The 72,089-nt window shown below is 39.5% G+C and overlaps 2 protein-coding genes and 1 long non-coding RNA gene across 18 annotated transcripts; 2 read left to right on the plus strand and 1 right to left on the minus strand.

The window, feature by feature from the left end:
* The first annotated feature begins 15,394 nt into the window (after positions 1 to 15,394).
* Positions 15,395 to 21,535, plus strand: LOC103696083 (bZIP transcription factor 1-B-like). Of its 14 annotated transcripts, none has more exons than XM_088705451.2 (13): positions 15,395 to 15,844; positions 15,982 to 16,122; positions 16,245 to 16,310; positions 16,404 to 16,484; positions 17,328 to 17,414; positions 17,541 to 17,597; positions 17,696 to 17,868; positions 17,986 to 18,040; positions 19,416 to 19,458; positions 19,538 to 19,809; positions 20,687 to 20,764; positions 20,888 to 21,013; positions 21,096 to 21,535. In XM_088705451.2, the coding sequence occupies exons 2-13, from the start codon at positions 16,066 to 16,068 to the stop codon at positions 21,228 to 21,230; spliced, it is 1,230 nt and encodes a 409-aa protein (XP_088561577.2). In that variant the 5' UTR covers positions 15,395 to 15,844; positions 15,982 to 16,065; the 3' UTR covers positions 21,231 to 21,535. The 14 variants fall into 14 exon arrangements, with proteins under 14 accessions (XP_088561577.2, XP_089781902.1, XP_089781901.1 ...); XM_089925776.1 differs by having other exon boundaries at positions 15,499 to 15,844; positions 17,696 to 17,880; XM_089925775.1 differs by having other exon boundaries at positions 15,499 to 15,802; positions 15,889 to 16,122; positions 17,696 to 17,880.
* Positions 21,536 to 24,008: 2,473 nt separating this feature from the next.
* Positions 24,009 to 25,371, plus strand: LOC148702278 (uncharacterized). Its single transcript, XR_015969229.2, has 2 exons — positions 24,009 to 24,863; positions 24,958 to 25,371. It is a non-coding gene; the product is annotated as an uncharacterized LOC148702278 (long non-coding RNA).
* A 1,932-nt stretch (positions 25,372 to 27,303) lies between these two features.
* On the minus strand, positions 27,304 to 51,556 carry LOC103696082 (AMP-dependent synthetase and ligase family protein). 3 transcript variants are annotated; one of them, XM_008777601.5, is made up of 17 exons: positions 51,042 to 51,556; positions 50,321 to 50,779; positions 48,593 to 48,789; positions 47,974 to 48,177; positions 46,280 to 46,999; positions 44,894 to 45,594; positions 44,168 to 44,243; positions 43,960 to 44,046; positions 41,073 to 41,116; positions 40,552 to 40,660; positions 37,141 to 37,200; positions 36,267 to 36,351; positions 36,029 to 36,093; positions 30,139 to 30,198; positions 29,065 to 29,109; positions 28,326 to 28,435; positions 27,304 to 28,244 (listed from the first exon to the last, which is right to left on the minus strand). In XM_008777601.5, the coding sequence occupies exons 1-17, from the start codon at positions 51,367 to 51,369 to the stop codon at positions 28,016 to 28,018; spliced, it is 3,579 nt and encodes a 1,192-aa protein (XP_008775823.3). In that variant the 5' UTR covers positions 51,370 to 51,556; the 3' UTR covers positions 27,304 to 28,015. The 3 variants fall into 3 exon arrangements, with proteins under 3 accessions (XP_008775823.3, XP_088561587.1, XP_088561586.1); XM_088705461.2 differs by lacking the exon at positions 43,960 to 44,046 and having other exon boundaries at positions 51,042 to 51,489; XM_088705460.2 differs by lacking the exon at positions 37,141 to 37,200 and having other exon boundaries at positions 51,042 to 51,489.
* Positions 51,557 to 72,089: the final 20,533 nt, after the last annotated feature.

Genomic DNA, 72,089 nt, shown 5'->3' on the forward strand with positions numbered 1-72,089 from the left:
ATTTTCTGTGCACAACTTAACACAAAAATTGGTTTTCAAACCTATGCCGTGATTCATAGTTTGCAAACCTTTATCATTTGATCGCTTTTTGTGAGTTTGTGCCAATGCAGAAAATATTTCAATTTGAGTGCCAAGAACAAGGCTAATGTAAGCTTTTGAAAAATTAGTGTTGGAAACAACATCTCTAGATTTAGAAATTTTTGTTTGTTTCCTTAGTTATTATGCATAGCAAAGCTTTGACCTTTAAGAGGATAATCTAAGTAAGCCTATGGCAAGGTCTTTTGAGATTAAGTACATACTAGCATGAGTTGATTTTGTATGCTAAAGATGGTTTCTTTAATCTTGGTATTCATAGTGCATATATTCAAAAACATACCAAGTACACATTATCATATCTATGATCAATAAACAATAATGCCATGGATAAAAACTCTCAATCAAGCATATAGAGAATTCACAGAATTATTCTTAATAAATTAATCATTTTGCAACTTATCCAATAGTGAGTAAAGTATACTATAAAATGAAGTGATTTGATTATATTTCCAAAAGTATTTTCTATATCACAAAATTGATCAATACATGCAATTCATATTTTAATCGAATACTAAAGTAATTTCACTATGAGAGGATGCAATAATAACTTATATCATTATTTCTTTCATTTAACTCATTCTTCTTAATTACATTTTAAATTCAATTCCTTAGCACATGTCTAGAGCACCCATTGTTTAGATAACATCTTTTATTAGAACCTTGGATAGCTAGACATACTTGCTGAAGAATAATCATATTTTCAACTTAGGAACCCAAGCTCTTTTGGGTCCTTGTAGGTTAGCTATAATTGTTCCTTTTGCAACCCATATTTTCTTAATAGCTATTTTGTCCATGAATTTACAGATTTTAGGATTACAAGGGATGTATTTCTGTATCCTCTTGTTGAATTTAACAAACTTAGATCGAACATGAGTAGTAGAAAGACTTTCAGTTTTCTGTTTTTCCCTTTTAGGTTCATCAAATTTGTAATGTATAGATTTAGGAACAACAGAAGAGATTTTACTTAGCTTTTGTTTATCAGTATTATAAGACTCTGTTTTAGAATAATTAAAAACTGTTTTAACAAACATATTCTTAAAAGATTTTTGGGTGTACCAAGGTTGATATCCTAATGTAGCTTTATCAAATTCAGCTCTTTGATTATTTATCATTAGGTTCAATTTTTCAGAGCTGAGGGTAAATCTTTCAACAACAGGTTTTAATTTGTCAACTTCTTTAGTTAATCTTCTGTTATCTTCTGAAAGTAATTCATTGTTTTTCTTAAGTTTATCATGACTTTTAGTGAGAGATTGATCTCTTTGATTTAGTTCTTGATTTTCTTTCATTAAGATTTCAGTTTTACTAGTTAGTTCCAGTTTTTCATCTATTAGAATTTGATTTTCATTCTTCAAGTTCTTGTTCTTACAAATAAGTTTCTTATATTCTAAATACAAATCAGAAAAGGCATCATGGAGTTCATCAAATGTAAAATTGCTTTCAGTTTCAGCATGTACCTCTTGTGCCACCAAGCATGGATTTTCAATATGATACTGCTCTCCTTCTACACATGATGTTTCAGATTTGTTAGTGCATTCATATTTGTCTTCAAGCATATTCCATATTACTTTAGCAGTCATGCAAGAAGATATGCAATTAAACTCATTCCTATCTAATGCACAATATAATAGGTTCATGGCATCAGCATTCAATTGTGCTAAGTCCTTTTCATTAAAAGTTTGAGAGAGTGTGTGAAGATCATTTATTATGATTTTCCATAAGTAATAGTTTTGTGATTGAATAAAAATGCGCATGCGTATTTTCCAATGTGTATAGTTTAAGCCATTAAATAGTGGAGGTGTATCAATTGATTGTCCTTCTCCTAAAAAACTATCTATTTGAGTTGTCATGATCTTTGGCTCTTGATCGTGAGATCAACAATTAAACTTAGAGCACCTGCTCTGATACCACTTGTTGCCCAGTAGATACAACCCAAGAGGGGGGGTGAATTGGGTCTTTTAAAACTTTTAGGCTACTTCTAACACTTTTCAATTAATTATGCTAAGTTGTATAGATGCACAGTGGAATTTAAACTTAGCAACAGTTTGATTTATTGAATGAGACTTGATTAAGTAAATTGAATATGCTTGCAACTAAAGGATGCGCGGATAAGAGTTAAGCAACCAATTTATCTAAGTAAGTAAGTGAGCAAGTTAGACAATGACAAAAAGCATCACAAACACAACAGACATATAGTGGTTCAGTGCACCCCAGCACCTACATCCACTCCCCAAGACCTCTTGGGAATTTCACTATAATCCTCCAGATTACAGTCCGGTAGTTTTGCGAGTGCACTACCCAACTCGTTGTTTTACACCGGGCTAACAACGAACCCTACAATCCGGTAGTTTTTCGAGTGAACTACCCAACTTGTTGTTTTACCCCGGGCTAATAACGAACCCTACAATCCGGTAGTTTTTCGAGTGAACTACCCAACTCGTTGTTTTACCCCGGGCTAACAACGAACCCTACAATCCGGTAGTTTTTCGAGTGAACTACCCAACTCGTTGTTTTACCCCGGGCTAACAACGAACCCTACAATCCCCCAATTTTAACTTAGGCTTGGGACGCCTATCCCTTGTTCCAAGTCCCTTGACTGAAACAAGCTCAATATTCAAACATTTTACAAAAGATTTGAAAGCTCTTAAGAAGCAAATATAACAATGAGAAACAATAAAATCGGAAGAACCCTTTTTGCCGTTGGAAGCGTGGATGATGGTGGTTCTTCTGATGTGGATCACGTTGGCTTGAATGCGAGCTTTGATTGCCAAGTGGGAGTGAGTAGATGAGCTCGAAATCAGATGGAAAAGCTTGAATGCACTTGATTTTTCCTCTTGAAAGCTCTAACTCCCTTGAACCTCTTTTTCTTTCTTCTCTCTTGAATGATCTTGTGTTGGGTTGGTGAGAAGTTATTGAGAAGCACTTAAGAGGTCCCTTTTATAGCCCAAAAAGCAAATATAGCCGTTAGACACAAAGATATGACCGTTTGAAATTCAAATCTACCTGAAAAAGTTGTCAGTCGCGTCCCAGGCGCTCCGGGGACGTCTCCGCTTCAACGGGAGACGTCTCGGCTACAAGATTTTACTTTTTCCGTTGTCTGGGGTCGACTCGGCACTTTCAGGGGACGTCTCGGCTTGTTTGCACTTTTTGAATGGGGACGACTCCGCTGATCTGGGGACGACTCCGCTTCTTTATCTCCGAAGAACATGTCCTCTGGTATTTCCTGAGAGAGTCGACTCCGCTCCTTCAGGGGACGTCTCGGGTTGTCTGCACTTTATGTATGGGGACGACTCCGCTGTCTCAGGGTCGACTCCGCTTCCTTATCACCCAAAAAACCATTCTCTGGAAAACCCTGAGAGAGCCGTCTCCGCTATCTTGGGGACGACTCGGGAAGTCTCCTTTTTACTTGCGGGGACGACTCGGCTTACTGTGGGGACGTCTCGCGCATATCTCCTGAAAACTGCCTTTCTGCCGCCACTGAGAGAGTCGACTCCGCTACTGAGAGAGTCGACTCCGCTAACGCGGGGACGACTCGGCAGGTGTCGGGGACGTCTCCAAGTGTGCCGGTTCTTCCTGTTTGTGCCAGAGACGTCTCTGAAACTATCCGGAGACGTCTCGGCTGTCCCTGATCTGTTTTCTTTAACTCAAAATTTCTTCAATAAATCCATAAAAATTATGGAAACTTGCCTAGACATTTCTTAACAATATTCTTAATAAAATACATGAAATTCTCAATTAAATTGTTAAGATAAATGGTATTATACTCTAGTGTTTTGTATTCATCAAAATCCATTAGGGGATCAACACACTCTCTCGCTCCCTCGACACCGGACTCAAGGATCACCGCTTCGCTTCCGCTACGAAGGGCAAAAGATTACCCCGTGGTTTCAATAGGGTAAAACACTTGAGCACCGCAGCGGATTATCAAACCAAAGGAAGAAGAAATAGGAAGAAAATAGCAAAGCAAACAAAAAGATGTAACGAGGTTCGGCTACAAGTAGCCTACGTCCTCTACCGCTCCAAATCTCAATTAGGATGAACAGATTACAGAGATAGCACACACCCGAACGATCACACGCGATCGCTCTACAAGAGATTCACACAGAATTCTCCTTGCACAAGAAGTAGGATCCCAATCCTCTTCTTCTCTAGAACCCTAGCCGCACAAAACAAGAGTCTCTCTCAAAATATCCTTGAATATCTCTACTCCTAGGGCTCTCATGAGTCCTATATATAGTCTCAAGACCTTCAGATGATCATAGCCGTCGAAACGCTACCAAAAAACACCAAAAGAAAATCGTCCGTACGATTTTCCGCGAGCCCGAGTCGACTCGGCTGTGGTTCGAGTCGACTCTGGCACGTCTGGACAAAACTGGCACGATCTAGGGTCGACTCGACTGTAGCTCGAGTCGACTCAACGATGCTTCGAGTCGACTCGACTGTAGCTCGAGTCGACTCTGACAGTCCAGACAGAAACATGGTTTTCTCGGTCTTCTGGTCTTTCTCCTCCCGGGTCGACTCGACTGTTCCCGAGTCGACTCGACTGTAGCTCGAGTCGACTCCGACAGTCCGCCAGACAGAATTATGCAGAATTGATTCTCCTTCAATTCTCTTCACCACCAATGGTCTCCACATACCCCAACAGTTACTGTGCGATTCGCACAGGAGGGGGTGACGGTTGGCGGAGCAACCGGAGGAGACGGCGCGGAGGACTCTTCCCTCCGTTCCTCGTCGTTTGCTACTCTAGGACGCCTCCCACCCGTTCGCCTAGCTTTCTTAGGGGCCATTGATTGGAAATCTAAGGAAATGGAGAGAGATTTTGGTTCGATTTGTGGTGGAGAGAATATGGAGATTAGGGTTTAGGTTTTCGTTGGGGACGAAGGAAGGCAGCTCGGGACGGCTTGAGCTATTTCGACCTATTTTAAAAACTTTCATTCGGTCCCCGAGACGTCTCCGTGACTAATGCGAGACGTCTCACCGGGGGGACGTCTCTGTGATTTGCCAGAGACGTCTCCGGCACTGAAAAATTTCAGAATAATTTCCATCTTTTCCCAATTTGTTTTATTCAACCACAATAATCAGCGTGATTTCTTTTGGTGAATATAGAGTGAGCTTGCTTGTGATCCTTCCCCTCAATAATACATCCTATAATAGTTTGATAATGATTTTTGAATTAACAATATTGAAATGAGGAATGTTTGACCAAATTTCGAATGCCTATGAAATAGGCTCTGAAAATATCTCCATGAAGAGTCCAAGGGAGGGTAACCATCCTCCGAAAAGTCAAACAATTCGTCATCTAACTTTGATAGATTCATGTTTTCACTTATTAGGCACTAGGTTTGCTATATGTGACCTTGAAGTGTATTATTAGTTTGAGTAGCATTCACATGTATCTCTAGAGCTTACAAAGCATTGCATTACAAGTTCAATCTATTTGCTAGGATCATACAAGCACAAAGCATTCCTTAAAAAGTTGAACCTATCTTTACAAAGGGGCTTTGTAAAGATATCGGCCAATTGATTTTCAGTACATACATACTCAATCATCACATCATTTTTCAGCACATGATCCCTTATAAAGTGATGCCTAATCTCTATGTGTTTTGATTTAGAGTGTTGGACAGGATTTTTTGTTAAATTGATTGCACTTGTATTATCACATCTAATTGGTATGTTGTCCATTTTAATACCAAAATCTTCAAGTTGTTGCTTAATCCAAAGAACTTGGGCACAACAGCTTCCGGCTGCAATGTACTCAGCCTCAGCTGTGGACAAGGCAACTGAATTCTGTTTCTTACTAAACCAAGAAACCAAGTTAGCACCCAAGAATTGACAGGTGCCACTTGTGCTTTTTCTGTCGAGTTTGCACCCGGCAAAATCAGCATCGGAATAAGCAATTAAATTCAAATCAGATTGTTTAGAATACCATAAGCCTGCATTAGATGTCCCTACTAGATATCTGAATATTCTTTTAACAGCTTGCAAGTGTGATTCCTTAGGACATGCTTGGTATCTAGCACACATGCAAACACTGAATATATGTCTGGTCTACTAGCAGTAAGGTAAAGTAAAGACCCTATCATACCTCTGTACAATTTGCAGTCTACACTTTTACCTTTTTCATCTTTGTCAAGCTTGCAACTTGAGCCCATGGGTGTGCTGATTTCCTTTGCATCCTTCATCTTGAACTTCTCCAACATTTTCTTGATGTATTTGGACTGACTGATGAAGATGCCTTCCTCTGATTGTTTTATTTGTAGCCCAAGGAAGAAGTTGAGCTCACCCATCATGCTCATTTCAAATTCTCCCTGCATAAGCTTAGCAAACTCTCGACAAAGACTATCATTAGTAGCACCAAAAATTATATCATCCACATAAATTTGCACAAGCAATAAGTCATTCCCTTTTCTTTTAATGAAGAGTGTTTTGTCTACATTTTCTCTTTTAAACTTATTTTCAATTAGGAAATTACTTAATCTTTCATACCATGCCCTAGGGGCTTGCGTAAGTCCATACAATGCTTTGTGCAATTTAAAGACATAATCTGGATGTAAGTGATTTTCAAATCCTGGAGGTTGTTCTACATAAACTTCCTCCATTATATAACCATTTAAAAATGCACTTTTTACATCCATTTGATAGAGTTTGAAGTCCATGAAGCATGCATATGCCAAAAGTAGTCTAATAGCCTCTAACCTAGCAACAGGAGCGAAGGTTTCATCAAAATCTATGCCTTCTTCCTGATTGTAGCCTTTGGCAACTAGTCTAGCTTTGTTTCTTATTACTATTCCATCTTCATCTAGTTTATTTCTATATACCCACTTGGTGCCTATAATTAAAACATTAGGAGGTCTTTTCATTAGAGTCCAAACTTGATTTCTTTCAAATTGGTTTAATTCCTCTTGCATAGCATTTATCCAATTTTCATCTTTTTCGGCTTCCTCTAGTGATTTAGGCTCTATTTGTGAAACAAATGCAAGATAATTGCTAGTATTTCTTAAAGAGGATCTTGTTCTTACCCCTTGTGAAGGGTCACCAAGGATTAGATCCCTTGGATGACCATGTGCATACCTCCATTCCCTCGGAAGATCTTAATTTCTTGCTTGGGGTTGATCCTCTTCATCTTGCTGAAATGTATCTTCTTTGATTATATCCTCATGTTGTTTGTCTTGTATGGAGAATTCCTTCATTCTGTCTTCAAGTATACCTGCATCACCATCTTCTTCTTTTCTAGAAGAATCTCCATTAGCTTCATCAAAAACAACATGAATGGATTCTTCAACAACGAGAGTTCTCTTGTTGAAGACCCTGTATGCTCTGCTAGATGAGGAATAACCTAAGAAGATCTCCTCATCTGATTTAGCACTAAATTTACTTAGATTGTCCTTTCCATTGTTTAAAATAAAGCAGCGACAACCGAAAACATGAAAATAACTTATATTGGGCTTCTTATTTTTCAACAACTCATAAGGTGTTTTCTTTAAGATAGATCTGACTAAAGCACGGTTTAAAATATGGCAGGCAGTATTGATTGCTTCAGCCCAAAAATACTTTGGTAGATCCGATTCGCACAACATGGTACGAGCTATATCTGCTAGTGTGCGATTCTTCCTTTCTACCACCCCATTTTGTTGGGGTGTCCTAGGGGCCGAAAAATTGTGATTGATACCGTTTTCTTCACAAAATTTTTCAAAATGCTGATTTTCAAACTCGGTACCATGATCACTCCTAATTGCTTTTAGTTTAAGATTAAGTTCATTTGAAATCCTATTATGAAACTTGATAAAAGCGGAAAAGGACTCATCTTTGTGGGCAAGAAATGAAACCCATGTAAAACGTGAAAAATCATCAACAATTACAAGACCAAACTTCTTACCCCCTAGACTAGCAGTTCTAGTGGGTCCAAATAAATCCATGTGAATTAGTTCTAGGGGTTTTGATGTTGAGACTATGTTCTTAGACTTGAAAAAACTTCTTGTTTGTTTCCCTAGTTGACATGCAGCACAAATTTTGTTCTTTTCAATGTCTATTTTTGGTAGTCCTTTGACTAGATCTTTTGTAATCAATTTAAAAATTAAATCCATGCTAGCATGCCCTAACCTACGATGCCATAACCAGCTAGTCTCATTGACCTTGGCATCCATGGCTACAAGACATTGGCCATCTTTCATGGTGAGATCATCAAGATCTACCATGTAAACATTTCCACGCCTATGTCCCATAAGTATGATTTCGTTGTCAATTGGACTACTGATTATGCATAGGGAAGATTCAAATGACACTTTAAACCCCTTGTCACAAAATTGACTTATGCTTAATAAATTATGCTTTAATCCATTAACCAACAATACATTGTCAATAGATGAGGAGGGTGATATGGAGATTTTACCAACGCCAATGATTTGACCTTTAGCATTGTCTCCAAATGTGACTACTCCTCCTTCTTTTGATTTCAAGGTGACGAAAAGGCTCTCGTCACCGGTCATATGCCTTGAGCAACCGCTATCAAGATACCACATTCTCTTTTTGCTCCCGGCTGCAAGGCATACCTGCAAAATAATCATGTGAAGCTCTTAGGTACCCAAGTTTTCTTGGGTCCTTCTTGGTTAGTGTTGTTGGTTCCCTTAGGCACCCACATTTTGGTTGTATTTTTACCCTTTACAAATGTATTCTTATTAGTTTGAATCTTTCTTTGAATGCAAGAATAGGCTTTATGTCCACTTTTCCCACAATAAAAGCATGTAGGTTTTTCAGTTTTGACATCTTTTGCTTTTACAAAAAAGTTCTTTAGATATTTTTGTTGTTTGCTAGTTTTGTATCCTAATCCAGCTTTATTAAAAACAGCTCTTTGATTGGATAGAATAAGATTTAATTTTTCAGAGCTATGTGTAAATTTCTGCACAATTGGTTTGTACTTATTTAGCTAATCTTTAAGGTCCAAATTTTCTTTAGCCAATTTTTCCTTATCATTTTTAAGAGATTCAACATTTTGTACAAGTGAAGTATTACTATTGAGTAGGAATTTAACTTTTAGATTTAATTCCTTAATGAGTGTTTTTGTCGTATCATTTTCAATGCTAAGTTTTAAATTTTTATTCTTTAGGTCAATGATATTATCATTTTCATAGCTCTCCTTTTCAATTAATAGATTTTTAATGTCATCCTTTAGTTTTTGATTGGAGGCCTTTAATTCTTTATTTTTTGCTCCTAACATACTACAATCACTCATGAGCTCTTGGAAAGCTTCATATAATTCTTCTAAAGTAAAATCTGTAGTTGAGTTTTGACATACCTCATCGTCTTCGAATGCCATGAAACACAAGTTGGCGGTCTCTTCCTTCTCTTCCTCGGAGGAGGATGTGTCACTATCATCCCAAGTTGCTTTCAACGCCTTCTTCTTCTTCTTTCCATAGTGCTTCTTCTGTTGAGGGCATTCGGAGCGGATGTGTCCCGGTCTCTTGCAATCATAACATATGATTGGGTCTCTTTCTTTTTTTTTTTCCTTTTCCCAATCATTTCTCCCTCCAAACTTCTTTCTTGGGAAGGGTTTCTTTCTTTTCATGAATTTTTTGAACTTCCTTACTATTAAGCCCAAGTCTTCATCTTCACTTTTTTCTTCACTCTCACTGCTTTCTTCTTCACAAGCACTTGAAGTAGCCTTGAGGGCGATTGTCTTCTTCTTTGGCACATCTTCTTCATGTTGCTTCATTGTGAGCTCATGCGTCATCAATGAGCCCAATAGTTGTTCAAGTGCCAACGTGTTGAGGTCTTTAGCTTCTACGATCGCCGTGACCTTTGCTTCCTAAACTTTTAGCAAGGACCTGAGAATTTTTCTCACAAGTTCTGAGTTAGTGTAAGATTTACCCAAATTCTTTAGACCATTTATTATATCAGTGAAGCGTGTGAACATGCATGAAATAGTTTCGTTGGGTTCCATCTTAAATAACTCATATTTGTGAACTAGAATGTTCATTTTAGACTCTTTGACTTGATTGGTACCCTCGTGGGTAACTTCAAGCCTATCCCATATTTCCTTGGCGGAACTACAGGTGGAGACTCTATTAAACTCATTTACATCTAGAGCACAAAACAATGAGTTCATGGCTCTAGCATTGAGTTGAACCATCCTACTATCATTCTCATCCCAATCCTCCTCAGGTTTGGGAACTTGAATGCCATTAACTATGTGAGATGGTTCGTGTGGTCCTTTGATTATAACCCTCCACAAGGCATAATCTTGTGCTTGAATAAAAATTCTCATTCTAGTCTTCCAATAGGAATAATTTGTCCCATTGAAGAGTGGAGGTCTATTGGTTGCCTGCCCCTCAGCAGGAACATTGTTGAAGGGTGTTGCCATCTTGATCTTTGGCAAAGACGGTTAAGTCTTCAAGAATACACAGAGCACCTGCTCTGATACCACTTGTTGCCCAGAGATGGTCACCCAAGAGGGGGGTGAATTGGGTGTTTTAAAACTTTTTGTCTAATTAAAACAAAACACACAAGTGTATGTGCAAAGGTGAAACTAAAGTTGCAACCACAGTCAAACGCAAACACATAAAGGTTTATAGTGGTTCGGAGCTTCCACTGCTCCTACATCCACTCCCCAAACACCTTTGGAAATTTTAACTATAATCAGCAATTACAGTCCGATAGTTTTCCGAGTGCACTACCCAACTCATTGTTTTATCCCGGGCTAACAACGAACCCTACAATCCCCCAATTGAACCTAGGCTTGGGACGCCTATCCCTTGTTCCAAGTCCCTTGACTGGAACAAGCACAATAATCAAATGTTTTACAAAGATTTAAAAGCTCTTATGAAAGCAAATATAACAATGAGAAACAACAAAACCGGAAGAACCCTTTTTGCCGTTGGAAGCGTGGGTGATGGGGGTTCTTCCGATGTGGATCACGTTGGCTTGAATGCGAGCTTTGAATGCCGAGTGGGAGTGAGTAGTTGAGCACAAAATCAGATGAAGAAGACTTGAATGCACTTGATTTCTCCTCTTGAAAGCACCAACTCCCTTGAACCTCTTTTTCTTTCTTCTCTCTTGAATGATCTTGTGTTTGGTTGGTGAGAAATTGTTTGAAGGCACTTAAAAGCTCCTTTTTATAGCCCTACAAGCAATAGATCCGTTAGACACAAAAATATAGCCGTTTGAAATTCAAACAAACCTGCAAAAGTGTGTCAGTCGCGTCCCAGGCGCTCCGGAGACGTCTCCGCTTGAACGCGAGACGTCTCGGCTGTATAAAAATTCTTTTGACGATGTTGGAGTCGACTCGGCGCTTTCTGGGGACGACTCCGAAGAAGAACAGCTTGAATGCTTGTTTTTCTATTTTTCTAAAAGAGTCGGCTCGGTGCTTTATGGGGACGTCTCGGGTTGTTTATGCTTTATGTGTGGGGACGACTCCGCAATGTCGGGGACGACTCCGACGTGTTATCACCGAAAAATAAGTCCTCTGGAATCCTTGAGAGAGTCGACTCGGCGCTTTCTGGGGACGTCTCGGGATGTTTGTCCTTTATGCGTGGGGACGACTCCGCATCCTTCGGAGACGACTCGCGCGCATCCCTTGAAATCAGCCTTTCTGCCGTCTCTGAGAGAGTCGACTCCGAAAAGTCGGGAGTCGACTCCGACCCTGCGAGACGCCTCGGCAGGTGCCGGGGACGTCTCCAGACGTGCCAGTTCTTCCTCTATGTGCCAGAGACGTCTCTGGGACAAACCGGAGACGTCTCGGCTGTCCCTGATCTGTTTTCTTCATATCAAAAAAATCTTCAATAAATCCTTGAAAAATATGGGAACATGCCTTGACAATTCTTAACAATATTCTTAGTTAAACACCTGAAATGCTCAAGTAAATTGTTAATTATAAAGAGAATTATACTCTAGTGTTTTGTATTCATTAAAACCCATTAGGGGGTCAACACGGTAGCACAAGAACAACTTTTTGTACTAATTGAAATGACCATCTAGCAATGGTACCCGACGTGTGGATAGGACGAATGATCACAAAGCAACATTCAAGAACCCCTGGACTATGGTTACCATATAATTTATCCCTATGACTCCTAAATGCCAGGATGACTTCAGAGTTCTGTCAACTCTGTAATAAGTGCATCCATGATGTGATTCAACTTTAGAAATCCTGTGACTTCTCACAAGGATTACCCTGGCCAAGGTTTTGCTAAATTGAACACAAGGCATTATCTCCTATTTTCAGGAGGGGTCAATTTCATCTTGACTCACAACTGACTACGCAAGTACTTGACTATACCCAGTGACCTTCCGTCACTGAATTAGAAATTCAGGTAGTCCGGTACCAAAGTACAGTGAGTTGTTTGCTAGTCACAGGTTGCGGTCTCAGGTCAGAGGGCCAAACTTATACCTATATCCACTCGGAACATCTCTTGACAGTAGAGCGTTTCGGAATTGGTCATATTCAGTGAAATGTACTCCTACACTTTATCTGTATGATATATCAGTGTCTTCACACTCCTTGGTTAAGAGGACAACCAACGTATATGTCACACAATGACCTAATCTCGATAATGCTGTCGTCCTAGTAACAGCATATCATTTGATCGCGAACAGTTTTAAGGACTTGAAGATAAATCTTCCTTTATCATAAAACAAGTCCTATGGACTTCATCATATAAGAGTTCATTTGAAGATGTACAATGAAATGATGAACAATGCCAAATAACATTTTATTAATTTGTCAATTCATTTACAAAATTTAATCATCAGCGTAGTGACGATTGACTCTTAGGATACAATTCCCAATAGTGAGAACAGTCGAGTACGGTCGACGAGCTTGGACGGTCGAAGAGCCCTTAGATCTAGGGTTTCACCGCTTCGCCGAGCTTGGATGGTCGACGACGATAGCTGGCAACCGATGACGAGCCGACAAGAAGAAGCGAAGAAACCCAAGCTCCACGCCTCCGCCGCTCGTCCGCTCTGCGCCTCTGCAAATCCCAACCAAAACGAAGAAAATCATTCGTAATCGTACCTCAAAACCTAGCTTCGCCGACAATAGGGTGGTCGGAACTCCTCTTCACCACTTTGCCGAGCTTGGACAGTCGACGACGGCGACGACCGGAGAAACCCTAGCTCCACGCCTCGTCGCCTCCACCACTCGTCCGCTCCGCCTCTGCAAATCCTTCGGGCAAATGGCAACAGGCCTTTAGCTGCGATTCGGGCCATTAGGGCATTCGGCAGACTGGCCCGCGATTCGGGCTGGAAGTGGGCTCGGGCTTGGACGGGCCCGGGTCGGGCCAATGAAATACCCGAGCCCAGCCCGAAATAGATATGGGCTTAATCATTCAGCTCGAGCCTGGTCCGAAATGCATTGAGCCTAGCCCATAGCCCGGCCCGCGGGCAGCTCGACCCGATGGGCTTCGGGCTGGCCCGAGCCCACTTCCAGCCCTAATAGGGTGTTGCCAAGCCAAACTCACCTACCAAGTGTTCCACCCCAAACCTGGGCATGAAAAGTGAAATTTAATCAGTTGGAAACTTCTATTTCATTGTCACAAGAATAAACACTAGTAAAATGATGTTTCTTTGATCAGCTAGCGGTTGAGTAGTAAAGATATATAGTTGTGGACTTAAAGGAGCTACCCTTTAGTGCAAACTTTGGAACTGGACCTTGGGCCTCGAGGTTGAAGTAGGCAAAATGCAATGTGGAAGATAGTAGCATTGGTCCATAACAGGCTGCAAGCCATCCATCATTGCTTCATAAGTTAGAATAGGAATGTGAGAAATCAAAGCAAATCTTTCGTTCCTGCAAGCCAAAATTTATGGACCATAAATGGTGACAAGTGTGTCAAAATTTAATGTGCCTAATTCCTTTGGCTCATTAAAGGTGCGTTTGCTGCACGTTTAAACTTACAACTCTTTGGGAAAAATCAGTGGAGAATCCGCAGAGGTCAATCTACTTCATACCTCCTCGTAGACCTAGCTATGAACCTTTTAGTAAATCTTTGTTGCTGGGAAAGACAAAGAACCTAATGTCTTGCCACTATAAAAAAGCAACACTCCTTAGAGACGTGTATGGGTTAGGTCAAGCCGGTTTGGTCATATGCTTTAAAGAAAACTGATTTTCGTAAGTTTCCTAAAATCGACATGGAAAGTGAACCAAGCATTTGTAAAAACTGATTGAAACCAATCGGAGAAATTTAATTTGGTTTGGTTTTGTTTATCATATTGATATTTAATGGAGTGTGCTAAATAGGGTAGACTAAGTTTAAATATAAGGGAAAAAAATTAAAAAGTTGAGATATATATGGGATCAGATCAGTTTTGTTTGAATTGGTTTTGTAAAAACTCAAATTGAAATCAAACTAAATTTTTGGTTCAAGCCTTTCTCAAACCGACACTAGACTTGATTTAAAAAAAAAAATGATATTAATTGAATTGAAGAGGCTAGTTCGATTCAGGTTTACAATTCAACCAGTTTTATGAGTTAGATACTTGATACAGCTAAAGTTTTCCATATTCGCCGGTCATCCAAATTAAGGATTCAGATTCCATTAAGAACTATTATCAAAACAACTAATAGATAAAAGATCTCCGATGCTTAAAAGGTTTGTATGTTGAAGTTCATCTCTAGCCATATTTAAAAAATCAATTTAATGCACATCAGCCTAAAAGAAAGATTCACCGATATGGATATAATTAAATATTTATATAAAACTACTTATATAATGTCCGTCATCAAGTTATCTTTGCAACACATCTTGAATTACCTAAAACGGAGATTAGATGAGAAAGTTATTGGCTATTTATTGAAGACGGATCATAAACTTTCTCAAAATTACGAGAATGCCATTATGGGGCTCAAATATAAAGTACATTTTTTTAAAAAAATTTGTCCGAATTTTTTATATTCTCTTCTTCTGTAATTTTTTTATTAGATGGGTTATAAATTTAGTACGAGTTGTAGATTTAATTTTAACTATTTACCTATTATTCATCCTTTATTCTCTTTAGGAAATTTATATGTTATATGGAAACCTAGTAACTTTAGAATTTATTTTTATCTTTTAATTTAATATTTATTTTTTTATTTACTTTAGAAAATTTGTATCCTACACTAAGTAGGAAAGTTATTTTTTTTGGAAAATTTATATCTAAGAAATTCGAGTGATTTTAGGAGAACCCACCTATAAATAAGCTCTAATTGTGCCCTTATGATATCAATTTAAAGTTTCTGAAGTTCGTCCACCGGGGTGTGAGGCCGAGTTTCTGAAGTTCCTTGGGGGGTTGGCGTAAAACTTTCTTCAGGTTTATTTTTTTACTTCTCGTTCGAGTCTTCAATACTACTTTGCATGCAATAATGAGATAGTTTTTTTTCCGTTTCCCCAGACCTTTCTCTTTTAAGTACTGTTCCCTTGCTCAAATTGGATTGCGGCTCGTGGCGTTTCCCTTGTCGTTTCTCAACGCGCTCTTGGAAAACCCTAGGGTTTCGAGCCTCTTCCCTCTCTTCTTCGTTGCACCAATCTTCTTCCCTCGCTCTCCTCTCTTCTTCGAAGAGATAGACGAGGTCGAGTCTGTTTTCGGAGAGATTTCCGGCTAATTGGCCGCCAGATCACGCTTTCTGAGCAGTCTGGTATCGCAAGAACTAAAATTCTGAGGTGATGATCGATATCCTTCTCCTCAGATCGAATATCGACCTGAGACCATTGAATTCCGCGTTTCTCGAGCCAAAGAGGTCGCCTGACATCGATTTTCGCTGTTTTCCCTCACGTTTGGTGTAAAATTTTTCATCTTTGTTGTTTTTTCCAATTACCTCTGTAGGGTCTCGGCGTCTCGCCAAATTAGCGTTTTGGAGTGATTGGCAACAGAATTGAAGTCTTCTTCCTGCACGCTGATCCTTTGGATTGACTGCAGGGCTTGCTGGTGTGTGATCTGGGGGATTGATTGAGAGGTGAGCGGCAGAGAGAGAGAGAAAGTTGTGGGAGTAGCCCTTGTATCATGGGCAGCAGCGAGGCTGGCCAATCGGCTAAGACGCCAAGGACCTCGGAGGCTCAGGTACTTGATCTCATCCTGCTGCTTCAAACTTTGACATTAAGCAGTTTCGTATCCAATTTGGTGGGGGGAAAAAAAAGATAACGTTTTTCCCCTTCTTTTTGGGTCTGTTGGGCCTTGTTCAGGAGCAATCTCCGGCCACTTGCTCCTGCCCTGCTTCCACGGTGTACCCAGACTGGACCAGCTTTCAGGTACAAAAGCTTTGCTTTGTCGGATTCCTTTTACTTAGCAAGAAATTTGTGTGTTTTAGGATTCTTATGATCTTGTAATTTTCATTTTAATAGGCATATTCATCGATTCCTCCACATGGATTCTTTCATTCTTCATCCAGTCCCCATGCTCATCATTGCGTGTGGGGAACTCAGGTGCTCTTTATCTATTCATATTGATTGTCTAAATTATTCTGCTTTGGGGATTGGATTTCTATATCTTAGTGTTATCTGGGTCCGGGAAGTTCCAGGCAGTGATATGCATTATGTCCCGCAGTTTAGAACTGTAAATAAGTGAAATTTAGAGGAATTAGACCAGAGGAACTTGCTTTCCTCATTAATTGTTATACTAGTTTGGCACGGTCCTTTTGTTTCTAGATAGAAATGATCTATAACAGAGCAAATTGGGACAAATTTTTAAGGCTACATTGGTGGCATGGTGTTGTTGAATAATCTAATAGCCTTTTAGTTGGTAGTTGACTTGGCCATAAGTATTCCTAGACAATAAGTTGATGAAAATCTTAACTTGTGGTACCTGCAAAAAAAATTAAAATGTCATTTGACTTTATATACCAGATACCTGAAGCTTAAGAAACAATGAAGCTTGGAAGTGGTGATGAAAGTAGAAAAGGATTTCAATCTTCCTTGCTAATAAAGCTGGATTTTATCGGAATGAAATTGCAGGAGGAAGTGGAATTTTTCTCTAAACCAGGACCTAAATCTTTTGGTTGTTTTAAGGCATAAGGGACTATGTTGAGGACTCTTCGAAAGGTCTTTAGGTTGCTTTTCTGTTTTGGTTTTTCCATGTGGTCCTTGTTTTTTCCTGGTGGGTTTATTAAGTTCATCTTTATGAGACTGAATATATAGAATAAAAAGAAGCAAAAAGAGGTTACAAACGAGGGACTAGTGATGGCCAAACAAAGTGTTAATATTCGGTATTAATTTAATCCAATTTTGTTGCTATGCTGCTATATATTTATTCATTTTTTTTCTTTGCAGCAATTTATGCCACCATATGGGACCGCATCAAATCCATATATGATGTATCCTCCTGGAGGATTTTATGCTCATCCATCCATGCCACCGGTAAATTCTTACTAACAAAAGTCAGATTCTTTATTCTGTTATCCTATGAATGCAAAATATTTCCTTCTTCCCATTTTTTTGAGAGCATCTATGTTTATTTGGTGCAATCCTACAAACATTGAACAGGGATCACACCCATTCAGTCCATACTCTGTGCCTTTCCCAAATGGGAATGCTGAGGCTGTGAGTTACCTGTTAAGCCAAACGGTTTTTTAACTTATTCTTGTGGCATTGTCATACATTTATGTAGCAAATTAAGATATGTATATTGCATCTTTCAGGGATCTGTGCCTGGTGAAACAGAAATGGATGGTAAATCATCACAGGGTAAGGAAAGAAGTCCCCTCAAAAGATCCCGAGGAAGTTTAGGTAGTTTGAATATGATTACAGGAAAGAACAAATGTAAGCCAGGTAAAACATCAGGGGCATCAGCTAATGGGACCTTCTGTCGAAGGTATATAATAATGTAGGCTTAAATTCTTCAGTCATCCTTTGCCTTTTACTTCTGATTGGCCATTCATGCAATTTGTATTGCTTACTCTAATTGTTAAGAGAAATGTGGTTCTTGCAGTGGTGAAAGTGGAATTGAAAGTTCAAGTGAAGAAAGTGATCCCAAATATCTAAATGTGAGCACCAGTCAATTAGTTTTATTATTTTGTAGATCAGCATCTTGTTAGACTATGCTATGCACCTCCTTATTCATCAGTTATCATACAAGTCATGGACTGTGCTTTCTTTCAAGACATCATCTGGTTTTTTTGCATGTCACGGGACACCAGGGATAGATATAGAGATATCATTGTTCTAAATCTGAGTGGCAGTGTTTGTGGCTAGAACTTAGATGATATGGCTATAGTTTGACAACTGCATAACTATTTACCTCATCTGGCTATTTCAGGTAGTGGTGGTGGCTGCTGTGAAACAATAAGTTTGGATTTTAAATTTGATATCCCAGGCCGAAGGATCTGAAGGACTGAATTTATTTGCTTGAATAAAGGAAAAGAAAATGCGTATTCACACAAAAAGCATGAGTTATGTGATTGTATTATGTCATGGACTGTTGTGGTTGATATGTATTCATGTCCAGTAGAACTTATTCTTTTCTGTTTCTCATGCATCATTTGAAAAATTTTGCTATTGGCTTTTGTATGTTACATTTTTGTTTCAAACAATGTCCTCAAAAAGATATTCTGTTTAGATGAGATGAAGAAACTTAGTTGCTTTTTTATATATATGAAAAGGAAGCCAGTTTGAGTAGGTCAGGAATTGATAGAATAACTAACATTTATAACATGATTAAAGCACATATTTTAGAGTCCTTTGGTTGTTTATAAGGTATAGTAAGAGCCTCTGCATTTCTAATGTGTAAACAAGTGTTTTGTTAGTGATTGCATTTAATTGAAATCCCAAGGCTCCAGAAAATAGTAAAAGGTGAGAGACAAGGAAAAAAAGGGTGGGCGGTGTTCAGGGCATGCACGAGGTTAAAATCAGGACAAAAAAAAGGGGGGAGGGGGCATATGTCTGTGTTTGTGTGTGAGAGAAAGGTATAGATGGAGAGAGGCACTGTGCACATAAAAATCAATGGTTTTCCAACACAGGGCAAGGAGAACAAATCCACACAAAAGTTCATGTTTTTTCATGTATAAACAGATTCACAGATTCATGTGTACATACACTTGTTTAGGTTTTTTTAGTACATTACAGTCTGTTGTTCCCTTTATTAGTTCTATCGCTCTTATTAAATTTTTCAAGCAACCATCATGTAATCTGGTATTCAAACTTACGGCTTTTTTTTTTTTTTAATGTCTTGCCTTTTTGTTCATTGTTTTGGGTTCGGCAAGTGTTGATGGTATGGATAAAATTGAGCCATTTCCCTCTCTTTTTTACTTTCTGAAATTTTCAGCACTTGCTGTCAGATACATAATCGAATGATCTAAAGGCTGCTGCATCGAAAAGTACTTCAGCTAATTTTATTTTATTTTTCCTTGTGATCCTGCACAGGTTTCTCAACCAAAGACAAGTGATCGAAAAGAACTTTTTGATGGTAGGCCTAATGCTTTTGGTCAGATAATTTCATAAATATCTTTTATTTTAATAATCTGGATGCCTTTATTTCATTTCAGTAAAGACTTCCCTCAGCTGCAGCCCTGCACCAGGTTCTCAGAATGGTCTGACTCACACTCAGATACAGTCACAGGCAATGTTGTCTATTATGCCTATGCGAGCAGGTGGTGCTCCCTCTGGGGTTTCTGGTCCTTCCACAAACTTACGTATAGGGATGGACTATTTGAGTCCTCCAAGTTCATCTTCTCTCCCTCCAGTGCGTGGTAGGGTTCCAGCGACTGTGGTTGCAGGTGCTCTGGTTCCTGGCGGTTCATCAGAGCTTTGGATGCAGGTTTATTTGAGCTCCCACCTTTTGGGTTGTAAATGCAAGTTGTTTTTTAAATAGACACTATTTTGACATTTAATTTCTGTGGGATGTCATTTATTATTTGGATTTGAGCTTGTCTAGAAGATTTAATGTAGCAAGTATCATATGTGATTTATTCTTGTAATGTGATATATGAGTTCCCTTTTTTCCTTTTAGTGATTAGGCTAATCAAAGTGCACCACTCAAAAGAGAAAAAATGTTTTAGCACATCTGTTGGTCCAATCATTTATTCATTGAACTGCTTCACAAAGGAAAATAAGTTGTAAATAAACATGCTGAACTGCAGTCTAAAGCTTTATTATGGTGTTTAATCAAGATTCTTACTTGCATTGGCATGCTAGTAAACAAAAAAAAAACACTGCCCACATAGAAAACAATCTTTCTTATTATATGGTTCATGCCATCTTGCATGTTATTGACTATATGGTTTGTGTACCTATAGTTTGACAATCCCGTTACAAGGTACTCATATAGGGCTAGGCAGTTGCTCTAATTGGCAGTCGTTCTGTCCCTAATTTCTTCAGGGGCCGAGCATGACTCTTTATAGATAGACTTCTCATGTTCTGAAGACAGTTGATGTTTTCCAGTTATCTTATTCTCATTTTCCTAAGTTTAATCTAACTTTAGTTTGTCTTTTTCTACTAATAAGTTTCTAGCTGCAGTTGGACAAGTTTAGGAAACAAGTACGCATTATGATAGTTCTCAACTTAAATTCTGAAGTTTTGGACTTGTAGTGTGGCATGCGAAAATATGTATCCAGTTTATCTTGTTCTCCGCAAACCCCTCAAATATATAGAATTTGGTTGCATAATGTTTCCGCTGATGTTTTGTCCATATTCAGGATGAAAGAGAACTCAAACGGCAGAGAAGAAAGCAGTCAAACAGGGAATCTGCACGTAGATCTAGGTTACGCAAGCAGGTAGACAGCATGTTGCTTTTGAATGTTTCAAGCAACAACTTTCTTCCTAATTGAGTATTTTCAGTGCTTCTAGTTCTAGATTATAAAAAAGAAAAGAATTACATTAGTTGTTATATTTTCCAGGCAGAGTGTGAAGAGCTGGCTCGACGAGCTGAGTCTTTGAAAGAGGAAAATACTTCCCTTAGAGCAGAGTTAAACCAGATTAGGAAAGACTATGAGCGAGTGCTTTCTGAGAACACCTCTTTTAAGGTGATGCCCTTACCTTGGTTCAATGGTTTAGCTGTATGCGACACATTTGTTGTGAGTGTTGATTTTTAATGCAACTTTGCAGGAGGGACTTGGGGAAATACAAGGAACAAATGATCCAAGACTCGGTAGAAATGAACAAAATTCTGGCAATGATAACAATAAAAGGCACGTGGATTCTGATGAGCAAGCAGGGGAAAAGATCTCGTGCAGAGGCTAAAGTCTAAAGCCTTGCCTGCTTCGGACCATATCCTGGAGTGCAACCCTGACTTAATTATTAGCACACCCAAATTAAGTAGTATGATAGAGTTATGATAGAGTTTGAAGATTACAATTGTTGCAGTTGATTCGGATTAGGTAGTTATGATGTCCCTGCTGACTTCCCTAGGCTTATTCCTCTTGTAATTTTTGTCTTATTTTTTTAAGGTCAAGCTTTTAAGCAAGACATAGGGTCAAAATCCAGTTTCACCTTGTCTCATCTTACTTGTAAACAGTTTGATGCAATATATATTTATTGAGAGAGAATTATTGTTTGTGCAGTTCTTTTTAGATTTATACAGTTGAATCTGGGTGATGCTGCATTAATACTTTGTTCAGTGGAGAACTAGGGTCATATTCTGACAGAGGTTTTTGGGGAAAAAATATTTGGCGTATGCTGTGCTAGAAATATATATTTTGTGCATATTTTGCATATAAGCTACTGCTAATGGTTTGAATCCTTAGATGGATTTGAGAATCTCAGTTTCTGTAACGGATTTTCAGCATGCTCAGGGAATTTGCTTCGTTGCAGATTGTACAAGCTTGAGCCTAAAACTGGTGTTTCCAAATTTTACGTTTACATATTTTGCTTTGAATCTTTTGAATCCGGTTGAAACTGCTACAAAGCAGAATGTTCCTCAACGGATTAGGCTGTGCCATTGTGACGTTGGGAGCAAGAGATGCTATTCACCTAAAAACCTGCTGTGATGGATATTGCATGTCTCCGGTGAAAGGGCAAATCTGTTGTTTTTTTTCCTATGAAATTGTCAGAAATGGTCCCTCAAAGGCTTATGCAATTTAATTTACTGGCTTAAAGGTTTCTACATGGAGGTGGTTCTGTTATGCAATATACTAACTTCAATGATCTTACCAGAGAAGTTCTATGTATTTGAAAACCAGATTTTCATTGATTTCCCCAAGTTTAGTTGGTGATAGGATTACGTATGATGCTTTGGTGGTAAGTATTCATCTTAGGAAAAGATCAGAAATTGCAATTACTGTGGGAAGCATCCATTTTTTCAGAGCCTCCAAGCAAGAGTCCTCTTCTATATCGAAGTTTCAGTATTAAAAATAATAGTTTGGTGATAAACAGTCCTGCCAAGTGAAGTTTGGAAGAAATTGACATCCTAGGTCCATCGTCAAATTGCACTGGTACTGGACTAAGGCCCTGTTTGGGGGAGCTGTTGGCAGTAGAGCTGTTGGAAGTAGAGTTGTCTAAAGTAGAGCTGTTATAAAAAGCTGTTTGTTGTTTGGTAACTATATTTTTAAAGTGCTGTGGCACTTTAACATATGTTTGGTAAACAAACTGAGAAAGTACTTTTATATGACAAAATTACCATAAAGGACATTGCATAGTATTATACAATAGAGCATGATAAAACATAACATATACATAATATACGATATAGTATAATATTACTGTAATATAAAATATTATTATTATAATATAGTAATATGATATTGCATAGCATAGCATAATGGTAATATAATTATTAGAGTAAATTAATTTTCTATTATATAACATAATATTAAATTATTTAACATAACATATTAATGTATTATGATATAATGTAATATATATTATATTTATAGTATAATACAATAATAAAGATATAAAATATTATAATTATTAGTATTAATTAATTTCTCATAATATAACATAATATTAAATTATTTAAAATAACATATTAATGTATTATGATATAAGGTAATATAATATAATATGTATAGTATAATACAATAATAAAGGTATAAAATAATATATTATTAGTATAAATTAATCTCTCATAATATAACATAATATTAAATTATTTAACATTACATATTAATGTATTATGATATAATGTAATATAATAATATATTTATAGTATAATACAACAATAAATAACCATTTATCTGTTTAATAGATTATCTTTTTATTTAATTATTTGCAATGGCGACAAATTCACTATACTTATCAATATCATAAGGATCAGATTATTTGCCACTCACTCATTATTTTTCTTTTTATTTATTTATTTATACGTTCATTCGTATATATATTTTTATTTATGCATTTATTTATTTATTATTTTATCCATTGAAATGTATTTATTTATTATCTTATTTATTTATTCATTCATTCATTCATTTATATAAATATTTATTTATTTATTTATTTATTCTTTTCTTTTCTTTTCTTTTCTTTTATTTTATTTTCTTTTCTTCTTTTTTTTCCTTTTCTTTTTTTCTTCTCTTCTTCTCCTTCCTTCCTCTGCCCCCTTCTCCGTTCTTCTCCTCCCGCGCGGCCGGCAGCACCGGAAGGGGGCCAGGCCGCGGCGGCCGCGGGAGGGGGCCGGGCCGTGGCCGGCGGCAGTCTCGGTGGCCGACGGCGCCGGAGGGGGTGCGGCACTATGGTGGCGGGGGAGAGGGAGGGGGTGCGGTGGCGGGGGAGAGGGAGGGGGTGCGGCACTGCAGCGGCGGGGGAGAGGGAGGGGATGCGGCGGCGGGGGAGAGGGAGGCACTGCAGAGGCGGCGTGGGAGAGGGAGGGGGTGTGGCGGCGTGGGAGAGGGAGGGGGTGCGGCGGCGGGGGAGAGGGAGGCACAGCAGCGGCGGCGGCGGCGGCGGTGCGGGGGGGAGGGGGGGTGCGGGTGGGTTGGGAGGTGGGTTGGGAGAGGAACAGGCGGGCGGCGGGGGGGGGGGGGGGGGGGTGCGGGTGGATTGGGAGGTGGGTTGGGAGAGGAACAGGCAGTGAGACGGTTTTGGGGAAGGAATTTTTTTTTAAAATGGGGGTATTTTGGTCAAAAATATAGCTTTCCGAAAAAGCTGAAACAACTTCCTCCCAAAAGCTCCAAATTGGAGCTTCCTCCCAAAAGCTATTTTCAGCTTCCCGCAAAAGCTAAAACAGCTTTTTAAAAAATTTACCAAACACAGTTTTTTATCTAAAAGTACTCCAAAAGCTCCCCCAAACAGGGTCTAATTGTAGGATCCATACCCGAGGGACCTAACAATAGAGGAGGAGGTGGTGGTGGTGGTGGCAAGGGGAAGCTGATGGCGGTTCTACTCAGGAGCGGCTTAATGCATTTGGAGGTCTAAGGTGAACTCACTAAGAGGCCCTTTTTTTATTTTTTTATTTTTTTTAATAATGCTGCAGTTGGAGTTGCATTAGAGCAGGTGGCTCTATTGGGCATTGCCTTCTTCATAATACCATGTATTCCATGGCAGCAGATTGAAGTTCCTGCAGTACAGATATTTGGGCTGACGAAATGGATGTCATTGAGGTAAAGACTTTTCCTGCCTTTGTTTTATATTCTGATTTTATAATCTTGCTGATATGTAGGAACGATGGTTCCTGAGGGGAGATGTGTCAAGTCATTGAACAGGAGCGGTGAAGGGATTGAATGCCTTGACAAGAACTCCATCACCTTGTTCTCGGGAATGGAGTCCTTTGCCAGCATCCTTCACCATATTAATCAGCATCTCTTCAACCCCTTGTGTAATAGTTGGCATGTTGCATCTCTTGCACTGCTCCTAAGATATCTTTGTTCTTCTGCGAAGGCTTGCCAACGGCTGAAGCAGATATTATGAGAGCCATGTGCAAGCTTGGTATATCAGGTAAATAGACATGGAGGATCTAATGATGCTCCTGTCGCTTATTCGAACTTCTGCTCATTGGAAGCCACTGAGTTTGGATGTTGCTGTATTGTAGGATGGATCCACACGCATCTCTGCTGCTGCAACTTCTAGGTTCATACATCTCGCATGGATGAACTTTTCATCGCCAGGATTTATAGGTGACCTTGCAGTTTCTTATGGTTCATGACTCATATTAAGTAGTTGATAGACAATGATCTCCCATTATATACCCATTATATACTAGCAATTGCTTTAGTATGTATCTATCTTTGGTGGTTATCTTTCTTTGTTCTTCAAGCCGAAATTGCCTGCCTGCGGCCCTTGCTATATAATGTATCTTTGATGATCACAGACAAGCAGCAGGTATTTGTTGGTGTCTAGAGAGCCAAAGGTTTGCTTGGTTATGTGTCAACACTCATCTTTCCTAAGATTATCAGATTGTGTCAGACCAAGTAGAAATATGGAGGTACTACATGTTCTGGCTTCATTTGTTTTGCCTCATTGGTGCTGTATCTGTGTTACTTGGGGTTGGTGGTGTTTGACTAGCAAGTTATTGGAACAGTCACCCCTGGAGCTACGGTAACTATTAGTTAGGTATTCAGTCATTTGAATGGTTGTAAGAGTTGTAAACGTTTATGTAAATGTTCTCAATTTGTCTTGCTGTTTAATAGTTAGATTTGCAGCAACACATCAAATGGAGTTCTGGGGAAAAATGATGAACATCTATTTCAGCACATTGAACAGCAAGACAAATTGAACCAAGAACGAGCATGACCTATTTCATTTGGATTGTTTGCAACAAATTTCCCCAACCACGCCCCCCCCCCCCCCCCCCCCCCCCGCCCCCCCCCTCCCCGGGCGGCAAGACCGAACCTATTTCGACACATTCTAGAGGAAAAAATTGGTAATGCTTGTTCTCAGCTTGAACTTTGCTGACATTCTTTGGTATGATCAAACCCAGCCTGAGAAGCTTAATTCTTTGGTTGTCTACTGGTGGACCTCTCAGCCATTATTGAATGCATGGGAATCCCTTTACCTGCCATTGTTGCGGGTTGTGGATTTGGAAGCGATAGTTTTTGTGGTTTTAATTGTTTCAAGGCTAAATTGCAGGGGAAAAAGTGCTGCGCTACCTGATTCTAACCTCAGACCGAAAACTACCTGCTCTACTAGATTTTTGATAGGGCCCTTTCTTTATGTCTAAACTTTAGAGCTTTTGGTAGCAAAGATTTATTGCTTGCAAAACAGAGAAAAATAAAAACAAAAGAATAGCAGATAATTTCTGCAAATGCTATCTTGAACGTAGATATATTTGTATTTTCACCAATTAGCCGAGAAATAAAAATACATTGAACAATGATACGGAATAGTCTGCGAGGCCAACCATTGCATTCAGGCCACTTAAAGTGGGGCAGCTTTAGTTCGAAGTTTAACCAAAACCTCCATACTATAAAGACGATGCAGGAGATATTGAAGGAGTTTTCTTGCGCGTCGATAAAACAAATAACTGTATCGTGAGCCAGAAAAAATTCACGGTATCTTTGGATGCAACCAAAATTGCTTGGAAAAGGTAACAAATTTGGAAAACTTTTAAGTAACTTTTCTAGAAAATATTTTCATTTTCATGAAAAATCTTAAATGTCATTTAGCATCACTTTCATTTTTATTTTAAAAATAGGAAAATGTAATTTTTTTTATAATACTATTTTTTTTAAAAAAAACAATTGTCTGGTATGGTTAGTTTTAAAAACATAAACATTATGTGGCAAGACAAAAGAGGTGGTAGATGTACTAGTATTATAGCGGCATGAGAATGGTGATGATGGAGACAATAGTGGCCGTGCAAAGGTGATGATAGAGTGGAGGTGTTGTGAAAGTTGGAATGGCGACGATTGCAACAATAAAGATAATAGCAACAAAAGTTACATATATAGTAGTGATGACAATGACAGCAATAGTAGAGACAATGCCTTTGGTGGTAAAAAAACATGAGTTTCCTTTCTATTTTTAAAACTAGTGAAAATAAGAATTTTGTTACCCATATTTTTTAAAAATAATAAAAATAAATTTAAAAAATAAAAAATAATAGCACCAAACAAGTATTTCTCCTTGATCTCAACGATTCCGTTTTAAAAATAAAAAATAAAAAATAAAAGCAATGCTAAATAAACCCTTAGTTTTCCATTTTATTTTCCATCAATTTCCTTGCATCCAAACATACTATTGAAAAATAGAATAGTTGACCTCTACAAAACAGATAGGTTTAGATGTGAATGGATAGTTTTCAAGCAACCACTTAACATATCTCTAATATAATATTTATAAAAAAGGATAGTCCAGTGCAAACTTCCATCGTTGCAAGATCTAAAAAGAGTCAAATATATGCAATCTTACCTCCAAATGCAGAGAAACTGTTTCCATATTTTGAACCCAAATGAAATAGTCTTATCATTACACCAAAGCTCATCTTTTTTCCAAACATAATATTTTTCACATATCAATATTTGGATATAATTGTCCTTTTTCCTCGAAGCAGAACATGGATGCAACCATCTGGACATCACGGCTATCAATTACCTAGAAACAAACTTAGAAAAAGTACATGCAATTGTTTTGCTGGGACAACTTTCCAGTTCTCACTAACTGCCTGCAGACAATTGTCAAGATGTAAGAATGCTTGTCTCGATTCTCATCCCTCCTTCCGATTAGACAGGCCAGCTTCTGCAAACATGGCTTTCAGGACAGAAATGGACTTCTGTATGTCCCTTGGTTGCATATTAAAACACAGTTACCAATGGCTTGAGGTTCTCCTCAGATTCACCGTCCATATCTGGTAACACCACAGGAGGATCCAGTAGATCTATAGCATGCTGAATGCCCAAAACAACAAAGATAATGTTGTTGACACCTTGAGGATATGTGCAATGCTTGATTTGCCGTCAAGAGTCAATGGACAGTGAATTACAGTTGGATATTACAGCTGAATTTGCAATGGAATTGGTATTCTTGTCATCCCTTTCCAACAGTTGATGTGCGAATTTATGTTCTGACACTAATCTACCACGGGCATGAACCAGTAGGGATGGTCTCTGTTCACCTATGTGCCCGCCCCATATAAAATCACTTAAGTTTTGTCAGGGAGCCACTGTGATGCAATGGATGTAATCATCTCTGCAACCAACAAAGATGCGACCGCTGATCATTACCGGTGAAGAGAAGATATCCCCCGAAAGGTCCATGACTGCAAACTGTTGCACTGGTGAGCTAGCTGGAAACCCTTCCAGATGAATCTTCTCTTGCTTGGCACCTTCATTTATCCGAATGACATGGATGCTTCCTGAACTGCTGCAGATGCAAGCCAACCTGAAAATGGAGAGAGAACTGAAGATTTCTCTAGGGGACAAAAAGGATCTGAGATGTTTGGTTACCAATCATTCCATTTACCTGTCACATGGATAGGAGGAGTTGGATTTGAACCGAGTGTGCTCATCAACATAAGCAGATGAAGTGATTGGGCCTCCAACTTGATATTCCCAAATTAAAGCACCTCGTTCCTGCAAATAACACCTACCAGTTCAGATTGACAGGAGTTGTGACCATCTATCAGTTCAACATCTTTGGTAACACAAGCAAATCTGCATACTTCGGTGACCATTTCAAGTAAAATACGCCATCCTGTTACCAGGCCTTGTACCAGTGCCACCCTGTTACCATCGGTATGCCCAGTACGGAGACTAATTCGGCATATCGAGTATTGGTATACCCTCCGTACCACATACTAGTACCAAACCGGTACGGTCCAGCACGTCCCATACCGTCTAGTTCGGTACGGTATGGCATACCTTGATTTCAAGTATCTTGTGTACAAACCAAGCAACATCCACCTAAATGAAAACTACTGCAGATTCAATTTGTAAAATTGTGCAGGTTGGGACTCTTGTAATCCGTCATGTAGAAAAAAAAAGTAAAAATGAACTTCCAATATTTAGCATTTTAGCTGTTGATAAATTTTAAATTTGCTTATCGTTTCACATGATATTTCCTGCACCAGATAAAAATCATAAAAATTGCATATGATTTCTGATGGGGTACTATTACTCAGGGTTTGCATGTAAAATTAGATAAACCATTGATAATGAAGCAGAAAAATATCAATTTAAACATGTTGAGCATCAGAGCTCACCAAATCAAATGAGTACACACTTCCATTGCGGGAACATATCAGCACCTTCAGATGCATCAAAACAAACAATTAGTGCAACAATCAATTGAATTCTAATGATGAAAGGATTACTGCATATCTGCTACCATATCAAGGAACTGCATGCATCTCTACAAGTATTCTGCATACAATCAACAACGAGCATTAACGTTCCCCGAAAATCTTAGATTAGACACTACAAGCTTTTCTAGAGCAATTTTGGAACCCCTCCCAAATCCACATGATAGACTTGTAAATATAATGTAACTCTAAGTCCTGATGCTCAACTCATATCATGTAAAATGATATTTCCCATTAATGAATAAATTATGGAAAATGGGGTAAGCAAAAGGTGCCAGTATGATACAGATCAATAACATAGATGTCCAGTCAAATTAAAGCTTTAAAAACATATGAAACGTGAAAGAAACAAAGGGAACAAATGAAAAAGCATTTGAAATCCCTAGTAGTGACCAATAATTTGACAACAATTATGCAAGAAACAAGGCTTTCGAAATGAACAGAATGCTGCATAATAAAGACTGTAAAATAAGAAGATAATGAAGTTCATGAAATGAGATAGTTCCCTCATGATGCTATCCAGAGGGGGAAAATCTAATTGATAAGACTATGTCTTGAACCTTCTAGCCTTATGCACCATTATGTAGTCCGAATTTGAGGCATATAGCAACATCAAAAAGTGCTCGTGGTTAGGGTTCGATTTATCAAGCATTCAATTAGAATGTTAATGCAATCTTAACAATATTTGATGACTTAAGACTGTAAGATATGAAGTTCATGAAATGAGATAGTTCCCTCATGATGCTATTCAGAGGGGAAGAGGAAAACAAAAACCTTAAGCATCAGACTAAGTCTTGAACCTTCTAGCCTTATGCATCATTAGGTAGTATGAATTGAAGGTCAATAATGACATCCCAAGGTGCTTGCTGTTAGTGTTCCATCAACAACTACAATTAGAATGTCAATGCAATTTTAATATTATTCACTTACCTAAGATGTCAATTAAAAGAAGTGCTTGCTTACAGGAAATTATACCTGAGTTGGGAGTACAGAAGATATGCAAGCTCCAGCAAATAGTGGACCATCAATAGTTACCTGGAACAGTTGAAATACAACTATCAGAAAATGAATATTGAATGATAACAAATTCAATGTCAAAGTGGGAGACTATAGTCGCATCTAAAAGACAAACTGTCATGCCCCAGATCCGGAGCATGACACGGCCGTGCTACCTAGAGGTACAGCCCACGATAACATGAGCCAACCATTACATCTTAGCATCCAAATCCATCCCAAACAAAATATAATAATTAAAAGTCCCATTTCATCACCCATTAAATAAAACCAATACTGGTTCAGAGCATCTAAATACAAACATAATTACCAAACCCATATTCTTCAATAGCCAGAAAATCATTAACTACAAATTTCATAGTCAATTAAAATACTAAAATTCTTTTACAAAATCGCCGAGCTTGCTACGCAAACTCCAAGCCTGGACCATCCTTCGTTCCTATCAACCCTATTCGTATAGAGAGAGAAAAATAAAAATAGAGATATATGAGTTTACACTATCTTATCGGATCAAGCATAATAAGTTTTTCTATGTCAATGCATCATTTCAAAAAAATAACGGATATTACAAAATAAAGTATTTCATAGTACAGTATATTAAAACAAGTCATAAAGCAAATCATGCAAGAACAAATCATCCATCTTTCATAAATATAGTTCCAAGTTCATTTTGCAAATAAATATATAAATCATTCTTCCGCCATTTAGTCATATCATAGTTCACAATATTGCTCACAGATATTCGTGCTACGATCACTTTATACCAGTGACAGAGCCCGTGTTCGTAATCGATAAAAAGATTCTTGTTTCGTATGCCAGCTTTATACCTGCTAGCAGGGTCGTTACCAATTATTATACATGCTGCCGAGTGTCGTTAACAACTATTATACCCGCTGGTGAGGGCCATTATTAACTATTATACCTACTCACACGGGCCATTACTAACTATTATACCCGCTGGTGAGGGCCATACATAGCTATCTGAGAGCCTTTCAAATACTTAAATTGTTTTCTTCAAATATACATATAAATTAAAAAACACTAATGGCATGATCAGATTCATATTTCATAACAAAGCTATTTTTATTAAAACATTCATGCAACTATTTTTCATAATAAAGCATGATTTTCATGGCACATATGTTGATCCATAATTTTAAGAAAAACATGATATTTCCACTAGTGAATCTTATGCAGGAAAACATGATAATTTAAAAAACAATAAAGAATGCAAAATCTACTTTTGTCTTAGACTGTCGGACTTCGCTAGACGACTCCGCTAGACCAATTTGAAATATTAATAGCAAAATTAACTTCTAATTAATAACTTTAAATAAATAATTCGAGAAGACTTGACCGAGCGTACAATGGTTTCGTGTGGATCAGGTTTAGACGTTTCGCTCAATGAATCAGACTCAAACGTGCCAAGATCAATCGACATGGTTCATCAATGAAAGTTTTAGAGACACTCAATAAGGCTGGAGTGATCAGTCTAGTAAGCGGCCCGGGCACCAAGGCGGATCAAAGCCCTTTGCAAGGGTCAACTCGAATTCATAGATCAAGTCGATGGGATTCAATTCATGGATCCATGCACCTGTTTAAAGAAAGAGAGGGAGATGAGAGAAAAAAGAAAATATTAGAGAGAAAGAGAGGGATGGTTCTCTCTCCTTTTCTTCTTTCTTTTTTTGCTCTCCATTGCAAAACAGGGTCGGGCCGAGAGCCCACCCATCGAGAGACAAGATAAGGGAGGTGCTCGGCAGCAGTAGCCGCTCGTGGCCAGTGACCCCCAGCGATCAACAGCCCATGTGGTGCCAGCAGCATGCCACGCCCGACGACGATCGGCCGAAATTGAAGAAAAGAGCCCCGAAACAAGGGAGACCCTATTTATCGTCAATCTGCTAACTCGCCGGCCGAATTCAAAGTGGAAAGGTGGCCTAGAGACCGGAGAAAGGAATAGAGAAAGCTTAACCTTGCCTCCGACGAGCTCTCCCCGGCCAGATTGACGATGAAATCCCTTAGATTCTCCGTGGAATAACAACATATCTATACTCTAATGGGAGATCTTCCAAGCTGGATGCTAAAGAAGAGGGAGAGAGATCATTTTATAGATGATCGGTTCAACATGGAAGGATTTCAATCGCCTTCGGTCTCCTCCCGGCGGAATCGGAGGAAGAAGAGGACTCCTAATCGGAGTCCGACTTTTTTCTCTTCAATGCAGGCTGCGTGAGCCCTTGCTCACGTGGGCCTATGGCCCAAATCATGTGCGGGCCGGTCAATGGATCGGGCCCTCACATTCTTCCCCTTATAAAAGAGTTTCGTCCTCAAAACTTAAAGTACCTTCATTCTTCAAGGATACTGAGTCTTCTACTCCACCATACTCCCGCTACGCAACTCTGATCTAAACCAACTCTTCTATACTCATCCTATGCCTAACTTTACGAATCATTAACCTAACTAAACGAGACCAGACTATCCATTGCAAAACTTTAAGCTTTACCTATTACTAGACTTTTAAGCTTAACCTATGATAACATGAAGCCAACCATCACAACTTAGCTTCCAAATCCATCACAATCAAAATATAATAATTAAAGTCCAATTTCATCATCCATTAAATAAAACCAATACTAGTTCAATACCTCTAAATCCAAACATAAATACCAAACCCCTAATTCTCAATATTCAAAAAATTATTAACAACAAATTTTATAGTCAATTAAAATACTAAAATTCTTCTACAAAATCGCCAAGCTTGCTAGCGCGAATTCCAAGCCTGGACTATCCTTCATTCCTATCAACTCTATTCGTCTGGAAAGAAAAATAAAAATGGAGATATATGAGTGACAGCTCAGTAAGTAAAGCTTACACTACCTTATCGGATCAAGCATAATTTTTTTCATATCGATGCATCATTTTAGAAAAATAACAGATATTACAAAATAAAGCATTTCATAGTATAGTATATTAAACCAAGTCATAAAGCAAATCATGCATGAACAAATCATCCATCTTTTATAAACAGTTCTAAGTTCATTTTACAAATAAATACATAAATCATTCTTCTGCCATTTAGCCATATCATAGTTCAAAATATTGCTCACAAATATTCGTGTTACGGTCACTTTATACCCGTGACAGGGCCCGTGTTTGTAATCGACAAAGATTCTTATTTTATATGCTAACTTTATACCCGCTGACGAGGTCGTTACCAACTATTATACCCGCTGGAGAGGGCCGTACATAGCCATCTGAAAGCCTTTCAAATACTTTTATTGTTTTCTTAAAATATACTCATAAATAGATTAAAAAAACACTAATGGCATGATCAGATTCATATTTTATAACAAAGCTATTTTCATTAAAACATTTATGAAACTATTTTTCATAATAAAGTATGATTTTAATAGCACATATGCCGATCCATAATTTTAAGAAATATATGATATTTCTACAAGTATATCTTATGCAAAAAAAAAAAAGATAATTTGAAAAACAATAAGGAGCGCAAAATCTAATTTTGTCTTAGATTGTCGGACATCGCTAGGCGACTGGTAGACCTATTTGAAATATTAACAGCAAAATTAACTTCTAATTAATAACATTAAATAAATAATTCGAGAAGACTTGACCGAGCGTACGGTGGTTTTGTGTGGGTCAGGTCTAAACTTTTTTCTCAATGAATCGGACTCAATCAGGCCAAGATCAATCAACATGGTGCATCAATGGGAGTTTCAGAGACATTCAACAGGGTCGGAGTGATTGGTCCAGTAGGCGGCCCAAGCACCACAATGGATTAGAGCCCTTTGCAGGGGTCAACTCAGATTCGTAGATCAAGTTGATGGAACTCGATTCATACATCCACTATTCTTTTAGAGAGAGAAAGAGAGAGATGAGAAAGAAGAAAGAGAAAACATGAGAGAGAAAGAGGAATGGTTCTCTCTCCTCTTCTTTTCTTTCTTTTTTGCTTTCCATTGCGAAATAAGGGTGGGGGCGAGAGCCCAACCCACCAAGTGATAAGGGAGGGGAGGTGCTGGGCGGCATCAGCCACTCATGGACGGCGACCCACAGTAGTCGATGGCCTATGCGGTGCCGATGGCGTGCCACGCCCGACGACAACCGGCCGAAATGGAAGCAGCCCCGAAACAGGGCAGACCCTGTTTGTCCTCAATCCGGCAACTCGCCGGCCGGATTCAAAGTGAAAAGGTGGCCTAAAGATCGGAGAAAGGAAGAGAGGAAGCTTACCTTGCCTCCGACGAGCTCTCCCTTAGATTCTCAGCGAAATAACAAGAGATCCATACCTCTTATGGGAGATCTTCCAAGGTGGATGCGAAAAGGGAGGGAAAGAGACCATTTTATAGATGAAGATCGGCTCAACATGGAAGGATTTCGGTAGCCTTCTATCTCCTCCCAATGGAATCGAAGGAAGAAGAGGACTCCTGTTCGAAGTCCGACTTCTTCCTCTCCCGTGCAGGCTGCGTGAGCCCTTGCTCACATGGGCCTACAGCCCAAATTATGTGCGGGCCAATCAATGGATCGGGCCCACACACAAACATTTCAGAAACACCAAAAATTAATACACTATGAAATACAAACTTCATGTATTCCACTAGTCAACATAGGTTAGAACCAAAGAAGCATATATCAACCACAACATATTTGTACTGAAACAAGCACAAATCTAATAGTAGCCACATCTTAAGTCATAACATATTCAAATAATACACGTAATACCATATTTAGTTGACTATTATATCCTTGTAATTTTACATTTGTAAATTCGAGTAATAGATTTTGATACAAAAAATCTTTAGACGCACTAAATAACCATAACCATCAGCCTATCATAACTGTTGTTGGTTGTAAAAATCCTTGTTAACAACACATTCTTAAATAGGTCAATATCTCTAATATCACTACAATTATAGGAGTAACGGGATCCCACTAGAAATTTGCAATTAAGCAAGTCTATGCCCGAGCATTACTACAAAGCACCCCATAGAAGTCCTTGTGTTGCATGTCTTCCAGTTTTATTGTTCGAGGACAAAGTGATACCTTACAAAAAAAGGACGAAGTGATTGAAAGCCATGTTGTTTGATGATGGAAGCCTATTAAAATAACCTAACAATCATAATGCTTTGAATTTAACCTTATAAACTTAATCCCAATTATATGAGCTAAACTGTATGGATTAAAAAATGGCAAATTGAAGTTTGAGAATGTTTTTTGACTGGTTCTCAACATAGCACCAAATTTTATGGATTGAGATCAGATTTTTAGCCAAGAGAACTTTGCCTGGGAAAACGGTGCCATGAGAAAGGCCAAGTTATGGATTGTGAGGCCTAGCTACAGCCGAATACATCAGTCTTATTTGCTGATCTACAAAAGGCCAGTAAATTAATCAGATACCATAAAATAAAGGAACATGCACTTGTGGCTCCATCACTTTGCACCCTTTTTGGTTATTTCAAGGATTCCTTGCACGAAAAGGCACTTAAAAGAACCAATTCCTAACCTTGAGTGCATCTCAACATCAGCATCACTGTTAACCACATGTTATGAACACTTTCCTGTCTGTGCAGTAATTTGAATGGAAGGAAAAAAAGTACCTGATCTAATGAATAAAATAATTAAATGTCTCAAAGATAATGAATAAAATATGTCCTGTCATTATATCTTGTAATTGTTCATACTAATTTCTAAATAATTAAATGAATAAATATATAATGGAAAAAATTCAAATCATTTGTTAAAATTTGCACAACTCTTCCAGAGTGGCATGAAAGAAAACATAGTTTAATTGGATTAACATGTGCATGCACAGAGCACATTAAGCAACATTATATGGAGATACCTTCCAAACAACAGCTCCTTTGTAGTTCAATGCAACTACATGCCCATCTACCAAGGAACAAATAACTGCAGAACAAATTTCTCATAAGTACTTTGGTGCAACCTGTACATAAAGGCTAAGCCATGTACAGTAGACCCTTTTTGTTCTAAGAACTAAACAAGAAAATAAGTAAACATATCTAAAGTGCTGCTTTGGGACTATGGGTGACTTGATTTTGGTTGAAAAAACAGAGAAGTACCATTTCCACCTAGAGGATCGAAGCAAAGAGATCCAAAAATTGGTGCTCCTCCCTCATACAACCAGGCAATGCTGAACGGCAATACCTGCTTTGTTTAAAACAATTAGAAACAAACCCATACAATCTAGAAAACATACTAAGACCTACAAGAGAAATTTTAGATTAAGAAATATTATGATGCAAACACAGATCAGAACTAGAAGAAATTTTTGGAGGAGTTTTTTTTTGCTAATTATTGCAGGAAAGAGCAGGAAAAACGGCAAGGACAAGAACAATAACAATGATGATGATGACGACAATGATAGTAGCTTTCATGTTTTCACAGTGCCAGTCATCTTCTTCGATAGCAGAAAAGGATTTTATCTGTTCTTTTAAGATATGTTCTTGTTCGAAGGCTTTTGTACAGTTCTCTTCACCAAAGATAAGCCTTGTCATAAACTCTATGGTTCCATTTACCCGCATTATTTTGAAAAGCAATCCAAAACTATGCCAGAATTATTCACCCGCATTAGTTCTATATAACATTACAAACTGATCACTCTGATACAAAAACATGATGATTTAGGTTATCAAACTTCAGCATAAAAGGGGTTAAGGAACTCAACCTGCAATTTGTTAAACTAAAAGCAACCCTGAAACTTGTCTTCTTTGTAAGATATTCCCCTTTTGTTAGCACACGACTACCTACCTGGTTGTTTAGAAGTGCAATGAATGCTACCAAAGCTATCAATATAAGTGATGTTATTAATTTTCATTTCAAAACCCAGTTTATCCAACAGATAAATAGGAAATGCGATACTTGAATTACCTGACACAGATTTATAATGAAATTAGCAGATATTCTCATCATAGGAAACTATGATCACTCTAATACCTTTAGTGATATTGCAGTCACACAGCCACTTGTGGATGCCACGTAGATCATGTTGTGAACCTAAAGGAAGAACACCCAACATAGATTAGGTCCTAAACAGGGCAATCAATTAATCTAGACTCTGTTATTATTAAATCTGAGAAGAATATCGAATTCCAAGTTCTGATTTAGTAACTTTAATAAGTCCATAATGTCCGGTTGCAGTTTATTTATTCTGATCATTATCAAAATTGTAGTTCAGAAGGATCATCCAACATTAATATCATTTCTAAGATGTTGCAAGACTCATAGTTGATTATAGGATTTAAGGCATTGCTATTGCACTTCTACTGGAAACCAAAAAATAAAATAAAATAAAATCTCAGTCACTCGGTAAATCTATAAATCCTTCTTCACCATTAATTATTATTAAAAGTTGCTTTCTTTGTTGTCACAAACTTCTCCAAAATCATTCTTAAAACAAGTGTTCAAAGTCTTCCCCAGCTTTTTCCAGATCCTAGGACACATCTAACTCCCTCTTCTTAAATTGTCACACAAATGCCTGCTATGGTATCAAAACAGCAGCAAGAAAGAAGAAATAAAAGATAAGATTGTAAGAGAGATGAGAAGTTGGTAGAGGATAGGAGAGGAGAGAGAAGGAAAAGAGGAGAGATTAGAAGGATTCCACACAGACTAAACCAATTTATGTAGTATCAATTCCTATCAAAGTTTGTCATCTCAGTACTAGACTCCATATCGGTGCCACACTAGCACTGTGCCAGTACTATGGTACGGTATGGAATATCAGTACCAAACCAGTATGGTACAATATGGTATGCAATCCTGACGCCTATGAAGGGCATACATTCTATAAAATTTTGGATGTCAGTCTTATTTTATACTCTAAGCACATTTTATATATTATATGTATATTCTATTATATATACTCATGCATTTAGTTGTGTCATAATTGCATTAATTATACTTCAAACTCATTGGATGACAAAAGACATCAAAACAACAACAAAATTCTAAATTTAATAACTGCAACAATTAAAATAGTAGCTAAGAACAAAAAATTCAAAAAAAATAAAAAAAGTATCTAACATACTGATTAGATGACCGGTATGCTATATTGTATCATACTAGTTGCCGACTAGTATGGCACCTAGTACCGGTTCTACAAACCTTGATAGAAACAATCATACCATGAGTATTCTAAAAAAAAGAGTGATCCGCTTGACTTCTTTTGAATCCATAGTCAAATATAGCATGGTTAAATTTGTCAAATCAAGCATGTGGAGAATGCTTCAAACCATAAATTGATTTTACAAACAAGTTTTGAACCTTTAGGTAGAGAAATGCCTAGGAGTAAATCCATATAAACCTCCTCACATAAGCCTACATATAAGGTGTTCTAAACGTCAAGCTAAAATATTGACCAACCAAGATTAACAGTTATTTAAATAACAATCCAAACATAGTTGAGCTTTGCCACTAGAAAGAAAGTTTTGAAGTAATCTACTGCAAAAGTATGGACATAGCCCTCAGCAATAGCTGAGCTATGTATCTCTCAATAGAACCATTAGTTTCATACTTAATTGTGTACACCCAACAGCATCCAACTGCTCGTTTCCCTTCGAGTAAAGGCACTAAATCCTAGGTTCCATTTTTGTGCAGTGCTTCCATCACATCTACAATAGCCTTGTCAATTCAGGATGTGAGAGAGCTTCTTGAAAATTCCTCGGAGTAGATGTGGAAGAGAGTACAAGAGTAAAAGATTTGTGCATAAGAGAGGGAGTCAAAGGAAATAAAATTACAAATAAGATAACAGGTAAATGTTTTTTCCATTTTCAAAGAGCAATGCTCTGATCACAATCAATGACAAGAATAAATGTAGAATCGATACTTGTACCAGGATCTCAAACAAAATTGGTTGATTATCAAGAATTGGTTGATTGATCGAGAATCGAGTCTTTGAGTGCCTTACTCTTCTTTCTCCTAATGTTTAGGATTGTCTGAGGAGACTACTTGACTTGAGATATGCTAGACAGTTCATCAACAAGTAGGGAAGTACATGAGGACAAATTGTAGTTTTAGTATTAACTTCCTTACTCTTCTTTCTCCTAATGTTTAGGATTGTCTGAGGAGACTACTTGACTTGAGATATGCTAGACAGTTCATCAACAAGTAGGGAAGTACATGAGGACAAATTGTAGTTTTAGTATTAACTTCATGAGTATCCTCTACAAAATGACTTTTATTAGAATAATGCGAAATATCTTCATAAAAGGTTACTTCTAGATATATTTACCTTTCAGAGAAAAAGCATTATAATGCCTATAACCTTTTTGTGAGCGAGAACATCCAAAGAGATTACACTTAAACGATTTAGGGCGTAACTTTTTCCTAGATGGACTAGGATTTTGCAGAAAGCGAACACAACGAAAGACAGGGAATTCTTGAACAGATTCTCGAGGACACAGCACCTGAATGGGCATCTTATTACCTAGCAAAGATGAAAGAACCTATTGATCAAGTAACATGTAGTTGACACAACATCACTCAAATAAGATTTTGGAACATTCCTTTCAAATAAAGAGCATGAGAATATAATCACCTCGCAACAAATAAAAGAATCACGAATTTGTCTTTTTGCCCGTAAACTTATCCAAAAATGTTGTTAAGTAGACTTGAATAAAGAATCTATTGCTTTGGCTCAACCAAATGGCAAAGAATTTCATTACAACTCACAGGATACACCCTCTAAATCCATTTCTTCATGCTCATCAAACTTATGCAAATATCAGAAACAGAAGGTCCCATAATACAAATGCCACTTTCCAAACTGAAAGCCATGATTTCTCAAGATATTAAAGTGAAATTCAAAGCACCATCTTTCACCTAAACATGGCGTGGAAAAGGTTTGTAACGACCTTACCATGGCTGCTGTCGATCATCTCCTTCTAATGCATAGGGAAGAGTTATATGATACAGGCAAGGCCAAAATGAGGTCCATGGTAAATCTCATCAAAATCAAATGTCCATGAAAACTAAATTCATCCTATCCTAATCTATATGGGGATTTTACCTGAAGATCAAGGAGAACCAAAAATAGGTGATGCAAGCAGATATAAAAATGAGCAGTTTAATGTGATTGATAGTGGTTTTGCTCACTATAGGTGCAAAGATGATGCATGGTAAAGATCCTTGACAGGATACTCAGCTTGGATGTTTGCTCATCAATTTCGAAAAAAAAAAAAAAAAGAAAGAAAGAAGACCCAGCTAATCACCTTAAGAGTGAATGACTACTGAAATTCCAACTAAGCTTTCATAAACATACCCATGAGAGAGAGGGAGAGAGACAGAGAAGGAGAGAGAGAACAAGCAACATAATTAAAGCAAAACTTCTGTAGATATCTATAAACATACCGTATCTATAGAAGGTGAACCAAAAATGCTCCCCCCACATGAGACTTTGTAAACACAACAGTGTTCTTTGTAATCTAAGGCATACAAACAATGGTCATGTGATCCACACCTGTATTTTGGTCAGCATAACAAATGAATTAGGCCAGGTAAAGGTAAACATTTTATTATATTTATGACTTTTTGAGCATAAGAAAGAAGTTAGTAGTCATGAATGATGCCGAATAAGTTCAGTCAGGACAAAATACCTTTTCTTCACTATAAAGGTTACTTGCAAGCTTGCAAAACCAAAATTATAGATTATAATGTGGATTCAACAAGCAACTTAGAAAACACACTTTTGGTTTCTTTTATTTTTCTCCAGTATTTTGATTGGAGATTTTTGAAACAAATAAAGAAAGGAAAACTTCTCCATGAACTGAAGCTTCAACAAAGTTAGATGCTTATAAAACTCGTCACACAAAAACTAGTTTGTAAAATTCTTTGCTTAACATAAAATTCAGGGGGAAAAGATCTGTCATTACCATATCAAATTTCTCTGTTTATCCACAACCGGCTGCATTTTAACCTTCAAAAGAGTTAAGAAAATCTAACTTCAGTCAAGGAAGCCCAAATGGGAAATGCATAAATTGAAGACAATGTATTACAAACAAAAAATAATATTCCTTAAAGGGAAAATAATATATTCTTATTATCATAGCCTAACAAGTGTTGAAAACTCAATTTACATTTGTGATCACATATCAAGTACATGTTGAAGATAGCCAGAAACCACTTAAACAATTTGGCAAAGCATGCATGATCACTGACATGGCAATTAGTCAGGTATAGATTGGGCAAGACTTCTAATCTGACAAGAACAATCTTGACTAAAACCTGATACAAACTACCAAAGATTGCTATTTTCAGGGTGAGAAAAGATTCCTATTTTCAAATACAAAGCCACATGTAGGTTGACTTTAGTGACAAATATAATCTGCTTGACCCCAGAAATCCATGGTCGTGCTCAATCAGTCCATTTCAGAAACAGCTAAAAAAATGCCCAGCAAATTCTTACATTACCTTAATACTCTTTCCACTTTGGTTTGCGAATTACATTGGCTTGGATATGTTATTAATGATTGGAGTAGGAGAGAAACGAGGAAAGTTTATGTTGTTGCTCATTGGGGTTGCCACCTTGTATTGACTAGAGAGAGGGAGAGAGATTGTCATTAGCATTTTTTATCTCATTAAGCACAAGCAACCACACCCACAGGGAAAGAAGACAAGGAGAAATTATAAGAACTAAGGGTGTTTTTGGTGGTTGAGTTGGTGAGATATGAAGGTATAAACTTCAAAAAAAAAAAAAAAATCTTAAGTTCTGAACGTTAGGTATGTTCCTCGTTTCTTTTTGAATAAGTTAGTCATTTTGACCACTGATAATTAACCAATGGCCGAGATCACTACCCTTAAGTGTTCTGGACTAATAGCTAACGATGTGTATTTTTTCTAAAATATAATTGGAATTGGCATGTATACAATTTGATTACCTATGCTCATGACCTGAATTGAGTCACAACTATGGCCAAAGCTCAATGAAATTTAGGTTAAACTGGACATCTAGATCCAACCTTCACTGTAATTTCACAAAAGCTGAAATTAGTCCAAATCAGGTAAGCCAATGTTGTTTTATCCAAGGATGTCAAAGGCAGTCACCCTGGTGCCTGCCACTTTCACTGGTCCTAGGTGCCATGTCCTATCACACTAGTCAGCCTTCAGATTCTGTATGCTATCCAATATTACCACATGTCAAGGACATCCATTACAAGTTCTTATTATTTATTTTTTTTGCTGAAAACAAGTTCTTATTTTAAACACACACTATAATCATAAAATAATCTACAGTATTGCTGCATATTGAGGTCATCCATCATGAGTTCTTACTGTGAACACATGCTAGGAACACAGAACAATCCAACAAAAAAAAATCGAGCTTGGCTTGACTTTCCGTATATATGACCTTTCTAGTGTCTATGAGCAGCTAAATGATTGGCTCTAGTGAGATGCCCATGAACACCTCCATGCCACAAGGCAGATCTTTCTTAGAGTGCACAACAACATGGCACCTATCTGTTGCAACATTGTCTCGCCATATCACTTTGAACATTGCCAGGACCATGCAACCTTTGTAATCAAGCACCACATTCCATGCCGTGACTCCCCACTAAATCATTCCTAACCAAGCCAACTTTATGCGCACTTATCAAAATCACATGACATGATCATGCAATACCTTTGTGCTACAATGGACTCTAAAGCAAGCCTAATGTTGGTGTTGCAAGGCCAGATGCCAAGCCACCACCCTCTGAGGTCCCTTCATGCCAAAGGGTCAACTTGCATGTCCAAGCCCACCAAAATTTAGCTTAAGCAACCGGTGTCTCATGCCTCAGTCTTGTCTTGACCTGTGTGCCTGAGAGGCCTGGTTCAACGACCACACAACTCAATTCCCCTCTTATTCACAGCCTATTCCCCGGCCCTTTGCACTACATGCACTACGACTGCATTTATGCTAAAGTTCACACATCATTGTTGAACAAGTTAGCGACATCATGTCTGCAACTCACTTTTCAACCCCTTGTCCTGACCTTCTGGCCATGCAACTCCTTGGACTAGATACAAGTTTCACAATCGCCTACAAAGATTTTGTCCTGATCCGCAATTTGATTCATGATCTAACAACTCCCACAGAATCCTGTTGCATCATGTGCTAATTGGGTACTTGTCAAGGTTGGTCAGAGCTTTATCTATCTTTCTTCTGCCACTTGTGTTCACCACTATACAGATCCAACGTGCATGGAATAATCTTGAGCAAAACACGAGAGCCAACCTGAGCATCAAACCACTTACATGATATTGCATTAATTATAGGGGACCAAAATTCTAGACACATGATTAGCATTACGACAAGGGAGGACAGGTTGTCATCGTCAAGCATGTCCTACTCATCTACAAGATGGTTAAATTAGGTCTTGGCTATGACCAATGAGGTCAGGTTGCTCAAGAACTATGAGTCAACTATTTTTTAACTACTGCAGCTGTAAGAACATTGAATCAAACTTAATATTTTATATAATTCTACTTCTTACTAATAAAAATTTCATTAAATTTTCTTGTTTTAGTAAAGAAAAATTTTGGTTCAATCCAGCCCTCGACTTACGTTCTTCTGTTGACGTATATTTCCCGCATAATTATACAATATTTACTTAGTAACCAATTAAAAAGTTGTTATACCTGTATAGAACAAAGTGAGAATAAAAAATATCTAGCCCAAAATTTGAGTATTTGATGGTGAATTCAAAATTATCCTCGAGCGAGCTAAGTGAACAAGCAAACTGAAAAGAAGATATGAATGTGAATTAACACAAGGCATACCTCTCCATCTGTTTGGAATGCCCAAGAGATGTCCCCAGTCATGATATCAAGAAAGTAAATTTTTCCTTTATAACATCCAACTACAACCTATAAAAGTAAATGTTTTATTGGTCAAAATATTCTTAAAAAAAATAAAGCCATAAAACTGGAGGAAGAAATGGAGCTCTGCATGCAAACTAACTGCCATGTAAAGTTTGAGTTTACATACATGAGAGAAATCTCCAGTAACAGCTGCTGAACACTCAACACGACCCTCCAACGTGACCTCCCATCGTACAAGACCACTAATCAATCAATAAAGAAAACCCCACAATCTAAATTCATTTTGATATGGTTTAGAGCATACTATGTAAGTATTCAAAGAAGATTAAAATGAGGACAGGCTTGCATGACAATACTACAAGGAGCATTGTAAAATCAGGTCCATCAGAGTTGATTCACTAAAGTAAAAGAAGAAGAAAGAGGCCTCTCTCTCTTTTCCCTGGGGTTTGGGCACTAACAATTTGTTATCCAACCGCGTTTTCAGCCGATAACATTTTAGATTTTCAGAAAACAATTTTGAAGCAAAGATAAAATACAGAAATACTCTGGTACCCCTGTCCATGCCCCTCTCCCTCTCCCAAAACAGTCACCCTCACCTTTTGGTATTATAAGTAAAAGAAAACTGAAAAGTGCACAAAACTTATCATCAAATGGACCAAAATATTAACTGATAAATAGATTTAGTGAAGCCCAACATGAAGACTACCAAAATATCAACAGATAATCAAAATGGTCCACTAACACTAAACTGCCATAAATTCCAAACCATTAATTTTGCCCGAGGACATCATGGTTGGACTTTGCACTGAAACACAATCAACACTACAAGCAAATTAAACTATATAATGTTTATAGTTAGTAGTTTTTGCAAAATTAAAAAAATGATGCTCACCTGAAAGCATCAATACAGAGAAATATGTGTGAGTGAGATCCAATAAAAAGGTTTATGTTTCCATCCATCAACACGACCAATGGTGAAGCATCAACACATGACTTGAGTGCTACTCTCCAGAGCTCTTGCAGACGTCCATTTTTATATCTTGGAATTTCAACTGACAGGCATAATCTACATTTATAATTTAACTCAGTTTCACCTCCATGCATGAATTGATTGCACCGGCTGAACGAACACCTTTTAGGAAAATCAGAGTTCGAAATCCATAAGTTGGTTGAAATTGTACCATGTGAAGCTGAGGTTAAATTGTGATCTCTTCTCAAAGGGTCGTCAGCACAAGGAGACCCATCCTTTCTTTCCGGGTCACTCATTGCTTTATGTTCCTTAGGGAGATCATGAACCCTCTTTCCAGAATACGTCTGCAGATCGGTCATCATTGTGCTAGAGAAGCTCAATGTACTGCTGTGCACTTTTAGTCTCTTTCTAGAATCAGGGATAGGGCCGAAAAGATTGTCATGTGAATCATTCCTATCCAGTAGAGCATTTAGAAGCTTGCATGGGCTAGGAGAGATATATATCAATCTCATATCAATCCCTAACTTATGCGCAGCATGAGCAGCTGAAATTGAGTCACCACCCATCATAAAGAAATCACCATAGTCCGAAATTTCTTCAATCAGTAATGCTTCACAAAATGCCTGATCAACAGCAAAAATAGCAGAAGATTGTAATCAGACCCAGCCGAAGTTGGATTAATGTAAGACATGAGCAGTTAAGAAGTATTCTATTTATATTTGGACATACATAAATATACATGCATATATATATATATATATATAGAGAGAGAGAGGGAGAGAGAATTTAACAACTAGAATATTGATCTCACATTTTAAACTGGTAATGACAGTTTCAAAAAGTATAATGTGTTATCATGTTACAACTTCAGTACATCAAATTCAGTTAAACAATGGGTAAACAAGAATGTTGATGTGGACATTTGGTATAATTATATATAACAAGAATCTAATGTGGAGAACTAAAAGAAACTTAGAAGTTTCAAATATACAAGTACAATCATGGAAAATAATTGATAAGTTGTAAGTCATGTGCCTACAGACCAGGGATTATGGACAATGGAAGAGAGCTAGTGTTTTTCTTTTAAAATAACTATGTGAAAGGGTCAGAAAAGATAAAAAAGACATAAGAATACTTTCTTGCTCCAGATAAAACATTAAATTAATAGTTCTCAAAATATGATAATCTGTAGAATTTACATTAGTGATAGTTAATTTCAGCATAGCTAAGAATGAAGCAAAAGCATTAAAAATATAATGTAGCCAATGGAATTTACAAGTAAACAAGGAAGAGAGCAGAGGGCAGTACCTTTTTGATAATTTGCAAACAGCTATCAAAAGAACTACTTTCAAATTCACTCTTATCCCTTTCTGCTATATATGCTGAATTTGCCAGCTTGGCATAATCTATTTTCCTGGATGTAGATATAGGCAATGAATTGGTACAGAAGAAATGTCTAGGAATCATTACTAGTGGAAGCTTCCTGACCAACCAACTTCTGATAGATGTGATTAAACCTTCAATTAAATGTTGTTCATCTGTATGAGATTTATGCTCTTCCTGAGGCACTCCAATAATTTTCAACACAATGTATGCATCAAGATGGGAGGGCACTCCATGGGTTGCATGAAATGTTACAGCAGCATCACTGACTTCAGGATGTTCCCTCAGGGTATTCTCAATCTCCTCTAAAGCAACACGCTGCCCATTGACTTTTATGATGCGGTCTCTTCTCCCAAGAAAAACAAGATCACCACTTTTCAAGCGTCTGGCGAAATCACCAGTTCCGTAGCACAATGGAGTACCATTGTCCATAATAAGATTCCCAATCAAAGGCTCGCCAAAGTATCCAATAGATAAACAGGCACCCTGAACGTATATTTCACCCTCATCAGGTTTGTCTGGTTCGCCAACAAGAACAACCTTGCAATTAGATATAGGTATCCCAATAGGCACACTACTTAGTGGCTCGACCTCCAAAATCCTTGGTAAACTTTTGCAATCAAAATACGTGCAATCACCTGATACCTAAAAGCATGGGAAGATTGTTAAAGAAAATAAGCTTGTAAGTCTGTTTGGAACTACTATTTATAAGATTCTATAAACCTAGCATGCTACACAAGATATCGGCAGGAGCAAAGAAATATTGCAAGTACACTACAAATAGTAGTCAGACTGGTACCATGAATTTTGTAGCACATTAACAAGTCGTTGAAGAAGTCCAATTTAAATTCACACCACGCAATCTCCTCTCAATATTTGCCCACTCATTTGACTGCATTTTAAGCCTTATATCTAGCACCTGGTGTTCTCAATATAGATGTATACACACAACACACAGGTATTTTTGTACTTTCGACAAACTGTATTTTCATATTCCTGAAAATCAAAAAAAAAAAAAGTTCTATAGCTACCATCAAACCATATAAGTGGACAAAGTATATTAGAAGCATATTCTTTTGTCCCAGCATCTGCATCATTTTAGATCATAACTGATTCGAAGAGAAATAACAGAAATCTTGAAGTAGTCTAAATACCATAAAGTAGCCATAATTCTACCTAGATATAAGTTTGATTATAAAGTTCAATATGGTTGTTAACCAAGATGATCTACAGGTTTTCAACATGCAAAAGTTCACAAGTTGTTCTCATATGAATATGAGCGGGTAGGACCCAAAATTGAAGCATCCAGCTCCTACTATATCAGTATACTGTAACTAATACAGTTTATATCCATGTTCATTCAGCAACTTAGCATGCCATGTCCAGCTATCGCAGCATTGTCAAACAACTGAGAGTCTACAATACATTACTTACAAATATGATCAGGAAGAAGTGAGAACAGAAAGTAATAATATGGATTACTCTTTGAGTGCTGCAGCATTAGAATTTTAAAACTTTTTGTCACAGATTTCAACTGGAAAAATTATTTATTTGTGATGTGTTTTATGGTTAACAGAATATCAAGTGAAACAAACCTGAGAATAGATTTAATAGCTGACCTCTGTACTTCCATATAGATTCAGGATGGAAGTCTCTGGCAGATTTTTCTGAAGACTTTGCCATAAAGAAATAGATAGAACTTCCCCACTAAGAACTAACACTTTGAGAGAGTTACAACACTGAAAAAAGTGTGAGCTCTCCAGGGAAGGAAGAACTGCTCTCATCAAAGATGGAACGGAAGTCAGTCTTGAAATGTGATATGCCTGAAAAGGAAAAAGCTTTCAACGTGAGACAGTATAGAAAACATTTCAGTTCAAAACATATGATACAGAAATATAGCAACTCAATAAATATCAGTAGATAGAGCAATCATATCTACCTTTTACATAAACTAAAAGAGTCAAGAACCATAGCACCAAAAGTTATCTGATCTCACATGGACTGTGGTTTAGCAATTACTTATGTGCATAAGTTTGCGATCTTTTTCCTCAATAGCATCATCACACAAAATTGTCAAGTTTTGTTAAACAAGGATAACTAAGTTCATCTACAAGCAAAGATTAATACAAACATATCCACAGAACAAAGAAGAAAATACAAGATAGATCACTAGCTATGATTTGCTTAGAATGGGATATCGATGATTATAAAATCAATAATAGTCATCCAATGTCCAACCTTAACAAAATCAAGTACATATGTTGGATTAGCCTTCAACTCATCAAATGGAGGAATGATGAGTGCCGTACAAGTCAATATAGCAGAAAGAAACTCCTGTAGATGGTCAATAAAGCTGATAGATGTATTGAACAATAGAATGTCCTGTGTACACAAGGGAAACAAATCTTCCATCCACCCAAAGCGATTTAGAAGACCTAAAAATATTTGGAGAAAACAAAATTAGATATAGAAGACATAAACAAAGAAGAGAAAAAAGAATTAGCATAACTAAAGAATGCTACCGAAACCATGTTTAAAGAAGGAACATCCAATGACAAATAGACAAGTTTGATGAAAAGTTAGGTAACTACCATGATGCGAATACACTATGTCCAGGCTAAAAAAAGGTTTCCCCATGAATGCATGCATACATGTACAAGCAAGGTTGGGCGAACCATCTTGAATCATCCGGTTCGGGGTGTATAAACTAACAAAAAGTCGGGATGGATCGCTCAGTCGATTTAGAACTATTGGATTAAATATTTGGAAAGATGTCCACCATTCAATTAAGGCCCATTTGATTAAAAAAAATTGCTTAAAAAGCCTCCACTCCCCCTGGCTTGATCATTTGAGAAACCCACACGATCCTTTCTCAAAAGAAGAGAACCCCACATGATCGCCCCTCACCCTTGCTCCCCCTAGCTCTATTGTTATATGAGAGAAGCCCCCACCCCCCTACCGAAGCTCAAAGCACCTCCCCATCCCCATTCTCGCACTCGGAGCAACTTCCCACGCCCTTCCCATGCTCGGAGAACCTTCCCACCCCCTTTCCGCACTTGAAGCACCTCCCCCTCACCCGCGGCATCACCAATAAGGATAGTCTTTCTCTCTCTCTCTCTCTTTATCTCTCCCTCTCTCTCTCAAGTTGCCCTCCCACACCATTCCTCCCTCCCTCCTTCCCTCTCTCTCTCCCCCCTATTAGGGTTAGGGTTAGGGTTTAACCCTCCCCTTCCTCCCTCCCTCTCCCTCCCCCCTCCTCTCTCTCTCTTTTCTCCCTCTCCCCCTCTATCTCCTTGTTTTCGGTTCGCCATGGAACAATATGGTACGGACCTATATCATGCCGAGCTAGCCGTTGGCCAGTATATCCTCCAGTACCAGTCCAGCAAATATTATATACGAGAATTTAAAACAAGGCTATCATTCTGTGTTGTCAATGCATATTGTGCCACAATGTCACCAACATTACATATTGTGTATATCATGCATATTGTGTGCGCCATGGTGATTATCTACAGTGTGGAATGTCATTGTCAAAACCATTCCTACATGAAATGGGTCCAAAATTCTCAATCATCCTTGAACCATATTCTGATATGACCCATTGTGTACAACAAGATCTCACTCCTTTGAGAACAATGACAGTTATCAACGGATGACAATGGCTACAATACAAAAGGGTGAAAAAGGAAAAGGTTGTTTCATCCAATTTTTTTACAATATTACAAATTGTAACTATAAATGCAAGAATATCATTCCCGAAGAGTTAAAAATTGTGATTGTTGCTAATGAACTTGGATATAATCCAGGAGTCCATACAGTTACTTTTTCCAAGATGTATAAATACAGCAAGTGCACACAGAATTCAGAGTGGTAAGCTTTGATGCACTAGTACCGGGGGTCCCCAGAGCAAATATCAAGGTAAAGTCACACGTGGAATCATGGCTCTAGGAGTACCAGCCAAATTACCTTTCTCAGTACCACAGACACCCTTAGGCTTCCCGATTGAGCCAGATGTGTACATCAGATAACAAAATTTCCTCGGACTTCTGCTCTCACATGGCCATACTAGATCAGACTGACCAGGCTGCTTCCTGAAATCTACCTTAATTTCAAAATGTAGAACTGAACAGCTACTATATTCTACAATCCTATCAACTGCGTCCAATTGCCAATGGCCACCCAACTGAGGAAATGGAACACTTTTGATGACAAGAGCAGTGTTTGAAGATGAAACGAGTGATAGTATCCTTTCTTCTGGCCATAATGGGTCTAAAGGCAAGAATGCCTCCCCACACCTCAGTATCGCAAGGACCGCAACAATGTACTCCACAGAAGGAGGCATATATACTCCCACCATTCGAGGCATTCCATTCGCCTCTATTGTCGAACTCTCCATGTCAACCCTTGAGCTCATGGCCGAATAACCTGCATTTCAACTCATTAGATTAATCATTCAGCGTCAAGATAGCATTTTTTTCAATCAAACCATCAGAATAATAATATATAAAACTCTAAAACTGAAATGTTAGTAGATAAAGCTGCGGCCTTTCCATGAAATGGTTAAGAGCAGCCCTGGAAAGGCGTTTCCCAGTACATGGGAAAAACCTCGTTAGGGTTTCAAAATCTAGCATTCCGAAGAAAAAAGCGCGCAAAAAGAAGCAACGAAGAGATTTCTCGAAACCCTAACCTTGAGGCCGGACCAGATCGGCGTCGTCTCCACCATCGAGAACCCGGCGGAGGCGACGGCTGAGGGAATCGACGGCAGAGAGGACGTCGGCGAAGGTGAAGTACTTGTCGCCGGGGTACAGCGGAGTGGAGGAGTTCACCCGAGCGGCGTCGAGGTCACCCGGCGGGTGCTCGCCAGAGGAGCCCTCGCTGGCGGCGCGGAAGAGGCGGAGGCCGCCGGCAGCGTGGACGACGGCTATCCGGCTAGGTTTTGTGGAGGCGGAGCGAAGGAAGCCGTGGGAGACGCAGCACAGCTTCGTCTCTCCCTTCGCCTCCTCGTTGCCGGACATATTTTCCGACCAACTATTAGGGGCGACGGCGTGAACTGTTCCACAAACCGGGATGTACAAATCGCGGACTCAATCCCGCGAAAGCATAGCACGCAAACTCCTCGTATTGATACGCCTCCCGGAAATGACTTGAAAAACTTATTTAAACTAGTTTTTCATCAATAATATTATTTTTTTTTGATAAGCTGGCATAATTACGTGGCCATAGAATTATTATAGCCAACATCTACATACATGTCCTTCAACTAGAGAGGTACTCCCTGATCACCGTTGATAGGGTGGGAAATCCTTTATATGGGTCTCTGATGTGATAACCAACTAATAACGGTCGAAACCCTCATAAAAATTAAATTATTAGGACTACAACGGTAAGCCCTTTCAGGCTCCTCTCATCTCTGCAAGTAAAATCATAACATCAGATAGCATCCTCCTATAGCTGCCAATGTGGATCCCTAGTTCCGAATCACGAATCTTGTAACCCCATCCCCACGATTATCCAAGCTTAAGACACTGCCATCAAAGTTGATTTTGAAAAAACTAGAAAATGGAAGCTTCCAAGTGAGGTATGTCTCTTTAGAAGGTACACAAAGTATAAGTGCGAGAGCTGATTTTCTTCGGCTACCACGATTCTTTAAGTGGTAATGGCCTCGCTACGTTCCAGAGTGTTTGAACTCGTGCTTTCATGAAGGTTATCAAGGGGATCTAATCTACATTTTCAAAGATGCACACATTCTTTGAGGCCCAAATGTGGTAGGTGATGTAGCAACAAATAATCACCTCCTAATCATTTCACTGTTCCTTCCTTCAAGATAGGGAGGTACCTATGCAAGTTTCAAATCGACCGAGCAAAACTAGAAGGCTAATTATTAATTAGAAGAGAACTAGAAAGCTAAACAAAAGAACTACAAGAACTAGAAAAGGCAAACTAAGGATAACTGATATTTCACCTTGCTATCAAAGGTCGTCTTCAATTCAAGAATCAACCAAAGGGCTTCAAGTCTGTCATGACTCATCAAAAAATCCATCAACTTGCCATTGATATTTTTTAGATTCTATCAAAGCTTGCTCCAACATCTATCAAAACATACGCAATCCACTACACAAATAGAAAAAAAGTAAATTCAAAGATTTTTTTTTTTGCTTCTATTGATTTTATTGATAAAAAACCAAGTACCTGGATATTAATAGTGATGGAACTCTCAAGACCCATCAGACTTTCTAATCCTATACGGATACAACAGACTTCAAAATGATAAAAGGATAACCACAAAGGGCATCGTAGTGCATCATGTTCCCACCACTATGGATGTGGACAGGGCCAGACATATGCAACCTTAGCCCTACGAGAGTAAAAATGAAAAGATAACAACAACAAAAAAAAAAAAACTTCTTAAGTCTAATGGGACTTCTAACTTAATTAAAAGTGTTTCTGAATGGCAGAAAGTAGGTAAAGTTGAACCAAAATATTAAAAAAATCAACATTAATTCAAGTTGGCTGTGGGTGGCATTTTCATATTTATTTCAAATTTTGTCAGTAATGACATGTTTCCACCAAAATAGTCATTATCTCCCTCATTTGACCTCTTATTGTGGTGATTCAAAATGCTCTAGAAAGATGATTCGATATTGGACAAAACGAAGATAGTTCAAAGCTCATTTCAAGAAATGGCATTCATCGGATTGCTCCTTTAGACTACAGCTTGATTTAAAAGAAAAACTTAACATCTACTTGAAGATTTCGGCTATTAGACATCCGTGGATCATATTTCTAATTCATGGAACTAGATAACTTTGACTTCAAATGAGTTTAACATGAATCACAAGGCATCAATCTTTGATCTTGTCCCAACAGAACTTTAGATGCATTAATGATAGCCTTTTGATTTTGGAATTCTTTGGCCCCTAATTTCATTCCTTTGAGTCTTTGATCAAAGAATTTGAAAGAGTTTCTAGCTTCCATCACTTTTCCCCTCTAAAACCAAATTGTGGTCCTTTATTTTCTCAGGCGTTACCTGACTGCCAATATGTCTAGTAAGAACCCATGCACAATCATGGAAAGTCATATTAGAAAAGTTTGACACCATGACTTTGAGCCTATTACGTACAAATCATATTGAGCCTTTCCATTTGAAAGCAAAAACCATCTTAAATTAATCCTGCTCATGTTTATTGCACTAATTCAATTACGCCTGCCCAACTGATTATTCCACTCTTCCAATTTGAATATAGGATTCATGCCATTTCTACACAATTTTACCTTGGAATATGAATTTATTTACTGAGGGTTCATTTTACTTTGTTTTACATTTTGTGAAAAGGAAATTGGATGTACAACCTTCGTATCTTAAAATCTATTTTCTAGTTATTTATACTAGCAACAATGTGCAATGCATATTTAGAAAAAAATGAGTAAATAAAATAAAATATACATACAAGTACTTAAATAAGGAAGAAACTTGTGGAATGCAGGCTTGGTGGATTGAAGAGATATTAATCCAAAATATTTAAATTTTAAATTAACAAAAAATAGTTAAGGTTGAGGAGAAGTACTTTCAAACTACTTAAATTCATATTTAGTAGTGTTTGGTTAGATTGATAAGAGAATGATTCGCCTACACTTAATTTGGATTGAGGGAATTGGGCAGAAAAAATGAGACAAGGAGAAAAGTAAAAAAAATTTATTTGGGAGAGGAAATCCATTTTCACTCATTTGTTTAGAAATTTAAAGAAGAGAATAGAAAAGAAATGTAAGATCTCTTGTTTAGATAGTAAGTTTAAAATCCATTTTTTTAGCCTCTCCATAAATGAAAAGATTCACAGAGAGAACAAATTCTCGTTTCCTTCTTTTTTCTATCCTTTTGTGCCCATATTTTCATTTCTTTTCACTTCTTTTGGATTTAAAATTCTCTTATCTCTTTGGGTTTTTTTTCTTATCTCTTAAACACGGCTGAGGGCATTAGTTAACATAGAAAGATAAATATAAAACACATTATTTTATACATTTACTGAAAATATCATTGATAGCATGATTTGAAATAATATTTTTCTAAAAAATTATGAATCGTCTGTTGGAATATTTTAAAATTCCAAGTCTGCCCTTCTTTGTCTTTTGTCCTTTATCTAGTATACTTTCTTTAATCCCATATTGGAAAGAGATTAAACTCAAAAGGTCTTTATGTAGTATTCAACCTTTTAAACTTGGTGAAGCAAAGAAAATAAGTAGCTCATGCGCGCACGAGCCTAATGGAGGTCTAAAGCAAAATTGTCGGATCCGATCTGGAAACGTGTTAACCGGCGTTGCGCTCGATCAACGTGCGCAGGGGGGGACTCCCCTACGCGGGTGCGGGAGGTGGGCTCGAGTCTGGCTTCTTTTTGCCGTTTAGTTTTTTGAATTTAAATTTTCTGTGTTCCCAAGAGGATACTCTCTTCTCTGTTCTGTCTTCCTGAGCGATTCTGGGCTGTTCTGTAGAGTCACTGCATCTGCGAGTGTACGCTTGGAATGATCTAACTGTTGTATCCTAGAGGATAGGCCGTCATTACCTGCTACACCGAGATTCATTCTCCGAGTGACGTCTATTCTTAAGGACAATGAAATCACACCTCAACTGATAAGTTCTTCCTTCTTTCTATCTATTATATTTGCAACAATCTTAAGAATAGAACGATATGGATTCTGCTATGATTACTGCTAGATCAATTCCTGATACTTCTAAAATTGAGAGTTTCAATGGTATGCATTTTAAGAGATGGCAAGAATGTGTTTATTCTGCATTGGATATGCTTAATTTTGCTTAGTATTTAAATCAGTCAAAACCGATAGAAGGGTCTGAAGATTTCGACACTAAATTCAAAGAGTGGGAACATGGAAATAAAATCTGTTGGCACACAATTCTGAGTACACTGTCCAATGAACTTTTTGATATCTACTGTTCATACAAAGAAGCTCCAGAAATTTGGGAGAATCTAAATAAAAAATATGTGTTAGAAGATACTAGAGTACAGAAATATGTTATAGAAAATTTTCTGCACTTTCAAATGTCCGAGGATAGGGATGTGTCATCCCAAATCCATGATTTTCATAGGCTGGTCACTGATCTTAAAAATGAAGACATAATACTTCAAGAAGTTTTCCTAGCCGGCTGTCTGATTGAAAAATTATCTAAGTCTTGAAAAAATTATAAAAACAGCATGAAGCACAAAAGGAAATACATGAGTCTTGAAGATGTTATTGTTCATATTAGAATTGAAGAACAAAATCGAGTCAGAGACCGAGAACAATTGGCCAAGAAAATGACTTCCAAAGCAAATGTCATAGTCAGCAAACCAGGTGGGTCTCATTCAAAGTCCAAAAAGCCTTATCTCAAAAGTGATAAGAAACCTAAGCTCCAAGGTCCTGGTTTTAAAAGAAAAGGAACTTCTTTTGTTTGTGGAAAATCTGGACATTATGCTAATCAATGCAGGTTTAGGAAAATGAATGATATATTTGCTAAACCAAATGCTAACTTGGTGGAGACAGATATTATTGCAGCAGTTGTGTCTGAAACCAACATGGTTATGGGAGCAAAGGACTGGGTGGTAGACTATGGGGCTACCAGATATATTTGTGGCAATAAGAATACATTTACTTCCTACACTCCATTGAATGAAGGCGAAGAACAAGTGTTCATGGGTGATTCAAGACCCTAGCCAGTGGTTGGCAAAAGAAAAGGCTGAATGATATGCTGCATGTTCCTAATATCCGTTGGAACTTAGTATATGTTTCTTTATTAGGAAAGACTGGAGTTAAGCTGTATTTTGAGTCTGATAAAATTGTAATGACTAAGAACAATGTTTTCATTAGAAAGAGTTATTGTAATCAGGGCTTATTTGTCTTGAATGTAACCGAAACTATGAATGAAAATGCATCATCTTCTGCTTATTTGATTGATTCTATTGATGTATGGCATGGAAGATTAGAACATGTTAATTTTTCTTATATCAAGAAAATGAAAGACCTAGATTTGTTAAATAACATTATTTTTGGAAATGTGAATGATAAATATGAAGTATGTGTGGAGTCTAAATCTACCAAAAAGAGTCATAAGTCAATAGAAAGAGAAACTGAATTGCTTGGATTAATTCATTCTGATTTAGAAGATTTGAAAAACACTCCAACTAGAGGAAGAAAAAGATTTTACATAACCTTTATTGATGATTATTCTAAATACACTAAGGTATATCTACTTAGGACTACAGATGAAACTTTTGAAAAATTTCAGCAATATATTACTGAAGTAGAAAATAAATTTGATAAAAAAATAAAAGAATAAGGACTGATAGAGGAGGAGAATATGAGTATAATCTCTTCAATAAATTTTGTGAAGATAAAGTATAATTCATGAGATTACCCCATCATATTCTTCTGAATCTAATGAACTTGCTGAATGTAAAAATAGAACTCTAAAAAAATGATAAATGCTATGTTAATAAGCTCATGAGTACTTTTTTATTTATGGGGGAAAGCTATTCTCTCTGTTTGTCACATTCAAAATAGAATACCTTATAAGAAATCTGGTAAGACACCCTATGAGTTATGGGAAGGTCATGTACCTAACCTTACATATTTTAAAGTGTGGGGGTGTTTGGCCAAAGTTCTATTACCTGAACCAAAGAAAAGAAAGTTGGGACCTAAAACCTTTGATTGCTTATTTAATGGCTATGCATTAAATAGTGTTGCTTATAGATTCTTGGTATTAAAATGTGAATCTAATATTATGGAACCCAACACTATAGTAGAGTCTAAAAATGCTGATTTCTTTAAACATATCTTTCCTATAAAATTAGGAAAAGAAAAAATTGACTCTTTGCCTCATAATAAACAAGAAAAGGAGGCACATGAAAATTATGAAGTTCATTTAAGAAGAAGTAAAATGACTTTTACACTTTTCTTGTTGATAATGAACCTCAAACTTATAAAGAAGCAATAACTTCTGTTGATGCACCTTTTTGGAAGGAGGCTATTAATAATAAAATTGGGTCCATTATGTCTAATCATATATGGACCTTAGTTGATTTGCCTCTAGGTGCTAAATCAATTGGTTGTAAGTAGATTTTCAAAAGAAAATTAAAACCTGATAACTCAATTGATAAGTTTAAAGCAAGATTAGTGGCGAAAGGATACTCACAAAGAAAAGATATTGATTATTTTGACATCTTTGCATCAGTTTCTAGAATTTCATCTATTAAAGTACTCATTGCATTAGCATCCATTTATAATTTAGTAATTCACCAAATGAATGTAAAAACTGCATTCTTGAATGAAGAATTAGATGAAGAAATTTACATGGAACAACCAGAAGGTTGTGTTGTTCCTGGTAATGAGCACAAAGTTTGTAAATTAGTAAAATCCTTATATGGATTAAAACAAGCACCTAAACAATGGCATGAAAAATTTGATAAAGTATTGGTATCTAATGGCTTTCTAATTAATGAGGCTGATAAGTGTGTTTATAGTGAGGTTGTTAATAATATTATTGTGATCATATGTTTGTATGTTGATGATATGCTTATAATAGGAACTGATTAAATATAGTTGTAGATATTAAGAAATTTTTGGCTTCTAATTTTGATATGAAAGATATGGGTGAAGCTGATGTAATTCTTGGGATTAAGATAACAAGAAGTTCTAATGGACTTATGTTATCACAAGAACACTATATTGAGAAAATTTTAAGAAAAATTGGGCATTATGATAGTAAACACGTGTCTACTCCATATGATGCCAGTATATATTTAAAGAAAAATAAAGAAAATGGTATCTTACAAATAGAATATGCTCGCATCATTGGTAGTTTAATATTTTTAGTTAACTGCACTCGTCCTGATATTGCTTATGCAGTAGGAAGATTGAGTAGGTATACTCATAATCCTAGTAAGGATCATTGGAGTGCGGTTCATAGAGTACTAAGGTACTTGAAAGGAACCATTAATTATGGTTTGTTATATCATGGATTTCCAGTTGTACTAGAAGGGTATAGCGATGTAAATTGGATCTCTGATTCAGATGAGATGAAATCCACGAGTGGATATATCTTTACTCTTGGTGGGGGTGCAGTATCTTGGAAATCATCCAAGCAAACGTGCATCACTCGGTCTACAATGAAGTCCGAGTTTATTGCCTTAGAAAAGGTAGGTTCTGAAGCTGAATGGCTTAGAAATCTTGTGGAGGATATTCCATTATGAAATAAACCAACACCTTCTGTGTCTATTCTTTGTGATAACCAAGCTGCTATATATCGAGCTAAGAATAAAGTTTATAATGGGAAGAGTAGACACATAAAGTTGAGACATAATATTGTAAGGTTGATGCTTGATGATGGGATTATATCCCTTGATTTTGTAAAGTCAGAGTTGAATTTGGCCGATCCGCTGACAAAACCACTAAGTAGAAAACTAGTGAGTGAAACATCGAGGGGGATGGGACTAATGCCAATATCGAAGTCAATAACGACAGAAACCTAACATGTGTGATTGGAGATCCCATGAAGCATGTTCATATGGGTAATAACAAGTCGCTAGTTGACTGTGAGTACACTATCATATTTAATTTTGAGAATCCCTCCCTATGGTGTAGATGTTCATATGAGGATGAGGTTAAGCTCTTAATGGATACCATAGTCCTTTAGGATAGTGTGTCTACTTGCAGTACACACTTGATGGATCCACCTATATGGGTGTGGGAGTGGAGCCGCTTCCTATGAGAATTAGGCAGTTCTCTAAAGCACTCATGAATATCCAGGTAAGGTGCATGGCCTATTTGCACCAACCCGTTTAGAACAAGTCCAGAACTTGAGAGGTCAATGTGGTCTATGGGTCACTGATCTACGTGAAGGACTTTTGGTTCATAGAAATTTCATATTTCACCAAAATTCTGTAAGTCATACTTACTAGTCCTAAAAATGGTTCATAGTCTCAAAGACACCATTTTGATGCATTGAACTCTTCCGCTCTTTATCTTATTATCTTATTGAATTTTAAAATATATGGGGGATTGTTGGAATATTTTAAAATTCCAAGTCTGCCCTTCTTTGTCTTTTGTCCTTTGTCTAGTGTATATTCTTTAGTCCCACATTGGAAAAAGATAAAACTCAAAAAGTCTTTATGTAGTATTCAATCTTTTAAACTTGGTGAAGCAAAGAAAGTAGTAACCCACGCGCGGACGAGCCCAATGGAGGTCCAAGGCAAAATTATCGGATTCGATCCGAAAATGTGTTAACCGGGCGCGTGCGCGGGTGCGGGAGGTGGGCTTGAGTCTGGCTTCTTTTTGCCGTTTAGTTTTTTGAATTTAAACCGTGTCTTTTAAATAAACGCCTCTTCCTTTCTTTTTAAACCCTATCAGATTCGAGGATTAAGATAAGCAAATCTTATCTTCATGAGTGTATGCTTGGAGTGATCCAGTTGTTGTATCCTGGAGGATAGGCCGCCATTACCTGCTACACCAAGATTCATTCTCCGAGGGGCGCGATCTATTCTTAAGGATAGTGAAATTACGCCTCAACTGATAAGTTCTTCCTTCTTTCCATCTATTATTTTTGCAACATCTTCTGGTTAGTGAATTTGATAGATCGAATCCATTTTTGTATACTCCTCTCTCATTCTATAATATAGTACAGATGCAGATTAGTTTAAAACAATAAATTAGTAAAATTCAGTAAAAAATTAAAGAAGTTCTCATTTTCTATCTTTATAGGATTCATGAATATGTTATCTTTCTTCCCTTCGAATATAACATTTAAGTTCTAACAAAAGGTCATTACACATATCTAGTACCAAGATAACCAGATCAAGTGGTACAGAATTACTTGTGCACCAATTACTGCAAATTATATATATGAGATAATTATTCTTATACATAATGCCAACTCTTGATGTGCTTGTGCATGAGATGCCATTTCTATATTTTTCTTATACATAATGCCAACTTATATAAAGTTTGATAATGAACACAAATGAAAACTAAAAACTGCGTCAAATTGGATGCCTATCTTGTATCGGTCACGAACGGGTATGTGTTAGAGTTTGATTTCTTGTTAGGATTTTATCCTATGAGGGGAAGGCAATAGTATACAAAGTTCATAGCTGCATGTGACTTCTCCCTTTTTAGTTTTGTTGGGGGGAAAATGGATTGCCCCAAAACATGTGGGCGCATCACCAGCACGTGATGAAGGCGTCTGACCTAAAGGCGCCCGACCAGGCACCCGACTTGAGGATGCCCGACCAGGAGGCGCCCGACCAGGCACCCGACCTGAAGGCGCTCGACCTGAAGGCACCCGACCTCAGGACACCCGACTCTAGGCCCCGCGGCCCTGCAACCCTGATCTCGGCCAAGTCGACCCCGATCGACTTTGACCCTGAAGGAGATCCAGTCAGAGAACAAGGCAAACTCTACCACTCCGCCAGGAACCGAGCCTTCTAGGGCCCCGTCCTGTGATCTTCGTCTGAACGGCTGTCAACAATTAATGCGCATGCCCTCCACGGATCTCCAGCCTACTCAAAATCTTAAGCCCTCCACGACAACCAGTTGACTCACTCGACAACGTCTAGTCACCCATAACAACTCATCAGCTCCAGTCTGGCTCTCCACGACAGCGCATTAACTCACACGATCGTGCTCCATCATGGCGGTAACTCATTCAATTCGCCCAGTCACATCACAGGTAACCTTGTACCCTCCTATAAAAGGAGAACCTCTCCCCCTTAAATGGGGATCCTGACTTTGAGAACTTTGGCATGCAACCTCTCTTTCCTTCCCCACAAAAGCTCCATCTGACTTAAGCTTCAGAGGGCCAGCGTCGGAAACCCCGGCCATAGGTTTCTTGCAGGTTCCCTGGAGGACACAGCTCGCCGACGTATCGCCAATCGCCATCTCCTGCAAGAGCTCCTCTCTCTCAGCCAGTGGTCGCCCCCGGGTCCAATTTCCAGTAACAGTTGGCACTAGAGGAAGGGACCGAGTCGCGGCCATGAAGCTAAGGAGCAAAGGAGCTTCCAACGTCTCCCAGCATTAAGTCCTGGGCACTCAGTTCAGAATTCGCCGCCAAGACCTCCGGTGGACCCAGTTTTCCAAGTCCAACCAGAGCAATTCAATGTTCTGGTACAGCAAGTTCAAGCTTTGGCCATAGTAGTCCAAGGCTTGCAGCATGTGGAGGCTCTCCCTATGCCGCCACCACAGGTTCAGGCCCAGCCGGTTCTCCCTCCAGACGGACTGACGCTCCAAGGTCAGAATCTCCATGGCTCCTCAAGGGCCAACAATGGAGAACGGTGCTGCTATCAAGGCTCAACCCAAGCGTCTCCCCGGAGAGAATCGCTAGGGAGGAGCCTAGACAGAAGGCCTCAGCCTTCGGAAGCCAAGTCAGCCCCGGGTCAACCCGCACCAGAGCAAACTACTGTGGCGGTCCCCCAGGACGGGGAGCTCGACAAGAAGGTCGAGAACCTCGAGCGCTAGATTGAGGCGCTCCACAGCCAGAAGGTAAGGCGCGAGGGTGACTTTGAATTCACCACCAAGTCACCTTTCTTCCGCCAGATTGAGAACAAACCGGTCCCACCAAGGTTCAAGATGCCCCAAGTGGAGCCCTATAATGGAACTACTGACCCCCTCGACCATCTGGAAAGCTACTGTGCCCTCATGGCACTGCAAGGATCCTCGAAAGCCGTGCTCTGCAAGGCCTTTCTAGCAACTCTCCGAGGAACGGCTCGACTTTGGTTCTTCGGGCTAAAGCCGAGCACTGTATCCTCTTTTGAGCAGCTCGGCAGGCAGTTCGCCACCAACTTTGCGGCCAGCCGACGCCAGCGGTGAACGTCGGACTCCCTCCTCGACATCAAGCAAAAGGAGGGAGAGTCTCTCAAAGACTACCTCAGCCGCTTCACTGCAGCAACCTGGGAGGTCCGCGAGCTCGACCAGTCGATAGCTATGTCAGCGCTAAAGACTGGAGCTCGATCCTCTAGGTTTTTCTTCTTTATTGAGAAGAATTTTTCCGCCAACTTTACCGAGATGCTAGTCCGAGCTCGGAAGTATGCGAAGGCTGAGGAGGCTATCGCCTCCAGGCGAGGTGCGGCCGAGCAGGCCCTGAAGAGGCAGAAAAGAAGCCGCGAGGACCGCGACCGTCCAAGAAGCCGGTCTCCTCGTCGAAATAAGAGCTTGCCTCGGTTGAGGAGTCCGCCTCGACAGCGAGCGCCGCCTCGGCCGAGATTACCACCTCGGCCATGGATGCCTCCGGGGAGGTACGAGAATTACACTCCCCTCAATACACCTCGGGCAGAGATCCTCATGAAGATAGAAGGACAAGACTACCTCCGACCTCCACCCCCGATGCGTGAGACAGAAGCCCGACGCTACTCAAGGAAGTATTGTCGCTTCCTCCGAAACCACGGCCACGACACGAAGGAGTGCTTCTATCTCCAAGACGAGATCGAAGCACTCATACGCCGTGGAGTGCTCAACCGGTTCGTGTGGAACCAGCGTGAGAAAAGGAGGCTGGCAGAGAATGCTGCGCCGCCCGAGAACCCAAACGACAACAGGCCCATTGCCGGCACCATCAACACTATCGGGAGGGGCCCGACTGAAAGAAGCTCGGTTGGGGAACCAACCGGGCGAAGAACCCCTAAGAAGCATCCCCACACCTCTGACGCAATCTCGTTCTCGGACGAGGACTTAGAAGGATTTGAGACTCCTCATGATGACGCTGTGGTCATCTCCATGATCATAAATAAATTTGATGTAAAGCGTGTTCTGGTTGATAATGGAAGCTCGGCAAATATTTTGTATTACGATACCTTTCGAAAAATGGGGATGACGGAAGACCAACTCCGAAGAATGAATGCTCCGCTGGTTGGATTCATCGGAGACTCGGTCCCGGTAGAGGGTGAGATCAACCTATTGGTCATGATCAGGCTTGCCCCTCGAGAGAGCACCGTGAGGATGGATTTCATTGTGGTCCGCCTGCCCTCGACCTACAATGCCATTCTTGGACGACCAAGGCTTAACGCCCTCCGAGCTATGGTCTCGACCTACCACCTCCTCGTGTGGTTCTCCACCGACCGAGGAATAGGCGAGGCTTGCGGGGACCAGTCGATAGCTAAGCAATGCTATATGGCAACCGGCTGAAGCACCGAACCAAGCGGAACAATCAGCCGAGGCGCCAACCCAAACGTCAAATCAGATGCTGCCCATCGAAATCCTGAAAGTGTGGGATGCCCCCCAGAAAGAACGGGTAGAACCTGGTGAGCTTCTTATCCAAATCCCCTTAAAAGAAAACTGCTCAGAGCTAACCGTGCAGGTCGGCTTCGGCCTGAGCCCTCACGAAAGAGACCACCTGATCGAGTTCCTCCGGTCCAACATGGACATCTTCGCCTGGTCGCCCGCGGACATGCCGGGGATAGACCCCGAGGTCATGGTTCATCGACTCCAGGTGAAACCGACCTGCAAACCTGTAAGGCAAAAGAAACCGAGCTCCGCACCGGAACGACAACGAGCAGCGGTCGAGGAAGTGGACAAACTTCTCAAGGCCGACTTTATCGGGAGGTTTCCTATCCAGTTTGGCTCGCCAACATAGTCCTCGTGAAGAAAGCTAACGGAAAGTGGCGCATGTGCGTGGACTACACCGACTTGAACAAAGCCTATCCGAAGGACAGCTTTCCTCTCTCCAGCATTGACCAGCTCGTTGACTCCACCTCGGGACATCAGTTGCTGACCTTCATGAACGCCTTCTCGGAATATAATCAAATTCGAATGGCACCAGAAGACGAGAAGAAGACAGCCTTCATCATCGACAAGGGCCTTTATTGCTACAAAGTGATGCCGTTCGGGTTGAAGAATGCCGGAGAAACATATCAAAGGCTGGTCAGCCAGATCTTTAAAAATCAAATAGACCGAAACATGGAGGTCAATGTGGACGACATGCTAGTGAAGAGCCGAACGGTAGAGCACCATGTATCTGACCTTAGTGAGGCATTCTTCACCCTTAGGAAGTACCGAATGAAGCTCAACCCTGCCAAGTGTGCCTTCAGAGTCACCTCAGGCAAGTTCCTTAGCTTCGTGGTAACCCAATGTGGAATCGAAGCAAACCCCAAGAAGATCCAAGCACTGCAAGAGATGGTGCCGCCGAAGATAGTCAAGGAGGTACAACGGCTCACTGGACGAGTCGCGGCTCTGGGAAGATTTGTTTTCAGGTCGGCCGAGTGGTGCCTCCCGTTCTTCAAGATCCTCAAGTGGCCAAAGAACTTTCTGTGGTCAGAGAAGTGTCAACGAGCCTTTGAAGAGCTCAAGCGCCTTCTTGCTTCCCCTCCATTACTTACAAAGCCCCAGCAAGGCGAGCTCCTCTATTTGTTTCTGGCCGTCTCCCCGGTCACGGTAAGCTCGGTCCTGGTCCGAGAAGAAAATAAGCTTCAAAGACCGATATATTATACCAGCCGGATCCTGAGGGATGCTGAGACCCGATATTCCAAACTAGAAAAAACAATCTACGCACTAGTCACCTCGGCCCGAAGGCTCCGACCCTACTTTCAGGCCCACACTGTGGCCATACTGACCGACCAACCTATGAAGCAAATTCTACAATAGTCGGATCGTGCGGGGAGGATCTCAAAGTGGGCAGTCGAGCTCGGAGAATTCGACCTTGAATATCGCCCAAGGCCAGCAGTCAAGGCTCAAGTGCTCGCTGATTTTATTGTGGAGTGTACCCTGCTGGACGATCTCGAGCCCGAGCTCGCACTAGTGGAAGAGACCCCAGGCAACCATGGGTTCTGCATGTGGATGGCTCTTCAACCTCGGGGGGTAGCGAAGCGGGCCTCATTATCACTAGCTCGGATGGGGTAGTCGCAGATCAGGCTCTACGCTTCGAGTTTTCCGCCTCAAACAATGAAGCGGAGTACGAGGCACTCATTACCGGGCTCAAATTGGCAAAGAAATTGAAAGTGGAGAACCTAAAGGTCTTTAGCGACTCCCAATTGGTCATGAGCTAGATTTTGGGAGACTTTGAAGCAAGAGAGCCATTGATGCAGAGATATCTCCAAAAGGTGCGAGACCTCATGTCCATCTTGGGCTCCTTCAACATCCAGCACATTCCCAGAACAGAAAACATAAGGGCAAACCAATTGTCAAAGCTAGCGATTTCTCGCATGAGCGAGCTCCCCAAAATAACAACGCTCGAATACCTCCAAGTGCCTAGCACAGAGGAGCCCGAGCCAACCCTCTGCATCGAGACCAAGCCAAGTTGGATGGACGCGTTCGCCAGCTATCTGCAGAACGAAGTCCTCCCCGATGACGAGCTCGAAGCTCGCCAAATTAGGCGTCGAGCTTCCAGATATATCTTATATGATGGCAAGCTCTATCGCAGATCGTTCACCTCTTCCCTCCTCAGATGCCTCCGCCCGTCAGAGGCAGACTATGCTATGCGAGAGGTTCACGAAGGAATCTGCGAGAACCACTTGGGAGGACGAGCACTGGCCCATAAAATCCTGCGCCAAGAATACTACTGGCCCACACTTCGAAAGGACGCATTAGACTTCATCCAAAGGTGCGATCGATGTCAGCGGAACGCCAACATTCAGCGTCGGCCCTCAGCCCCGCTGACCTCGATCAATGCCTCCTGGCCATTCGCCCAATGGGAAATTGATATCCTGGGACCATTTTTCCTGGCCACCGGGTATAGATTTTTGGTTGTCTCCATCGACTACCTCACCAAATGGGTCGAAGCCGAACCAGTGGCCCGGATCTCCGAGTCGAAGATGCAGGACTTTGTCTCGAAGTTAATAATCTGTAGATTTGGACTCCCCCGCATCCTTATATCTGACAACGGCCTTCAGTTTGACAACGTCCATTTCAGAAAATTCTGCTTCGAGCTCGGCATCGACCATCGCTTCACCTCGGTCGCCCATCCACAGACGAACGGAGAAACCGAGGTGACAAACCGCACCATCCTTCAAAGGCTTAAGGCTAGGCTCGACCGATCTAAAGGGCAATGGGTCGAAGACCTCTACAATGTTCTCTGGGCTTACAGGACTACATTTTGACTTTCCACCGACGAGACCCCCTTCAACCTGGCGTACGGAACAGAAGCTGTCATCCTCCTAAAAATCGAACTTCCTTCACCAAGAGTAGAGCACTACAATGCAGCCTCAAACTCCTCTCAGCTCAGGAGGAACTTGGACCTTGTTGAGGAGACAAGAGAGGCTGCCCGAGTCCGCATGGCGAGGTACCAACAGAAAACAGCACAGTACTACAACTCCAGAGTAAAGGCCAAGCTTTTCAAGGTGGGAGATCTTGTCCTCAAGAGAGCTGAAGCTTCTCAGCCTAGCGAGCAGGAGAAGCTTGCCCCAAACTGGAAAGGGCCATACCGGATTGCTTGAGTCCAACGACCCGAAGTGTACAAGTTGGAGTCTTTCGAAAGGATCCTCATCCCCCGAAGTTGGAACTTTAAAAATCTTCGGATGTATTATCAGTAAAACCCTCAGGGGTCTTCGACGTTTGGAAACACAATCGACACTACAACTCCCTTTTTCTTTTTCAATCTACTTACAGCTCTCCCTTAACTGTTCAATACTCTTCCTGATATTGGGACGCTTGTGAACTTCAGGATGCCCGACCAGGCTCGGATGCCCCAACCAGGTTTGGGATGCCTCGCCGTGTTAATATCGAGCTCGATCTCGATCTCCATCGAAGACCCCGAATAAGGTCGGGATGCCTCGCTGAGTTGACAGCGAGCCCGAGCTCCCTCGACCTCGGAAAGCCTCGCGGGGTCGACAGCGAGCCCGAGCTCCCTCGACCTCGCGTATGATCCCTCGACTAAGGTCGGGATGCCCGCTGAGTTAATAGCGAGCCCAAGCTTCCTCGACCTCGGAAAGCCTCGCGGGTTCAACAGCGAGCCCGAGCTCCCTCGACCTCGCGCATGGTTCCTCGACTAAGGTCGGGATGCCCCGCTGAGTCGATAGTGAGCCCAAGCTTCCTCGACCTCAGAAAGCCTCGTGGGGTCGACAGCGAGCCCGAGCTCCCTCGACCTCGCGCATGGTCCCTCGACTAAGGTTGGGATGCCCCGTTGAGTCGACCGCGGGTCCAAGCCCCCTCGACCTCGGGAAGTACTATTGAGCGCTACTGAATCGACTGCAAGCCGAGCCTCGATCGATCTCAGGAGGCATCAAGGGATCGACAGCGAGCCCAGGCTCCCTTTACCTCGTGCGTGATCCCCCGATCAAGGTCGGGATGCATCGTCTGAGTTAACCATCGCCTCGAGCGCCCTCGGCCTCACACATAAACCTCCGACTCAGCTCGGAGACCTGTCCCGACTCGGACATCGGCCTACGACGATGGCCCCGAACTCGACCTGAGGATGCCCCGGCCAAGCCCGGGGATAACTAGTCGTACTGATCATGAATTCAACCTCAGGTTCCTTCTAACCACACCTCGACAAAGTTCGAGGTCAAGGAGCATGCAAGCTCCAATGGCGACTCGACCTCGGCTTGTGCTGCCATTGAGCCTGAGCTCAAAGTTTTAACAAGATTCTTTCGGAAGCCGAGCCCGAGGACTTGGCGAAATTTCTCCTGGAAGTTGAGCCTAAAGGCTTAACGAGGCTTCTTCGAAGCCCGAGCTCGAGGACTTAGCGAGTTCTTCTAAGTCTAGGCCTAGAGCCTTAATATAATCTCTCTAAGAGCTGAGCCTAAAGACTTAGCCGAGCTTGAAGACTTGGAGAAATTCGCTGAACAGGAACCCAACACGGACAATCAAAGATAATAGCTTATTGACTGCGCAAGTGGAAGCCCACAATAGAGGATGAAAAAGAAAATTTTTCCATTGATAAAAGCCTGAGGGTTGAGTACAAAACTTGACATTGGGGTCGACTCACCCAGCCAGAGAGTGGCCGCAGGGGCCGACCTCTATTGCCCAAGGAGACAACCCAAGAGGATGGGGGGGGGGGTGAATTGGGTTTTAATTAATTATTGACCAATCAAAAATAAAATGAGTGATTAACTAAATCTATTGCAAGTGGATTAGTTATATCACTAGATGCAATGAACGAAGAGAGACAAAGAGACAAAGACCAATACAAACACAGAGAGATTTATAATGGTTCGGAGCCAACACTTGCTCCTACGTCCACTCCCCAAGATGCACTTGAGAGTTCACTATAATCTCTAGGATTACAGCCAGTTGTTTTGCAAGCTTACAACCAAACTTGTTGTTTTCATGAGATTACAACGAACTCGGTCGGTTTTGACAGGCTCACCGACTAGAACCAATACGATTGTTTTTTCGAGATTACAATCAAACCCAGTTGGTTTTTCCCGGTTCACCAACCACAACCTTACACCGTTGATTTTATCTTTAGCTTACCAACAAATCTTACAACCCTTGATTCAATCTCCTGATTGAGTCAAGTACAAAAGGCAAGAGTTTAAAGTTCACAAGTAGAACTTCTGAAAAGCAAATATGAAACAATATAAACAAGATTGAGTTAGAAGCCCTCAAACAGATTTAAGATGAGGAAGAGGGGCTTCTCGATTTCTAAGTCACCTCTTGAATGAATCGGAGGATGGAAAACAATCGGTAGAGCTTTTAATGCAAAGGAAGCCTTTTTGGTTTTAGTTGAATGCACTTCTTCCTTATTTTGCTTGGATTCACTCTTGAGATGCTTTTGGTGGTTGAAAAATTTTAATGCTCAAGTGGAATAACTCTCTTGTTGTCTACTACTGTTCACTCTGGCTATTTAAGTGATCCTCTTTGAAAAATAGCCGTTAGAGACTGATTTGGAGCCGTTCTGACCCATCTGCACAATCTGACAATGTATCCGTTGGGATCGGAGTCGACTCGCGCGATCTGGAGTCGACTCGGTTGTTACTGGAATCGACTCGCGCTATATTGGAGACGATTCGGCTACTGTTTCTAATTTGAATTAAAGTGCATGCCTTGTCCTGGAGTCGACTCGGACCAAACTGGAGTCGACTCGCCAACAGTTGGAGACGACTAGGGCATTTAGGGGTCGGCTTGTGCTCAGGAATCCAGAGAACCCATTTTCTATTTTTCTTCCTCAAGTCGACTCGGGTTAACTTGGAGTTGACTTGGCTGACTTGAGAGGCGATTCGAGATCTTCGGAAGACGTCTCTCTCTCAGAGACCGAAAAATTGATTCTCTGTCTTTTTGAACTAAGCTGCCTCGGAGTCGACTCGGGCCTTGTTGGAGTCGACTCGGCTAATTTGGGAGTCGACTCTGGATCCATTGGAGACGACTTGATATTAGGTCTCTTCAAAAATCAATTCTTTGCCGTTTTCATTGTCTTCTTCTGGAAGTCGACTCGGGACCATCTGGAGTCGACTCTCCAAGCACCGGAGTCGACTCGCAACTTTTTGGAGTCGACTTGCTCTTAGGGTCGAAAATCCAATGTTCTGTCTTTCTGTTTATTCTCAGTGGAGTCGACTCGGGACTATCTGGAGTCGACTTGCCAAGCACCGGAGTCGACTCGCAACCTTTTGGAGTCGACTCGCTCTCAGGGTCGAAAATCCATCGTTCTATCTTTCTGTCTGTTCTCAGTCGGAGTCGACTCACAGAGTCCCGGAGTCGACTTGAGTTTGTGCCAGAAACTTCAAGTGTCCCGGAGTCGACTCGCAGAGTCCAGGAGTCGACTCGTGATGCAGACTTTGGTTCAGACATAGTTTAATACTTAACCAAAAGACTCTGAACCAAAGCTCAAGGCACTTAGACAGAATTTAATAAAGATTTCCCTAAAACACTAGATTGAATTCATTAGAACAACATAAAACATACTCAAATGCTTTGAACTCATCAAAATCAACTAGGGAAATATTCAATCACTCCACGATCTCCCCCTTTTTTATGATGACAAAACATTGAGTATTTGTAAAGTAAATTACTTATTTAAGGAATGAATCATGGTAAAGTTTTGAAATGAATTCAAATGTCTAGTCATTTAGTATATCCAAAATTGAAAGTTATGAGTCAATAAACTCTGAAATTAAAGCTTCCCCTTTCATTTGAAATTATATAAGCCTTCAAATCATTCAATCAATTGTTTGGCTTATATGTCTTTAATGAGTTTGCTTTCTTAGAATTTCAAATTCTCCCCTTTAACATGTGCATTCAATTTTGTTTAAACTTTGTTCAAGTTTTCTGGATGTTCTTTTAGTGTTCTAAACTTGAACTTAAGTTCTTAATTATAGAAGAAAAAATCTGACGATTTGTTCTTGAATATGATTCAACTAATCTTCGAATATTTCTTAAAAAGACTCTGAAGATTACTCCTTGAGGAGCCCCAATGGAGGAATAACGAACCTCGAGGTATCGAATCCACTATGAACAAATCACATTTTGCTTAAATGTTTTCTTGTTTAGTGATTCCCTTTATATACAATATATCATATGTTCTCCCCCTTTTTGTCATCGTAACAAAAAGTGAAGTATCAGAGAGTCAAAACATACAAGAAGGATAGTAAATGAGACAAAAGGATATGCTTTTTCATTCACTGTAAATTTGAATATATAAGAGATGTTCAGAAAATACATCTACAATAAAGAGATACATAGTACTAAAAATACAAAAAGCATACAAACAACAAAAGATACACAATGTAGTAAATACAAAATCATCCTCTAGAGGAGGGTGGACGAGGATGAGCACTCCTCTGCGCAGAACATCGTCCACGCTGATCGACGGGGTAGAAAATGACAGCCGAGATGATGATGGTCGTGCCTGAGTGGCAAATGAAGTCAAGCTCGGCCTCGATGATGAAGTGTTGCCCAGATAGACAACCCAAGAGGGGGGGGGTGAATTGGGTTTTAAAATAATTTAGATAATTAAAACGATGTGGTTGATTAATTAAAAACTATTGCAAGTTATTTAATTAATGCTAAGTGCTGTGAGTGATGTGAGGGGAAGAAGAAGAGAGACAATCCAATGCAAACACAGAGTTTTATAGTAGTTCGGAGCTACCCCTTGCTCCTACGTCCACTCCCCAAGTCTCTCTTGGGAATTCACTATAACCTCCTTGGATTACAGCCGGTTGTTTTGCAAGCTCACAACCAAACTTGTTGTTTTACGAGCTCACAACGAACTCGGTCGGTTTTCCCAGGCTCACCGACTAGAACCAACCCCGATTGTTTTTCCGGGCTCACAATCAAACCCTTACACGCGTTGGTTTTTAACTTGGCTCACCAACCAACCTTAGTCCCCTTGATTCAATCCCCCGATTGAACCAAGTAAATACAAGTTATAGAAAGAAAGGAAAATAAGCTTCTCAAAAGCAGATGTAAAACAATATAATCAAAAGAGGAGTTTAGAAGCCCTCAAACGCTTTTAAGCTGAAGTAGAGGAATGGCTTCTTGAACTCCGGTCTCCTCTCGAATGTGTAGTCGACTTGAATGCTGGAGGAGAAGGCTTTAATTGCTGGGAAGATGTAGGTGGAGCTGTAAATGCAGATCTTCCCTTTTTCGATGAAGAGCACGTTGCAGAGCTTGAATCCTTGATTAGTTGGAGTGGAATAACTGTTCTCTGCCTTGCTACAGTCTTCTGTGGCTATTTAAGCCAACCTCCACGGAAACTAGCCGTTACACTGCTTTTTCTGCCCGTTCTGCACACTCTGCGCAGCCTGACAATATGACCGTTGGTGGGTTGGAGTCGACTCGCGCGATCAGGAGTCGACTCGGCTGTAGCGGGAGTCGACTCAAGCTTTTCCGGAGTCGA

The sequence above is a fragment of the Phoenix dactylifera genome, chromosome 10 (genome assembly GCF_051530095.1).
Source record: "Phoenix dactylifera cultivar Ajwa chromosome 10, Ajwa_hap1_PhDact_Kaust_v1.1, whole genome shotgun sequence".
Classification (NCBI taxonomy): Eukaryota; Viridiplantae; Streptophyta; class Magnoliopsida; order Arecales; family Arecaceae; genus Phoenix; species Phoenix dactylifera.

Excerpts from the sequence above, each read along its gene's own strand:
- LOC103696083 (XM_089925776.1), top strand. The coding sequence starts at position 16,066 with ATGGGCAGCAGCGAGGCTGGCCAATCGGCTAAGACGCCAAGGACCTCG. Across the intron at positions 17,881-17,985 it reads TGTCGAAGGTATATAATAAT|TGGTGAAAGTGGAATTGAAA; the intron begins GTAGGCTTAAAT and ends TGGTTCTTGCAG. Across the intron at positions 19,810-20,686 it reads CATCAGAGCTTTGGATGCAG|GATGAAAGAGAACTCAAACG; the intron begins GTTTATTTGAGC and ends GTCCATATTCAG.
- LOC103696082 (XM_008777601.5), bottom strand. The coding sequence starts at position 51,369 with ATGTCCGGCAACGAGGAGGCGAAGGGAGAGACGAAGCTGTGCTGCGTC. Across the intron at positions 48,790-50,320 it reads TGTCTGTGGTACTGAGAAAG|GTCTTCTAAATCGCTTTGGG; the intron begins GTAATTTGGCTG and ends AAATATTTTTAG. Across the intron at positions 41,117-43,959 it reads CATTCCAAACAGATGGAGAG|GTTAAAATGCAGCCGGTTGT; the intron begins GTATGCCTTGTG and ends ACTCTTTTGAAG.